The sequence below is a fragment of the Coffea eugenioides genome, chromosome 4 (assembly GCF_003713205.1).
Source record: "Coffea eugenioides isolate CCC68of chromosome 4, Ceug_1.0, whole genome shotgun sequence".
Classification (NCBI taxonomy): domain Eukaryota; kingdom Viridiplantae; phylum Streptophyta; class Magnoliopsida; order Gentianales; family Rubiaceae; genus Coffea; species Coffea eugenioides.
This window is the reverse complement of record NC_040038.1, coordinates 36851850-36923938: the sequence shown is the minus strand read 5'-3', so window position 1 is coordinate 36923938 and position 72089 is coordinate 36851850. Positions and strand designations below refer to the sequence as shown.

The window sequence follows — 72089 nt, the reverse complement described above, 5'->3', positions numbered from 1 at the left end:
GATACTATTCATCACTCTCCGTCTTCATTATCATTGTGCTCAGATAGCAAGGCATCATCTTCATCCACATTGATGTCATTACTATCATCATCGTCTGCTACTAAATTTGCGAAGAAGAAAAAACATGCTGGAAAAGATCATTCAGAAGATGGAAACTGCTCGCCCCGGAAGCAAAAATTTAGGAAAGGAAAGAGTAACATTGAAATCCCATATGGGATAAAGAGTCCAAGGAGACTCAAATTCAGGCAAGGGAATATTGCAATTTCTGAAAGTCAGAGTAAATATGCTGAGACCAAGAGGAAGAAGAGCTACAGGAAAACAGACATTGGAGTCGAATCAAGGAAAACCAGAAATGAATTGAATGAAGTTGTTTTCAGGCGCCAAAATCGAGAAGAAAAAAGACCTATCAAGGGTTCATACAACAGTGTGATTAAAGAGACAGCAAGAAAGCTAGCCAAGACTAGGAAGAGTAAGGTTAAGGCTTTGGTTGGTGCCTTTGAATCTGTAATTTCCCTTCAGGATGAGAAATCTGCAGTAGTTAAAGTGTAATTATTTTACATAGAAATTCTGTTATGATATTGATAGGAGGAGTTTTAAACCATGCCATCTCCATGATGCTAAGAGAGAAAATGCATGATTTTACTCCCCGATTATTTGTAAATTAATGAAGTATTGACGTTGGAACTTAGTTTTGTAAATTGATCATATTTGATCACAAGGATTTGTGGCTTCTTTGATAATGAAGAAAAATCCATTTTCTTGGATTTCTGTCCCTGTGCGTGCGTGCATACATACATACATATATACATATAGACATGTACACATGTACACATGCACGCTTACATACATACATACATGCATGCATGCATGCATGATTTTACTCCCTGATTATTTGTATATTAATGAAGTATTGACGTTGGAACTTAGTTTTGTAAATTGATCATATTTGATCACAAGGATGGCTTCTTTGATAATGAAGAAAAATCCATTTTCTTAGATTTGTGTACCCGTGCATGTATACATGCATGCATGCATACATACATACATATATATATATATATATATGTGTGCGTGTGTGTACATGCGCGCGTATTTTGAATCATGTCTTAAGGAAATATGAGTTTTCCTTGCCTTTTTCTTTTTGTGGCTGGTTCCACATGGTATAAATTTCAAAATGCATTTGACAAAAGCTCCAATTGAGCCCCAAACGACAAATTCAAGGCTATATCCTCTATCAAATGAAACTGATCAAGGTGAACTTTTTTTTCTTTTTTCATTTTTTAACATCGATGATCACTGGATCAAAGTGATGGGGTTTTCCTTTTTATCTCATTTGAGTTCTATTTCAAAATCTTCATGCAGTGGCCGAAAGTTAAAAAATGTCAATCTTGAGAACTAAACATAAATTCATAATTCCTTAATTTGCAATGGACCATAACAATTCCTTAGACGTTAAAAAAGTTAATATTGGTCAAATTTTGTTGTAGTTTTAATTTCTGTAAATATATATACAGAAGTGCCTGTAAATTCATTACATTTTGGGTCCTGGACGTGCTTTGAGATAAATTACACTCTTACACCATACAAATGCAAAAGGTTCTCATAGTTCTTATTGATATTTCAATGTAGACAGCAAAAAACAAAAGCAAGCTGTAGAATAGCTAAGTAGGAGTTTGTTGGAAACTTTAATTTAATTTCTTTGGGCAAAATCTATAAAAGAGGTACGTATATGCAAGTGTCAATTACAATAGAACCCAGATTTAATGGAGTAACAAAAGACCATTATGTATTCAAGCAATGTGTTTAATCATAACTCATCGGATAATTTAGCTGAAACAAAATCATTGACCTCCAAAAAATTAGAAGCCATCTATTTTTTTTGTGTGTGTGTGTATGTATGTATGTATGTATGTATGTACTTGGAATATTAATTTTTCCATTTCATTTTTAGCTTTCTACTTGTGTACCCTCATTGAAGAACTTGAGGGACTCATTTGAAAGAGTGTAGAAAAAATTAGGGTTCAAATGAAAATATGACAACAGTTACTCTGATCGAATTTGCATTCATTTCAATGATATATCCTATTTGATCCTTGGTCCCTTAGTTCTATCAATTTGTTATTCATGGCATGAAAGAAACTTGCATAAGATAAACAAAAAAAATAAATAAATCCTTGGTCCCTCATCCATCTGAAAAAGAAAACAAATCCTAGATTATTGCATTTGAAGTTGACATTGTGGCCATCTTCTACTGTGTCCAATGGGGAAGAAAAAAAGGAACCCTTGCTTTTTACCTCGTAATTCCGGTGGCGGTTCAACCTCCTCCGAATTTTTCATTGACTCCCTTGGGTTCACCTCTTCCTCTTAGTGTAGAGTAATAGTAGGTGTAGAATAAAATTTATTATGCCCAAAAAAAAAAGACAAAAGGATAAGACCATAAATGATTTTACGAGGAAAACCTTTTATGCTCTTTGATACCAAGAGTTCTAAAGCATGCCTTCTCCATCTTCATTACACTTAGAGGAGAAGGTGCACAAGTTTAAGTCCCTGTTTTTTTGTAGATAAATGAAAATAGTCTTACAAATAAATAAATGAATAAACAATGTCATGGTTTGGTAAATTGAGATCCCCGTTAATTAGTAGGGATATTTTTTGGAAATCTCCCCTGAGGTTCATTCTAGTATCATTTAGCACTTTTGAAGTTTTAAAAAATATTCACTTCCCCTCAAATCATATCTTTTGTGATAATGTCCTTCCCTATATCATAAAAATATTCCTAAAATGATCATAAAAAGGAGAGAGATACATTTTCTTTCCAACTCTACCCATTTGTATTGTTTTATCTTGAATTTTCTACCAAATTGATCTTAATATAAGATTTGCATAGGAGGACATAAAAAGGTTTTTTTTTTTGAAGAGGAGAGAGGGCAAGTGTTAAGTGCAACAATAATTGTTAGGATTGTGATTGTTTTCTTTTTTTGGTTTTCCCTAGATTATTTTTGCCTATATGATTATTAGAATTGTGAGAACCCATAAATTTTCGTAATTTCTAAGGTTTTATTTTATTTAATCGCACGTTTTTCTGTAATTTCTTTATTAGAAAATTTTCTAACTCGTTTTATGAGTAAATAGGGTTTTAAAAGTATTTTTCTAGTATAAGTTAATTCATGAGCTTTTAAGAGTATATACCGGATGTGGGACCCACTAGTGCGGTAAACTCAATAAAATTCGGTCGATTAGGTTTAGTATTCAGGGATTAATTTACTAGGTGTTAAGAGATGATTAGGGGTTACCCAAATGGATGAGAGTTGGAGAGACAAAAGGATAGAGTAGCATTAATGAGAGTGACAAGTGTCACTTTGTTATTTGGTTGGACTTTGACCTTTGGACCAACTTTACCAATAAATCAAAATTGACCAAAATTTCTCCATTTTATTGCTTGCTTTGGCCGAACCTTGAAGAGGAAACATGAAGCAAAACCTTTCATCTTGCATCTTCAATTTCTTGCCCAATCTTGAGTTCCAACCATTAGCATCTTAAATTACTCCATAAAACTTCTTGCTAGAAAGGATTAAGAAGGTTTGGTGGAGTTATTTAGGAAAGGGAAGCACTAAGCTACCAACTTTCTTGGGGTTTTAAGGTATTTTGCCAAGAACATCCTCTTTACTTCAATTAATTGCTTATTAGTGGTTTTTAGTTGTTTTAGATGTTGTTTTGGGGAAGATTAGCACTTGAAGCAAAAAATTTCCAGATTAGGGTTTCCATTTTCCCCCTTCTGCCCGGTACTGTTTCCCCTAGTTAGAGACTGAATTAGCCTTATCTCAAAACATGAAAGTTGTAGATAATAATGTTTTATAGTTTCCTACAAAATTTCACCTCAATCGGAGCAACGTATCCTGTGAAAAGACCGAAATACCCCTGCTTCCCTGTTTATGTCTGAACCTGCTAATCCGCTTCTGTAATTGGTTAGTTTGACCAGGAATACTACTGATTTGGTTGTCGGTGTCTTCTTAAGACTTATAGCCTTGTATCTTAGATTTCAAATGGCCTTCGAATCACTTGAATTGGAGTTGTATATGCTGAGATATGACTGAATGAATCCGGACTGCCACAGTAAACTTCGAATTGGAAAATCTGGGGTTGTTTTGGTAAATTTGACTTAGATACATTGCAAACTGGACTGAGTAGCCTTCTTCAACATTGTAGCCCTTTCTCTTAGTTTCGAAAAGGTGTAATTTACACCTCAATCCGACGAGATAGCTTCAGTTGTGTTAATTCCGCTAAGCAACAGCAAATCTGCCTTTTGTTTTCCAACCCAAATTTCGTTTCCGCATATGTCCTAGTTTGATTTTTCACTTATACGTTCCATATGATTTTACTCTAGTGATATGTGGATTTGGTTTATGACTCGTATTCGAGCCTTATGGTGGCTCTAATTAAAGGTGTTTGATAGCTTGTGATTTGTGGGTGTTGAGGTTTGGTTGGAAAGTAAAGAAAGACAAGGGAAATGCTGTCAAAATTTTCGCGGAGCTTCTGCACAGTCTTGGGAAATTTGCTATATCTTGATGTAGGAATGTCGTAATTGAGTTCCGTTTATCGAGTTTTAAACTAGATTCATAGGGCTATAAACTGTACAAATTTTGGACCCTGTTTATGTCTGTACCATTTATGGTGATTTTTCAAAGTTGACTGAAATATTGTACCTGTTCTGTCTTTCACTGGATAAAGCAGCAATTTGAAGCTTGAATTTGACTGACTTGCGTTCTGAATCTTATGAGGATGTTTTCTGGAAAGTTATAGCCCTTTGAATGTATTTTCCAACGGTATAACTTTTACTAATTTTGGACTTACAAAACTTGAGATATGATTTTTCATATAGGGTTGCGCGAAACTGAAAAATCCTGTTTTCCTAGTATTGATCTTGCTTTCATTATCTACTTCAAATTTGGAATTGGTCAGTCATTGTAGGTAGGGCTTTGAGGTTATTCATACTTTTAAGGCTAATTGTTACCTTTTCACTCCGAGGTCACCTCTTTGCTTTGCATTAATGGTTCTTTTGACTAGGCATATGGCTCGTAACCGAGTCTCACTTGCGAATTCCATACTAGGTCTTGGAGTAGAGTCTTAAGTGTTTGCCTTGATTGTTCTAGGAGGTGCGGACGATTAAAGCCACACTTGGGAAGGAAACTTTTGAAGTTATCCTTATTTGAACTGGTGAGTGCACCACTCCCTTGAGTTATTGCTAAACTGGTTTTCTGTACTTGCAACTTGCTATTTGAATATCTTTCCTGACTGTTTATCTTGTATGAGACGAGAGTGTACTTTATCACACTCGTTCTCTTGCCTGTACTGAACAAACTGGAATCTATTACTTGTACTTGTTATGTACTTGCACTTGTTATGAGATCGTTTGGAAGTGTGTCCAACGATCGTCCTATTAAACTTGATCGTCCTGTTAAACTTGAGCTCAACCTCATGGGGAGTTAATTAAATCGAGCCAGTAAGGGCTTGGTCGAGATAATTGACGATCCATGGGTACCTGTTCCTGGGGAATCTTTGGGTATTGAGACTCTTGATTCCGGTATACTCGAGTATTACCATTCCTGTTCCTGTTTGGCGTTCGGGCCCGGTAAGGGGTATGTTTGGTGAACGGGGTTTTGGCGTTAAAGTGGTGTTCTACTGGACTGGTTTCTTTATTGAACGTTGACGGAGGGTCAACGAGGCTGGATCAAGTATAGCAACGGGGATTTGGCTCCTGAGAGCCACCTGTATCCTTTACATTGTGATGTTCATTCATTTCTCGTATTTGATGTGAATATGTGCCTCCAAAGTGCTTTCTCATGAATTCTACTGATTCTACTGTTTATACTGTTGGTACCTCATTGAGCTTTTAGCTCACCCCGTTTCGTTATCCTTGTTTTCCTTACAGGAAATCACCTTTTGAAGACTATGATGTTTTGAAGCATGAGTTGAGCTAGTTTTAGTATTCTTTTGTATAGCTCCTCGATGGTTGGAAAACCTTAAATGTATTTTAACCAAACAATTCCCTTTTGAATTGTAAATTTGCAACCATGTGTATATAAAAGTGTTTAACCATGTTCCTAAGTTGATTGGGTTTGGAAATGTTCTTTTCTAGGGTTATCTAAAGTTGTTGTGCTTGGTTTGGTTTCGGACAGTGAATGTTATCTTCTCGAAGTTCCTTTGAGCGGTTGGTAGGGTTTACGCTGGTTGGGCAGGCGGTCTGCCGAACCCTTTGGTTCGCCTTAGGGGGAGGTGGGGCTGTCACAAGAATAATGAATAAAATCTAATATAAATTGGCCTAGAAGGCTCAAAAAATAGAGAAGAGAAATGTTTAAATAGAAAACTAGTTGTTAGAGTAGTCACCTTTTGGATTTAGATTTACAATCTTCTAAATTTTTTGCATAAATAATTATTAGAATAACAAGGGTATTTTAACATAAGGTTCACTTTGGGAAATTAAAATGAGGAAAAGAGATATTTAAGTGCAAAACTAGTTATTAGGATAGCCATTCTTTTCATGGATTTTGGTATTTTCTCTTCCTTTTTTTGGTCTAAATAAATGTTAGACAAGTAAGGGTGATTTAAGATAAAGTTGTTGCAAGAGGACTAAAAGATTTAGAGGGAGAGGCCTCTTTAAGTGCAAAAATAATTATTTGAATAGTCATTATTTCTATCAACTGTGGTTTTTTTCTTCTAGATTTTATCAAATAATGATTAGAATGGCAAGGAGAATTTAATACATAGTTGGCGTAGGTAAGTTAAATAAGTGGGATGGTTTAAGTGCATATAAAATTCAAAATAGCCATTTTTATTTTAGTGATTTTGATTTTTCTCTTTCATATTTTTGCCTAAAGAATTGCGATAATAGTGAGGGCAATTTTGTCAACTTTTAATCTTTTTAGTGATTAGTGGTCTCATCTCACTGACAGGGAAGCAAATGATATTTCTAAAAGTTTAGAAAACCAAGTGATATTAAAACAAACCTTAGGGGAGGCATATGAAATTTTCCTTAATTAGTTGGGTGATTTTATTCATATTAAATAATGATCAATCATGCTTGAGTACATTTGCGTGCCTTGTTGCTAACTATGGGCTCCATGAAATATAAATTACTTCAAGAAGATAGTCCTTTGCTTTTAACAAAAAGAAAAAGAAAAAAAAAAGAGTATTGCTTTTCTTTCCCCCCTTCCCACCTCTCATTTTGGTTAGCATGCAATTGATTTGAAATGAATCCATTAAAGCTTTAATTCAGCCAAATCCAACATTTTCAAGGTTCATTTCCTAAACCACACGTCAGGAAGTGTGAACTTCTTTGGCAGGGGCCTTCATTTGGACCTGAACCGTATTCCTTTTCTCATTGATCCTATTTTGTCTAAGATAGTTTTTTATTTTTTGATCTATGATAGTATACAGATGAAAGTATACAACTATTTTTTTTTTTTGGGTTTACCTAGATAGTTAGTGGTCTTTCCTGAGTGCAATATCACCAAATTGCCTATTTTATGTACCCAAAAACATTAGACTAGTGTCACATGATGAATAGATAAAGAATAATAATCATGATATATGATAGGGAGATAATCGAGTCAAGTTGAATTCGAGTATCGCCATACTTGAACTTAATTCAACATGCAGGAAGGATACTCGAGCTTGAGTAAGTAGTATTGCTGGAGCTCAAGCTCAAGCTCGATGTATTGCTCACAGATCTCGAGATCGACTCACATGGGGCTCCAGTCAATGAGAACCTTATCGAACTCGAGTCCAAGAAGATTTGAAAATTTCATTTTTCATGATAAATTTTGAGTGAAAAAACATTATCGCCCTTCAAAAAATTTCATATGACCTAAAACATTATATAAATTCAACCACTCTTGTGGGCACAAGGGTAATTTCATAATAATAATATATTAAAGAATTAAAATTAAAAATCTCGATGAACCTTCGAGCCATGCTACTGGATACTTGAATTCAACTTGCTAGGACTATTGAACTACTCAAACTCAGTCAACCCGAGTCTGAGTTAAATTTTTAACCGAATTGTTCACGAGCGGTTCAATTAGAGCCCTAATACATGAAGGAAAACAAGAACATAACTTGATTTTAAATTTTCTTAATATGGCAAAATATCAATAGCATTGGTCAAATATTTTAGGGGTTTTTTCATTCTCTCAATAACAGAACTAGTAATCACAATATATAACTTGAAGATGTAAACAATGAATAGTGAAATTAAACACAAAACATAGATAATCACATTTGATATTGTTATAAAGTTTGATAGTCACATTTGATCGGTTTAGCAGACAGTTTTCATTATCCAAATAAACTTTTATATATTGTTGATCTCGTCTAACTGTAACTGATAAATACTTGATAGATTTGTGTGAAATCCTCCATACATGATAAAACGATGCATGAGATGCAACTTATAACTCATCATCATCAAATAAATTGGCCTCTAATTAGTATGAATAATTCAAGTCTATTGAGATATTACATATCCGATTGTGTTACTTATATGTTACTTGTATCAAGTCAAAGTAACTAGCATATTAGTCAAAAATTATTTCAAATAATCTTTGTATAATATAATAAATGCAATTTTCATATTTCAGATTTCAATATAATTTGAGTGATACAAAATAGAAAAGAAGCCAAAAAAATTAGGCCATTTCATTTTGTAAAACTGATAAGAAAAAAAAAGAAGAGATAGGAGAAAGGGGACAACACATTGAAGGACAGAATATGGGAATTGACATCACAGCGTCAAATGTCATGAACCAGATATGTGTAGCGTGGATGCTAAAAGAAAGAAGCACTGGATCAGTTGTTTTGGACAATTTGGTGGCTATACAATTGGCACTTTGCAAGCTAAAGGAACGGGGATGGCTGGACATAAAGCTTCAGATACCATGCAATCAGATTTTAAAGCTCATGCACCGCCAAGTCCCAAGTAACATTCGTATAGCAGCCCACCTAGAATGCATAGCCGATCTTAGCTCAATGTTTAGGACATGCTCATTTGATAGTCAGTCTAGTAATGATAGTACTAATACACTCAGTCATAAACTGAGTAAGAAAGCAATGCATATACTCTTTGATGAGGAGTTATTTGATCCTCAGTGTCTTAGTACACTTTTGTAAAGGACAATTTGAGCCCTTGCTCATATATTGTATTTCTCTATTAGTAGAAATAAAAATTCCTATTGTTTCCGGAAAAAAAAAAGGAGAAAGGGGAAATAAAAGCATGTATCTGTGGCAACTGATTACAAGCAAAGCGCGGTTTTCGAGTGTAAGAAAATAAGGGTGTGAAGGTCAAAAAATTAAAGAGGCATGAGCGGGGTTTCTATTTTTAGGTCTTAGTAGCAGGGCTCCCTGCTAGGTTTGCTTGAGTGCAAAAGTGTATCCCACATCGAAAGTGAGGGGGGGGTTTGGGTAGTTTATTAGGGTCCTCAGGAACCACAAGAGTTGCCGGCTTTTGTGGTTTCCTGTGGAGTTACTTTAATCAATTAACTCAAAAAGTCAAACTGGCTTTGGAAAAAAATGAGCGGGGTTTCTATTTTTTGGAAAAATGGCATCATTTAAGTCTAAACCATTCTCTATACCTAAAACATTTAGCCAATTTCATCAAGAGCCAATTTCATCAATTTCATCCGAGACTAAGGTTCAATTAGTATATTTTATTACTACGTAGCAAATCTTGACCAAAAATAAATAAGTAAATAATTACAACATAACAAAGGAATCTTTTGGTTCTAGGGACATATATATTGGATCTTGGGATCTTTTTCATTGGTTCTGAAGGATATTTGTATTGATTTGTAAATGTGTTTCATTGGCTATAGGAGAGCATCTTTGATCTTCCCTCGGGAAGTCACCACAAGCCTGTTAAAATCGATAGAAATCAAGGCGTGCATGTAAAAATTAGTCAGAGTCCAACATTGCAGAGGGATTGTTTTTATTGGTTTTGGCAGAGAATCCTCTTTTATTCTTCTTGGATATGGCGACAAGTCTATATGTATCGACAAGAATCCAAGGCATGCACTCAAGAATCAAGCCAATGTATCTTTTTTTTCTTCTTTCAGAAATAAGTTTAAAACAATCAAATATGTTGTAGCAATAGGTAGACATCAGCCAAGGTAGGAGAAATAGCTGCATCTTTTTTTACGTTGTGGAGGATCTCTTTTTTTTTTTTCTCTCATATCCAGAAAGAATGGATTTCACAAGGGATCAGAACTCAAAAGACTTAAGCGAGTTCAAAGGCATGATTCTTTATTTTATGTAGGTTCGAAATTTCAATTTCGATAAATGAAAAATGAAGAAATGCAACAGGGAGCTGATGTTTGACTATGTGCAGAACAATAGTTTCCGTTATATATTGTTTGCTATAAATAAGGTTTCTTGTTTATCTTATCTAGTTTAGCAATTTCACATACTTCTTTGTTTTTTTTTTCCTCTTGCTTTCATCGTATCTTAGTTATGTCTAGAAATTTGGTAAAACCTTTGAAAAATTTTGATCTCAATTCCTATGAGTTAGGTACAAACCAAACCTCTTTTTTTATGGAGTCCATGTTTGAATTCGGTTTTTCAAAATTACATATGGTTGTCTTTCAACTACTATCTCTAGCTCCTTTGGCCTTATATTTAGTTGATAATGAGAAGTCGGTTATATTAGCAATGGGGGAGATTATAGTATTTGTATTTTTGCATACTCTACTTGCTTTAACCGATCTCCTATATAACACAATTCATCATAGTATAATAAGTTTTAAAAGACTTGTTATATCCAACATGGGCAATATCGTTGTTAGATTATAACTGTCTTAAGTCTCTCTTGATATTTTAACTGTTCTGAACAACTTTAAAGTGATGTCTAAGCAAAATAATTCTAAGTAGGACATCTTGACAAATATACGTTCTGCTTGCAATGGTCAAAATTATTTCACTTTTGATTGCTACAATGTCATTCTATGTCTATAGATCTAAGTTGGAAAATTATGGTGGGAGTGAGTGGGAACTCTTGCTATAAGTTTCAAGTAAAAGACCACTAGAAGTTGTAGATTATCAATATATGCACAAAAATTATACGCAACGACTTTATTATGGAATATGACCCGAACAGTAATGCAAGTAGAATTATTTGGAGAAAGTAATATGAGACAATTAATATGGAAATAAAGAATCGTGTTCTAGCTGTTACAGATTAAATGTATCATGGGGTTGAGATTGGTGATGTATGAACTTTGATATCAATTTGAGAATTATAATTTTAACTAAATTTGAAATTGTGATTTGTAATATTAATAAATTTATTTTGCATATTTCCTCACTGGTTTGTAAACTAATGTTTAAACATCAGAGACTCAATAAAGAATATAAGAAAGTCATTTTTACGGGCCAAATGGATAGATCTCCTGCATTTCTTTCATTCATACAATTTGCCCAAATCTATAACATATGGTAGTGTTATCTAGCTTGTGACAATTGAAGCAAATGATCCAAATAATTCCTCTCTTTTGTTTAATTGTACTGGAGAAACCTTTTTTTTTTATCATCTTCATTCAAGATTGTACAAATTTTTGGGATCATGTGGTACTGGGGTATTGGGTAGACCTACTAGAAATCTCTTTGGCACCAGCAAGTCAGTCCCAAGGGACTTAAAACTGCTAGTTATAGCGTGAAAGAAACTTGCTTTGTGCAACAAAAAACTTTGTCCATAAAGTATTGTAAAGCTTAAAATCTAATAGCATGAAACAGTAGAGAATAAAATATTATAGCCATCTTCTTTTATGTCTAGAGAAAAACAACAAAACACCTTGCTTTTTACGTAATAACTCTGTGCAAAAATTTCTTGTTTTTGCAATACCTCTCTCTCTCTCTCTCTCTCAGGGTTTGTTTTGGTACTTTTGTGAGAACCTAGAAATTTTGCTAATTTATCTAGTTTAACTGCATGTTACTTTATTTATTTAGTCATCTATTTCGTTATTTATTGATTTGACGATGATTTTGCCTTAAATGTTTTTATTAAATTTTACATGTGAAAGTTATTGTGTGGGGTAAAATGAAAATTTCCTTTGTAGTGGGGTGTAAAAAGGAACTTTTGGGGAAAAAAAAAGGAAGACTTTAGTGCAATAAGAGAGAGAATTGGGACACTTGGAGTTAGAAACCTCTAGAAGGTGATAAGTGTTGGGACACTTGGAGCTAAAGAACTTCAGAATGTGACAAGTGTCACCATAGGAAATAAGTGGGATCTTTGACCAAGCTTTCTTATCATTTAATCTTTCCTTTCTTGCCTTAAAAAAAATAAAATAAAAAACCAAAATCAAAAGGAAAGGAGAGAGAGAGGACCTAGAGCTAGGGAAAAAAAAGAAGAAAAGCTCTACTTTCTTCCTCCATTTTTGCTTCAAATCTTCCCCAACTTTGGTTGATTCTTGGAATCTTGCTTGAGCTTGGAAGAAAGTCTTGGTTGGGGGCAACTCTTGGAGAAAATTTGGACTTGTTGCTTGATTAAAATTGCTAGGAGAGGTATTAACTTGAAAGTCTCTTTTTCCTTCAAGTTTCTAGTAGATTTGTAGCTAGAAAGATTAAATCTTTGATGGGTTGTTGATTGGTTTCCTTGAAACTAGAGGTGTCAAAATGGGTGACTTGGGCGGGTTTGGGTTGGGTAAAATGGGTAATGGGTATAAGTGAGTCAACCCATTTATACCCATTTAATTATATGGGTATAAATGGGTAAGTCAAAAAATGAATTGGGTAATCCAATTACCCATTTATAACCCATTTATTTTAATTTTTTGTAAATTCATTTAAATTCATTTTTGCAAACTAAGTTATCAATTTATACCGCTCTTTGTACCCATCATTAGTTTTAAATATTTACTTATAATGTTCAATAAGCCTAATTACCAAATTTTTTTCATTTATACTCTATTTCACAAAATTACATATTATTTAATAATTGAATAATAAGAATATAAAAATTTGAACTAAGTACTATAAAAGTTAATATAAAAATTTAATCCAAAATTTTTAACCCCTAACATTTTTTCCATATATAAATTTAAAATTTCATTTTAGAAAGATAAGAAAAGAGGCTCAAATTTATCATAAATTGGTAATGCCGAAAAATGAGCAAGTTAACAAACTAAGAGAAAACAAAATAATAAAATAAAACCAACAAATAATAATAATAATGAAACAAAAGTAGTTAACATCATGATAAAATGAAAATTTTGAAAAAAAAAATGGGTGGGGGAAAAGAAGAGATTTAGGGGAAGAGAATTTTAAATGGGTTAATTGGGTTTGATGGGTTACCCAATAATACCCATTTATTAAATGGGTATTATTGGGTAACCCATTTATACCCATATACAAAAATTTAAAATACCCATACCCATCTATTCATGGACGGGTATGGGTAAATTTAGTTAAGTGGGTTGATTTGCCACCTCTGCTTGAAACCTTGATTTAGGTAGATGACTTGAGGACATTTCTTATATTTTCATGGCAAGTTAGGTAGATGACTTGAGGTTCATTCTTGTGCTTTTATGATGAATGTTTATGGTAGATTTTGGTGTTTTAAAACTTGATGTTATGGCTTGTGTGTATATTTCTTAGAAAGCTTGAATCTTGGTTGGATTTTGTTGCAAATTTTGGTGGAAAATTTTGTTTTGAACAATTCTTGATGGCCGAAACTTTTGAGTGCTATTAGCCCTTATTTTCAAGAAATTTTGGGGGAAATCTTGCTCCACAAACTATGTTGGACATTAAACTTTGATTGTGAGTTGGATTTGAACCAAAATCATGAGTTTAAGGGGGAAGGTTGAGTCAAGGGTTGCTGAAAATTTTGTTCTGCAGGAAACTCTGAGTAGCCTTGGGAAATCTATTGTATCTTGGTGTAGAAAAATTCAAATTGAGTTCTGCTTGTTGCGTTTGAAAATAGATTCAAATTACATTCTACCGTGAAAATTTTAGAATTTTTCTCAATTCCTACGAATATCTATGATTTTCCAAATTTGACTGAATTTTCACACCTGCTCTATTTTTCTATTTGATGAAGCAGCAACTTGAGACTGGAATTTGACTAATTTATGGACAGAATCTTACAAATGTGTATTCTGGAAAATTGTAGTCCTTTGAGTCTATTTTCCAACGGTATAAAGTTTATAAATTTTGAACTTAAGAAACTTGCGACACGATTTTTCAAATAGTGTCGCACAAAACTGGGGAAAATTCTATTTTCTAAACTAGTTCTTGCTTCCATTTCCAACTTTAAGTTGGAATTGTTGAACCATTTTGAGCTTGGTTTTGTGTTTGGAATGGAGATAACTTGGGTGATTTTCTTTTGAGTAATGTGACTTGGCGTAGTGAATCTCATGACACTTTATAAATGTAATTTTAGGACGTGGAAGTGAGGTTAGAAGTGCACACGAGGCGAACACTTGAACTTGTGCCATGGTGAGTGTTCTAAGTGCATGTAAAGTGCTTACGTGCAATTCTCTTACTTGAATGACATGTTCGCTTACTTGAAATTCTTGCTTTTATTGCTATTGAATTGTTAATTTTGGGACGAGGATGTACTTTATCATACTCGCTCCTTTGTGGCTTGATATTGATATGAGATGAATTGCTTTGCTCGTACTTGACTTGTCAGTCGCTTGGGTGTTCATCCCATCGATTTTCTTGCATGCTTAGGGCCCCAACCCTCATTGGTTAGTTGGTCGAGTCGAGCCGGCAAGGGCTTGGTCGAGATGATCAACGAACCAGGAGTCTGGTCACTTGAACTTGAATGTGAACGTGCACTTGAGCTCTTGAAATTAAACTGGTATACTCGAGTATTACCCCTTCTTGATTTTGGCGTGCGGGCCTGGTAGGAGGTTGTACGGTGGATGGAGAAAGGCGTGAAGTGATGATATACTTGATAGTATCTTGGACTATGTGGACGGAGTATCAACGGCATCTTGAATCTTGATCAATCTACTGGAATAAGCTCATGAGAGCCCCGTATCCTTTTAATTGAATACGTGAAATCATAATTGAAGTATACTTGCTCCTTGTTGTAATGAAATATGATTTTTGTGGCTTAAATTTGATATCATTGCTTGCATGGTTTTCTTAGAACCTCATGGGGTGAAAGCTCACCCCTTTTAGTTTTGTTTTCCTTACAGGGGCGAGCGCTTGGGCGAGTGACTAGGAGAGACCGAGTTAGGTCGAAATCTTTTATTTAGCACAGTTGTATCAACTTTTAGGTTGTTTTGTATGTTGGGAACTCGACCGTTGTAAATAGACCTAGTAGGTTATTTTGAAGTTTGCATCATCTATATACTCATGCTTGGCTAAGGATTGTTTTATATTGTCATTGGAGTTGTGGCTCTTGTGTTAAAAGATTGTTAATAAGTTATACATGAGTCCAGACAAGAGTTGGGCAGGCGGTCCGCTGACCCCTTGGGTACGCCATAGGGGGAGGTGGGGCTATGACAACTTTTGTTTTACTATTTTGTCCAAAATTCCCCTTTAGTAAATTGAGAACACAAGGACTAGTTTGAAGTTAATCTATAGCATTAATAAAAATCAAATTCTACTTGCATGATGCATCTCTTCGGTTCTATCATGTCAACAAAAATTTGAAGTACAAGATTAAGGGATTTTTGAAAAATAAGCAATAAGGAAAAACATGTAGAGTAGCTAAATTCACCTCGTCATCACATGCTAGAATTTACATTCTTGTGCATGTTGATTTTATCATATTTGATCACGAAATACCATTTATTACATTTTGTTATCCAAAAAATTCCTCTCAGAAAGATAAAATGTAAATAATAGAAAAACAATATTAATATTATAAATTGAGGCTTGCTTAGTGTAGGAGCTATTCTTTTCCCCATTTTTTAAAAGTTTTTCTTTTTAATGGTTACACTTTAGTCAAATGAATTTGGTATTTTTCCATAGGAATATGGAATGGTATTAATATGAATAGTGATGGGATTAATGTTATCTTGAAGTACAGATATATTGATGTGGTTATACGGCGATGCAAGCAATGTTACTCAATTGGTTAAAGAATTCACAAAAGAATTATGGTGCTGATTTCTGGAATCTATTGGTTTTTTATTCATAAGTTCCAAATCATTTAAGCACTAACAAATTTGATCCTTTAAATTTGGAAAAAATGCACTTTTCATCCTCATTGTTTGGGGGGTTTTGGACAATTTCAATCCTAAAGTTTCAATTGAAACACATTTCATTCCCGTAATTTTATAATTTCAACCAATTTCGTTCCTATAGTTTTATGCAAACACAATTCATCCTTATTTCATAAATTTGACTATTTGAGGACAATTGATGGATTGTTAAGTAATTTGAATGGAATATCATCACTTGTCCATGGCATGAAAACCTCAAAAATCATTTTTTTCTTAATTCACTTGCTCATTTTCATTAAAAAAACTAAGAAATTTCTAGTCAACATTACTCTCTTCTTGATTACAAATCGAATAAGAAGATCAAGAGGAAACAAAGTTGTGGAGAAGAAACAACCCCATTATAGCTAATTGAAGAAAAATTTCAAGCAATCCCATTACAACCAATTGGAAAAAAGTATTAATATGAAAAAAAAGAATTGTTTGGATTGTTATTTATTTGCAAAATTTTTTTCTTTTGCATCATATACATGTTTTCAAATTGTCTATCTATCATCCAATCTATTTTTTATCTCACATACATCATTTCACAAATTTTAAAAAAGAATAATCTCTAAACCATACACACTCATTATTGTTTATGTAATTTAATCAATGATTGAATTAAGTAACAATACAATTATTAGCAGGATATGCTAGTTATATGATGATATTCCGTCTAAATTGGTTAGCAATTATCCATTTGTCCTCAATCGGTCAAATTTATGAAATTGTGAGGACGAAATATGTTTGTATGAAACTTTAGGGACAAAATTGGTTGAAATTACAAAAATTAAGAGGATGAAATGTGTTTTAACTAAAACTTTAGGGAAGAAATTGTTCAACTACCCAAACATTGGGGATGAAAAGTGCATTTTTCCCCTTTAAATTTTTCATAAACATTGATTTCAATTATGAGCGATATGATCCATATGTTTTACAAAATAAGAAATTAGTCCTTTATGTTTTCAAATTTGACCAATTAGTTAGAGGATATTTGACAAGTTTTACTTTCAATTTCACAAATTTGTGTGACCTTTTAATCTTTAGTGTTCACTTGCACCAAGCCCCAGTCATGTGAATGGCTAGGAGTCTGGCATGTGAACTAGACCTCATTAGTTTTGTCAGTGTTTATTAATTACCTATTTCTTTATCGAGGAAAAATAAAAAGGGAAAAGAGTCCCAATGGCCCTCCAACTCTTACCCAAGTAAAGTTTTGGTCCTCCAACAATTAAAGATGCGTTTTTGGCCCTCGATCTAACAAAATAGCATATTAGTGGCCCTTCTGTCAAATCCACTAGTTAACTATGACGGGAAGCTTCATCTCGTAAGACGCGACACCAAAGATGAAGGGCATTATAGTCTTTACATGATGGTTGACCAAGCAAAGAGAGAGTAAAAAGGTTGCTTCTTCTCTTACCTCAAGTTAGAGCAACAAAAATCTCCATCCAACAGATTCATCCATCCATTTAGGACTACTCCGTAAAGCAACTGAATGACAGAAACTGTTTTGGTGGTTTGTGCTTTTCTCGGTTTTCACAAATCTGCTGGCTATGGCTATGGCTGTGGCTGTGAGAGGAGGATGAGATGAGGCCTCTTTCTTTACAAAATTGGATGTGTGGGGACGCTTTCACCGCCGGGCCGAGAGAGTCCAAGAATTTTCCACAGTCATTGATGGCCATATAAAGCGATCCACCCATTGGTGTCAACTCCCACTAGTTTTACTTATTGACATTATCATCATCCAACTACAGGTGAGTGAGTGAGGTAATCATCTTTGTTTTCTTCTTTCTTATTCAATCAATTCTCTCTAAATAAACACTCCTTCTACTTGCCCCCACTTCCGTGTTTCTCTTCAAACACAACACCAGGAGCAGTTTTAAAAATCCGACCGACTTCCCTTCTTCAGTTCCAACTTTTTCCGGGGTAAGCACGCAACTTTGCAAAAACATTTTTTTTTTCAAAATTTTAAAAATGTTTCATTTGAGGAAAATCCGCATCGCCGTATTCTCCTTTTCTCTGTTTTTTTTTAATAATAAGAAAGAAGAAGGATGATAAGGACACGGGAGCACGAGTCGGCTGGATAGTGGATACATTATCAAATTCCACTGTGAAGGAACTTTTTCCTTCAATTTTGTTTCCTTTCTTTCATTTCTTCTTGCTAATTCTTCTTATTCATCTCTGTCCTTTTCAGTTGCATTAATCTTTCGAAGAAGGCCAGGTATAATTTCTGTAGCCCGTCGGCACATCTCCTCATCGATCCATGCCCAATATCCGCAGCAACCTTCTGCCCACACAGCAAACCTTCGCCCAGGATTTTTTGAAGTCCACGAAGTAATCACCCTAGTCTCTTTCTCACATTTGCACATCGGTAGAGGGAACTGTTCATTCTTCGCATTTTCAGCTCCAACTTTGACTAGATGGAGATTTTGTTGCTCTAACTTGAGGTAAGATAAGAAGCAACCTTTTTACTCTCTCTTTGCTTGGTCAACCATCATGTAGAGACTATAATGCCCTTCATATTTGGTGTCGCGTCTCACGAGATGAAGCTTCCCGTCATAGTTAACTGGTGGATTTGACAGAAGGGCCACTAATATGCTATTTTGTTAGATCGAGGGCCAAAAACGTATCTTTAATTGTTGGAGGGCCAAAACTTTACCTGGGTAAGAGTTGGAGGGCCATTGGCACTCTTTTCCCAAATAAAAATAAATGTGTGTAAATATGAGCAAAATTGCAAATTGGTGCCTGAATTTGAGCCATTTTGGAAGAATATACATATCCCTTATTTGATAGACCATAGATATTATAAATGAATATATCTCTATTAATCAATAAGTTGCAAGACATCTTAAAGAACTATTTTTTTTTATCAATTAGCCCAACAAACTACAAATGCTGATGCATTTTATGACCTTAGGCATTTATTGGTTAAGTGAATTTTGAACCTTCAGTTCTTGCACAGTTGCATGGGCTTGGAGCCAAAAATGAATAAAACAATCTCCACAAACAAGAATCAGTCGTCCTGCCATCAGTTACATTAACATTTCACTTGAGAAATTAAAAATGCAATATGAAATAATAAAACAAAGAAGAAAATAACAGAGTTTATTTCATAAAGCCTAAATGCCGTACAAGATAAGTGATTTCAGAGACAACAGATAATAATGATATAATTGTAGAGGTGGCAAAATAGGCGGGATGGGCGGGATGTGCTTGGGTTTGAGATGGAACCGAATTATATGGGTTTGGGTCCAACCTTATCCATATGTGTTTTGGGACTAACTTGGGCGGGATCACTTTGGGATGGGTTTAGATTGATCCCGCCCAATACCCAAAGCTATTTTTTACATTTTTTTTCCTTTAATTCATTTTTTATTTTTTTATATAATTTTAATATTTTTTATTTATTAAATTTCTTTTAGTTTTATTAAATAAACATGCAAGTGCTTTATACTCAAGATTCCCACCAAAAATTGGATTAACAAATAAAGGAAAAGATAGATATACAGCCATATTCCAACATATATCAAGATGGCCAAGGCACTTAGGGTGTTGAATATTTATTCTCATCATTGTCCAAGGATGACAGGTCTAAACTGACTGAAATGCTGGAAATTCTTGCGGATAATGACTAGGAAGACTGCTAGATTATATTCGCTGGTATGACTATAAAAATTGTTAAAGATAATTTTTGAATCTAAGGCTCCGTTTGGATTAGCTATTTTTTCAAAAAATAAGTTTTTCAAATACAATGTTACAGTAATATACAATAACTCAAAAAACATCCCATCCACATTAGTATATCAAATATTTCAAAAAAAAATTTAGTAAAAATTTTTTATATACACTACTACAATAAAATATTTCAAAAACACCCCAAAAAATAACTAATCCAAACGGATCCCTTGCTATTTGAACCCAATGGGTACCCAAGTATTTCGCAAAATTTTCCATCAATTAATGGGTACAATTGAAATTTGTCCCATTTTAAACCCAATATCAAATTCTAATACCCATCCCTTCCAAAGTCCCCATGGGCATGGGTAACCCATTGGGACTTGAGACAAATTGCCACCTCTATATAATTGATAAAGAATTAAACGAGGACATTTTGCCAAATGAAACAGAAGGGCCATGACGCGTAAGGCTTCAAGGCAGGTAAGTATTTGGCTACTATCTGTGATTCTGTGAAGTTTGGTCAATGATTCTGTCCTTCATAAGGGGGTGTTGGACGGGTTTATTCACAAACTTCTGAATTCGCGCATTGGGTTGCAGAATTTAGATTGGGCTTCCAATTGGGTGTCAGCTGTAACACCTTGGACAATTATAGAGATGGTTTACAAAATCCAAGCCCTGCCATCTTGGGCCATCAATTACCTTGAACAATTGCCTCTGGCAATTCGTGAACCACTTTTAAATAATTTTTTGCACTCTTTAATCAAGTACTCTTTAATAGCTGACTTGAAGAAACTCATACTAAATTTTGATGAATGTTGTTTTGCTTATACTAGAAGGGCAAACAACTTTGTTAGTCATTCTCTAGCTAAGAAAGCTTTACAATTGGAATGTTCTGCCGAATGGAAGGATTGCTTCCCAGGCTGGCTGCATGAGCTTGCTCATGCTGATTGTAAGGGCAGTTGCCCATCTGTTACGTAACTGTTGGAGTCCAATTAATAAAATGATGCCGTTTTGATAAAAAAAAAAAAAAATCAAGTACAAGTTAGATCATTAGTTCAACTCTTAAGTTTTTCTCTTTCACCTTCCTCTTTATAAGATTTCGAGTTTCTACTCTATATACGTGTGTGTGTGCGTGCGCGCATTTCATTGCCTAATAATCTATTTATAATAAGAGTTTTAGATTGCCTAATAATAAGAGTGTGTACGAACCAATTAATTAATCTATTTATACTTTACCTAACCCTAACATATACAATTTTCCCACTAATATGTACACTTTGCCTCCCCACTTGACCAGTCAAACTTTAACAACAATAGCATAGTGAAATAAATGTTATGAAATGACTTTAATCCTTAGAAATAATAAAAAATGATACCGGTTATCTTCACCGTTAAACCTGATGGATCTAAGGGCAAACTTTAATCCTTAGAAATAATAAAAAATGATACTAGTTATCTTCACCGTTAAACCTGATGGATCTAAGGGCAAACTTTGACTGATATAACAGTGGAAATGGATTAAAGGATCAAACTTTATCGCCTTCAATTGTTCAAGGGTTAATTTGAGACTTAAAGTAGATGAGGAACTAAAAATGGACGATGAGAATAGTTTAAGGGCTTCTTAGGTAGTTTATCTAATGAAATGCAGTCATCCAATGATTAGAATAGTTTAAGAACTTCTTATGTAGTTTATCTTATGAAATGCAATAATCCAATGTTTCACCGTTGGAATCATCATGCATAGAAAATAAAATAGGTTTGTTTTGGATTTGAATTATATAACTGACCCTAATCACACCGCTAACATTTTTTAATTTTGACTTAGAATAAAAAGGAACTAACAATTTTTTATCTTTGCTCTAAGTAATTCCCACTAAAATATGTACATCCCACCCAAAATAAGAAATAAAGTGTAGTCATCTAAAATTTCAACTTTGTAATCATCATGCATGGAGTACCAAATGGTTCTATGTGTATGTTTGAAATTGTACCTGAATTATACATAACCAGACGCCGCTCGTACCACTCAAATTTTTAATTTTGCCCAAGCATAAAAGGAATACAACAATTTTTTTGATCTGTTCTTATTGGAAGCAATTGCAACTAAAATTTTAGTATTGCTATGACTAACAAAATGGAAAAAACAAACGAATATTCTAACTACTTAAAGTTTGCAATCGTAACTAAGGAGATATTGATATTGCAAAAGTTAAATTAGGAAGGACAAGACGAGAATAATACATAAAGATTGGTTCCATCTAGATGGGGTGTTTTCTAGAATGCTTTTACCAAACTTTCACAATAGATGTGCTGTTCAAAAATTATTATACTTGGAGTTTGTAGAGTGTTTTTACATTGAGTGTGTTTGTTGTTTTTAGGGTACTTTTTTGAAGTTGGCATTGGATACACCTAAATGTGACCGGCTGATTAGAAAATAAGTTATGAATAATGACGGGAAAGGAAGGTTGGGGGGAAGAGAGGAGACAAGGGGTTGCAGGGTTGGTGTAAGATAGAGAAGAAAGGGGTGCTGTAGCGAAGAGAGAGTGAGAGGTAGCAAGGTAGGGAAGAAGGGTTGGATAGAGGATGAGGGTGGGTGAGCAAGACAAAGGCCTACATGGATTGAGAAGAAAGGGTGATGAGGAAAAGGGAAGAAGGCAAGTGGCATGTGGAGTACGGGGAAAGGGGAATGGGAATGGGAAGGGACCTGCGAGGATAGAGAACGTAAAGGGAAATGGCGAAGGTTTGTGCAAGGTGGCCAGAAAGGAGAGCAGGATAGGGTAGCAAGGTTGGAGCGAGCGGATGGAGATGGTAATGTTACATGTCCTAGTGTTCTTTTTTTTGGTATTTGTTGCCGTATAATCCAATTTTTTGGGTATTTTTGTATGGTTTATTTATAATATTGTTACTATAGACGTGTTTTCCAAAATCACATTTTAAAAGATAAAAAGGGTGTCCTATTGGAGTCAAAGTTTCTCTTTTACTTTTTGTTCCTTTTTTTTTGAAATATATTTTCTCTCTTTAAGTCCATCTTAAACATAGCGAGCTATCTTTCTTCCTTCTAACCTTTTTATTATTTGTTGTTCGATGCATCTTTTGTTTTATTCTTATCTCTCTCTCTCTCTCTCCCTCTCTCTCTCTCTCTCTCTATATATATATATGTATGTATGTATATGTATATATGTAACTTTTTAGTCTCAACCATTATTGTTGTGGTTTTTAAAGATATTAGCAATTATAACTTTTCTTTTTGTTTTTCATATGCAAATACTTGAGTCTATATATCATCACTATGTACTTCATTTTGTTTTTGTTTATTGGAGTCTAAAGTTAAGCGTTTTTTAACATGTAATTTCAAATTATCCTTAATAAGTTATTTCTTTCCCTTCATATATATTATTCCTCTTTAATTTTGAGGTTGAATATAGATTAAACTTTTAAACTTTTTTTTCCTCCAAAATGTTTGCCTCAGTTTGAACTTAATATCCAAATGACTGAACCCAGTTCTGTATCTAATTTGTAGTTGTGCTTTTAGATAGGGTTTTAGTTTACATTTCTAATTCTATTTTGTGTATGAGGTTTATTTATTGGTAGTGTGATAATACCAGCATGCTTGTTTATGCAGATTTGGGATATCTACTGTATACACATTTTTATTAAATTCTTTTATTAACACTGTTTACCAGATATTGAAAATATATGGACGTATTTAGCCTTGAAACTTTTATAATAGTAAAATTAATAAGATTCATTTTACATTCTATCGTAATCCTTTTTTTTTTTTGATATGTAGCATAAGTTGGAAAGTGAACCTCATATTGAAAATAAATAACATACTCTATTGAATTTTTCATCTTTGGTTTTGTTTACAATAACAGGGTTTAACATAAATTGACACTAAAAATGACCCTTTCTTGAAATTTTTACATTTTGTTTCTTATATCAATTTTTATTATTTCTTCAAAATGTAAGTTTTTTTTTTTATAATAAAATAGAATAATTTTATTAATCATGTGATCGAATCTGCAACAAGTGCAGAACAAATAAAAAATGGAGGAGAGTTTCTCCATATACAAGAATCTGAAAGATTAACAGCATACTTAACAAGGTTTTGAGCAGGAACATTAAACGACCTAGAAAGGTGTGAACATAACTAACCAAATAGTATGTGATTTGTTACAAGTCAAAGGCCACGGGTGGTGCATTTGTTTTATCAATTTTAATTCCTAAAATTATGCTATATAAATCTGTTAAGGGGTCCAATACTCTATGCTTTCTATCTTTTTTTCTTTTCCCATCAAAGGAATCCCCCATAGGGTACCGATGAAGATAGACAACAGAATTGGCATCTTACCACAATTATTCTACTTCTCTTTCATTTCGCTTTTTCCCCACTTTGTAAACATTCTAATTAAGCACTCATTAAGATACACTTTAGGTGCCCTATTTTTAGAAATGTGAAATTAATTAGGAAAAGTAAATAAATGTAAATGAGGGTAGGTAAAATTAAATGGAAAATTCATATAAATGCAAAGGAGGATAATACTTGTTAGTATGTGTGTGTGTATATATATATAGTAGGTTATGGTGTATTTTAAGTGTTTTAAGGAATGTCTAATGGGCACCGGTTAGAAAATTCCATAAAAATTTCTACTAATACTCATACAAATTGGATTAAATATCACAGATTAATTAAGTAACTAATATTAGTGTTGCAGTTGATTAAAGCTCTCTCTCTAATTTACATTCTTTCAATGTATTGAAAACCAAAAAAAAACAGAAGAAAAGTTATGAAACTCATTGTAATTCTCATAAAAAATACAACATAATGGCACGAGTAAAAAGTTTGTTAATGTAAGAATTATGCATAAATACATCCATACACATACACACATATATACGTATCTGTGTGGGTTCATGCAGCTCGATTAGGCTTCAAGAAAAACTTTTCTGAGTACGTATTTAACTTCAAGAAAATGTATAGTACTATTTTACGGTCTATTGACAATGGGTAAGGCATTTGCATATATGCACCATTTTCCTAGCAAGATCCAGCAAAATATGGTGATCCTAATGAATTTTTGTGGTTTTGTCTGATAACATTCTATGGAAACTTGTTAAGATAGGAATTGGGTACTTCAGCGTAAGTTTCTTTACAAAATAAAAATAATTCTGAAAAGTATTTAATTACAAAGAAGCAGTAAATATTAGTGTATATTCAAATAATAAATTCGGCGTAAATTAAAAGTTAGCACTAGTTAAAAAAAAAAAAAAAAAAAAACCCTTTGTATGCATACCTCGTGATTGGAGTACCTATTCCATTTTCTAGATGCTAAACTTTTTTTTATCTCATATCACTAGAAATTTCTGGGACTGATCTGATGGGACGTGGAAAGAACAAAAAGAATTGACAGAATTTGAGAAAGTGACTCCTATTATAGGAAGGAGATAACACTCCATTCATTAGTGCAATTTGCCCCAATCATGTTAATGATATCCAGCTTGTGACAATGATGCAAATGGTCCTTTGCCAACCTCAGTTTTAGCTGAGTCATGCCTAAAATTAAAGGGGCTTACCAACATTTTGTGCCATGTCCGAAATATCCAGTTTTGTCAATCAAGCCCTCCAGAAATCTCTTTTATTTAATTTAGCCCTCAGAACATCATTATCTGTACCGGTCCAGCCCTTCCCTCTAATGCCATTGACAACTTCATTGCTGGGAAGCTGATTTATTATATGAAGTAGACTAGACATAAGATAAAACTATATGTCATTATCTAATTTTGTCCCTCCAAACTGTCTAATTGTATCTAATTGCACCTACCAGAAAATTGCTCCTTTGTATTTTTTTTTCTTTAATTTTTTGAGCCTTTCATACATAGTTTCCAAATTAGTCAAGCCCTTCCCTCTAAATCCATTACCAATTTCATGGCTGTGGGAACTCATTTTACATAAGACAAGCTTCATAATTTTCAGTGGTACTGATTTCTCTCTTCATTTAAGGGATTACAAATTTTTCTAGGATCAAGTGGCAGCGCATCTTGTGAAGTCCCATGAAATCCTTTTGATGTGATTAATCGGTCCATACCCCATTCGTGCATGACCACATTTGAGATTTGTGGTGCACATAAATCATCGAGAATTATTCATAGTCCCCCCGGGTCAAACTGCTATTTATAGCTTGAAAGAAACTTACTGCTACAAAAGGGAAAAAAATAGAAAAAGAAAAGTAATACCAGAACTTGACTTTGTTCAAAATGAGAAAAAATCAGGTGTCCATTGCCACATCTTCCCATATTTGTACACCCCAAAAGAACCTAATTGAGGTAAGAGTTTGCCCTTGATGCTGGCTTTCCGTTAAAATAAAAGTACTAAAGAAAACATTTGTTATCCTAGTAATTGGATGTAAAAAATCATATTCATATATAGGGCAGATTTGGATTTTAATCTCGTATCCCTTCTTAAATTCTACATCCCGATTTTCCTTTTTTTTTTTCTCGGTCTGAAATTCCAAATCACTTGGTTGAGAAGGACAGGTAGATGGTTGAAGTATTCTGAAGTATTTATTAGAATCCAGTTGTCATGTCGGCAGACCTTAATTTCTAAGTGCAGCCCTTCAATTCCCTCTAGTTCTGCGTAAGCCTCTGAACACAAGAAAAGTAAATATGGAAGCAGAAAAATATGTGTATCTGTGTATATATACATACATATTCTTTTCTTTTGTTTTTATCAATCCGCAACTTCTTTCCTCTAGATCAAAGGGATGCACTACTACACATGAATGGGATTTTAGTGCAGGTAGAGAGGATTAAATCTTTGATTTACAGTCCACTTTAAGTATTTCATCCTGATAGTCAACTCATCTAAGACGAGTTGGTTATATATATGTGATGTCAATATTTTAAAGTTTTGCTTATTTCTAGGATATATCTTTCTTTTTATGAAGCTTGTTAGTGAAAACACTTTCGCATATGCATGCAACTAACCCGAAGGTATTCCATATTTTAGTGACTAATATTAAAAATAGACGCAATAAGAGCATTTATGAGTAGTGACGGACCAGGTTAGTGGCATTTTTTGTCACAAATGGTAGAGATACATGAGGATGTTACTTTTAGATTACGTAGAGTATTATGATAAATATGATAGCAAATCCACCAAATACCTGATTATATTACTAACTAAATTGAATGATTTTTTTCTCACAGTTATGTAACATTTTTTTGAATTGTAATTAGTACAACACTAGCTGTGATAGAGGACATCTAATTACACATATTTGAGAGTATGAAATTGTAGACTTGTGACTTTGGCATGTAAATATAGCATACTGGTTAGCACCTTCGAAAGAAAATTCTTATTTTTCTTTTTTTTGTATAAGGGGGAAGTCTTGAACTAGAACATCCTATTTATAATTCCTCTCATCTTACCACCTAACTTAACCCTCCCTTGAAAGGAAATTTGTATTTGATTAAGTAGAAAAATACTTAATATTAAGCCTTGTTTGAATTACGAGTTTTCATAGAAATTTTTTTTTAATCATTTTTTTACCTCACATATATCATATCGTTACAATATTTTTCTGCAAAACTTGCAGTCCAAACTGGTTCAAAGTACTGCTCAAAGGAATGGTGTAGTGTTCACAACTTGGTCAAGAGTCTTTTAAGTTTCCTGGTATAATGCTACTTTTAACAGCAAAAACAGTTTGCACATGTACGACTTCTTAATTAAGTTGAAGATGTAATTAATTATGTTCTTGCAATTTCTAGCTTTCTTTTCCAACAAAGTACCTTGATATGGATATTTACATATGACTTTATTTCCCTTGGTTGAAATTTGGCTGCAATGGGTTGGTCGCGGTGGCTGAGGTTTGGTTAGCTTGTTGCCGGAAGAGAGCTGCCATCTTGCTGTAAAAGTCCATGTTTACTGTTTGCTGCAAACGAAAAAGAAAAACAAGAAATCAACAAAAGTAGGCAATAGTTTAATGTCTTGGCACTTCAGACTTGAAAATAAATGAAGTGGGTATTTAAGCAAAGAGTCCGATAGTCGATCTGTTGCATCTTTATTAAATGTTATTAAACGAATATAAGAGCACTCTTTAATTTTGTATGGTAAACAAGAAAACTTCTGCGTGTGTATGTCAACTAGTTCGCAAAAAGTTTTTTTAAACTAAATTGATTAAAACCTAAAATTTTGGCTAACTCCTTAATTTGCACCATGTAGATATTACTAAATGCATAAGAAAGTCAATTTGAGAGTCAAATCAATAATTGTCTGTCTATTTGGATCTTTGTTTTGGGAAATACATCTTCACAAAAATTTTAAATATGTTTTTTCTAATTATCTTTTTATCTCATAAAAAAATCTATCGATAAAGGCCCTAAAGTAAAATAATTTAAAAATGCTCAACAAAACAACCATAAAAAAGAAAAGCAAATTAAATAGAACCAAATCAAGAAAAGAGAACTGATTTGTAAACATACTTGTGCTAAAAATGAACTGTACGGATCACTAAAAGCGCCGGAGGCATTAATTGTGGTAGTTGTGGCATTGGCCGTGGCTGGTGGTGGAGTGCAGGCCGGAATCCTCGGTGGCATGACCAAGGGTGGCGGCACAAATGTAGGAGGTGCAGAGGCAATTGGGGTGGAATGCATGAAGGGTTGGAGTGAAAGAGGTGCAGTTCTAGCCATGGAATTGATGTCAAGCATTCCCATTCCCATTCCAACCCCAACACCGGCTCCCATGCCCAAACGTGCTAGAAGGGACATTTGTAGCTGTTGCTGCATTGCTAGGGGAGTCATCATCATTTGTGGCATTGCTCTTGTACCCATCATGTGAACTTGAGCTTGAAGTTGTTTTAAGTATTCGATCACCTCGTCAAGCATTGATGCTTTATCAGTCTGTTCCAATTCAAAAAAAAAAAAGGGGGTTTAATTTATATAAAGCTCGTTTTTGGCAAAATTCAATTGATTTTATTAAGATAATTTATCAGTTAAAAGAAACAGCAAGATCTAATCAGGACACCAACAACGTATCATTTTAGAGTTAAAATCACTTTTAGTAAACTATAATTAAGCTTTAAATTTTCCTATTAAGTATTCAATGAGCACTCATAGTAGGATCTGACTGTCGGTTTTGTACGAAGTAAAATTAGGTTGGATTCACAAAATATAAATGTGTGTATTGTTTTACTAAAGCGTATCCATTGAAAACTAATTAGAAAAACCTTGAAATGCTTGCTATATACAGTTTCACGTGTTCACGTACTAGATTAGATCTTCGGCGATGTAAAGTAGGATGACTTAAAATGTAAAATTGATTAAGAGAAAGAGGCTAATTCAACTCACTTTACTTGCATTAGGCACCAACTTCTGTAGGGCTTTCATCTTCTGATTGATTCTATCTCTCCGTCTCTGGGCACGTAGCAGGTCACACATTTATTAGTGTCCAATGATACATATGAAAATGCAGCAACATAATATCATCAAGTTCCTACAAATTAATGGTACTTATCTTGCTTTACAATTTGTTTTCTTTTTTGTTTCCAAGAATTTGTTCTTGAATTCAATAACTATTTTTGTTTGTGCTGGCAGTATCTAGGGCTTAAGGAAGATTTTAGAAGTTAATCGACCGATGTTAAACAGCTTATTTACCGAGAAGAAAGAAGTCCATTCCGTTAAATTGGAAAATTTACTGACAAGGGCTTGTGGCAAATATCTTCAAAGGTTCAATTTCTGTCTCCAAAAAAAAAAAAAAAAAATGCCCCAATTTATAATTACTTTTTGAGTATAAGAAATGGTAATTTTTTTTGCAAAAAGTGAAAAGAGTAAATATTATCCAATTTGGTACTGGGTTCATCAAGTGATTGCCCATTGGAGACATGTTAAAAGATGTTACAAATGTTAAATTTTTGTAAAAAATCATGAAAATTAAATCATGAAAATGTTGAAATATTAGGGAACAGTATCTGTAAATGTGTACATTTAAATAATGAATTGGTGAAATTAGGTTTTCTATAAGAGACCGAATAAGTGAAATTTTTTTTTTTCAATTTACCAGTTGAAATTTTCATTTTTCTTTTTGGAAAAACAAGAAGATATTTTCTAGCCAGATGGAAAAGGCCATAATAATTTTATTACCCGTTCTGATTGATTATGTACTGCAGCCGAACGACTGCGTCTTGCTGAACATGACTGGACAATTCCTCCTTTGGCCTCTTGCTCTTCATCCCTATTTTCCTGCTAAAAATTAATTATCCACAAGTTACACACATTAAAAATATCCAAAAATACACTGCAAAACGACACAGACGAAAAAGATATTCATATTATGATACATCAGTGTCATAATCAGCATAAACTCAAAGAATAATATCTATATCTAGGAATAGTAGGAAGAAAACATTGAAATCTAGTAATTGCAATAACCACCCTTAAGGTTTCTCATTATTATAAAACTACTTCAAGAAACTTTTGAAACCATTGTAACTTCGTCAATGAGTTTTTTCATGTCATTTTGTAGCATGGTGCTATGTACTTCACTTTCACTAACCATTTCCCAAAACATTCATAAGCACAAGTTTATTGCTAATGGGAATATTAGGATCACAAACGTACTGCATAGTTCAATCAGAATCGTGAGATGCTCCTAAGATTGGAAATGCCTACATTTAAACTCTTGAGATAAAATTATCCTATATTACACGATACAATATAGAAATTCGACCACGTAAGAGGAAGTGCCTAGACGTGCACAATCTTGTTAAATTTCGCCTAAGGCTAAAGAAAAGGAACCACAAAAAAAAAAAAAGCGAATAATTGATACCAATCCACCATGAGAAGCAGAGTCTTCGTCAGTGGTATTTTTAGTCTTGCAGCTGCTGGGAGATTCAAAGGAAGCCCATGTCACCATTGTGGCGTCTTTATTATTGTCCCTACACAGTGTAGCGCTAGCACTAGCACAAGCACTGCGTTCTTGGCCCAAATCATGAATTTTGCCGCTGAAAAATCTTCCACATTGATCGGACTCTGTCTCTGACCTCAGCCTCTTTTTCATCGTACTTGGAAGCATTTGCACCTGCCCCGAGCTTTTGCCCCATTTCGTGCCTGAGAATTCTGGAGTACTATTAATCTTGGAGCTTAATTTTTTATCCCCATCATCATGCTTTTGGCTTTGCATCGAATTCATCATCTGGCTGTGCTTGTGATGGCATGTAGCTTGATGGACTATTGATTCCAGTGTATGATCACCAGCTCTGCCACAGGTGGACTTTGTTGGAGCTGGAGAAGGAAGGATGTTGCTCAAACCATGCATGGCTAGCTGCCCATTTTCCCATGTCAGCTCAGCAACTTCGTGATTCAACCTGAATTTCAAGAATTGTGTGTGAGATGAATTGATTAGTTGAGTGATATTAAGGGGATAGAATAGAGATGTTGATATAGGCAAGAAAATCTGCTCAAAACCTGTTCATGTTATGTTTTGTGCAAGCTAGACTAGAAAGTAAGATGAAGCATGGTATGTAAACTGTACTAGTATCAAATTGAGGAGAAAATAGAGGGATTGGTGATGGTGGCCTGAGCTATTTCTTCATTTTTCTGAGCTTGAAAGTTCCTCATCAAATGATTAGCAGGAAGGATGATGGAGAGGAAGAAAGTTCTTGAAAAGAATCAGTCATGAAAGAGTGAAAAATCTGAGAGTGAGAGTGATCATACTTACATGGGGACAACATAGCTAGGATTCTGGTGGTTTTGCACGTGGGAGGATCTGTTCCCGTCTCCTCCATCTAGTTGGTCTTGTCGTTGGTGCCTTAGATTCCAATTAGGCACAACAAAATGGTGACTCATGATGCCTTGACAGCAGTCTGATCTCCTGACTACTCTCAAAATCCAAATGAACAGGAGCTAGCATAATGAGTCTTGAGTTGAGTCTGCCTCTCTTAAAAAGTATTTTCTATTTGCCTTCTTTGGTTTGGTCCCCTCATGGATAATGACCATACACAAAATATGTGGTAGCAGGAAAGTCTACAAAGAGTTATGGATATGCATTGGTCCTTTCTCACTATTTCCCCCAATCATTTTTCACCTTTATGTTTCCTATTTTTCCTTTATTTTATTCAATAGAGTGTTCGTACCACAAAATTGAACAGTCCAATGGTATGATTATATTAAACCAATAGTGTGATTATATTAGACTTTTAGAAAATTTTACAGTCTTTAATGGCATGATTACATCAAACTGAAGGGCATGATACCTTAACGGAACCATAGAATCTCCAAAAAAAATTAACTTCTTTTGGCGTATTCCATGGCACCCCATGCAATTCGCAGTCAAAATGTTTCAGCCTGCATCCGAAAATTACTAGGACATCTGCACCAATTTCACTTGCGCAGAATGAAAATTCTTGGATGCTGGCTATAGTCCATGGCCTTCGTGTGACACTCCAAAATTTCGTAGAAGGCTTACAAGCCTTTAATGCATAGATCTATTAAACTCTATGGATGCTGGCTAGCCAATTTTTTTTCTGTTAGTTATGCACGTCTGTGGACTACATTGACTCGAATATATAAAAGGTTTCTAATCATTGAAAGTCACTTCTATCCAATTTTGAGCAGGGAAACCCGCTAGTTCTGTTTTTTTCCTCTGCTAGTCGGGCACTAGAATCTGAAGTTTACTGCATCAGCCATGGACACCTATAAGTTTTCCACGTCATGCAAACTTGGATGCCTGCAATTGATCTGGAAATGGTCCTCCACTATATCCACTCGTGGTTACCATATTTTCTCTTCCAGTTAACATGTATTAGACTTGATAGTGGATCAGAATATGTTCATTCATATCCCCTTAGATTCTTGAAGATTTTTCTCTCAGAACATCAGCCATCAGGACTAGATAATACGGAGACAAAAGATGAAAAGAAACATCAGATCCTTTTGTATATATTTGGACTATTGCATCATTTTTATCTAATACCCCTGCAGCAATTATAGAATTTTGTTATATTCTTGTCACCATAATAATATTAAAGCTGGCGTTTTCATTTGAAAAAGGAAAATTCTGCCGAGTATTGGTTATTTGGAGCCTTTTTCTGGAAAATGGCCTTTTTTATCTGTGTGTTTCTTTTGTTTTCAGCTTTATGGTGGAGGGATAGAGTAATAAAGCTTGAGTGGGGTCATGATTTCTGTGTGTTTCTTTTTAAAGTAATAAAGCTTGAGTGGTCAGAATATACTGATATAATAGGGAAGATTCAAAAGCCTTCTCAAATACAGTGCTTGAATTTGTTAGCGCATGACAGTCCCAATTATCTGAAATATGTGTCCAATATGCGAATGAAAGTTAGAAGTGACATTGTTTTTATTTATAATTTGGGAAAGGTCATTGCAGACCATTAATGTTCGCTTCTTCGTTCTATCTAAAAGCAATCTTCACACCATAAAATCCCTATCAGTTTTGAAGGGACAATTTTCAAATGTTCTTTTGGCTCATGAATTGATTAAAGAAACAAAATCAGCCTTCTGTTATAGTTTGTGGCAGAGAAATGCTAAGAACGCTCTTCAGATGTTGTAATAGGCTCTATATGCCACTGGTACTTGGCTGAATGTGCCGGGATTTTTATCTATATTTGAGTTATGCTGTCTATAGGAATATGACAAGCTACATCAGGAAACAAAATATAACCCCAGCCCAGGATTTTGCTGTGTCCCTATGGATGTGCAATTAGGCCTGATGTACATAGAGGCATCCAAGCATCGAGGTAACATTTTTGTGGCAGATGGGATCGGATTGTTCCCTGAGTCTTATGACATCCCTAGAATGCTAATGACAGATAATTTAAAGTGATAGATACCCTTGTTATTTACTAGTACAAGTGCTTAGATATGGTCTACAAATTGTATGTCAAGTGGGCACCTTTAATAAATGCAAGAAGGAGATTTTCCTTTTTCTTCTGCTTTTCTTTCTTCTTTTCACACCAAAGAGAAAGGATGTCTTACAAAAACAATGTTACAAATCATAGTACCGACATGTTCCGCTAGGCTTGTCACAATTAAGGATGTTCATATTGTTTTCAGTGGTTGTTTCTTGCACGAATTGGAATATGAAATCCCGTATGTACAATGATTGAAAGAGAAAATGCGAGTTGTGGCAATATACAGTTAATCTTGATGACTATCTGGCCAGCTTTGGTTAAATTACGTGATTGACTTCTAATTTCTTTTCTTGAGGTAACACTGACATTGAAATGATACTTTGCCTTCCTGATAACAACATTCGTATTGTATCCCTTTTCATCAGAGGTAGACTTTAAGTCATGTCTTGTAGGCTTGAGAAGAAGTAAATATGTTCCCCGGTCGGCCAAGAGGGCAGTTCACATTTAATGACACTTGGTGCTTCACATGTTGCTGTAATCATGTAATTGTTTTATTAGACAAAATGTGAACAGCTGCAAGACTTGGCTTATTTAACATCTAATGTTTGGATAGTCCTGGAGTCTTGGACCAGGTTGAATCTTTTCACAATGGTGATGGCTGCCAAAGAATAATAGAAATAGGTGATTGGAAGAAGCACACACTGGTGGCACTTTTTAGTTTGGAGGATTTAACAGTTCTATTGGCAGCGCTGCCAAAGAATTGCACTATTAAGCGGCTTCCTTTGTCTGCAACAATGACTTTCATCCAGTGCCAAAAACTTGCAGAATTGACAAAGTCCATCAATGAGTTTGCTTGATTATGCTAAGTCGATTAATGATATAGGAGGGTAGAACATTAGTCGAGTTGAGGTGAACCTTAGTATTGGCAAACCTAAAATTAAGCAGTTCTTGAAAGCTGTCAGGACCTCAAGGTAACACCGTATGATTTATTCTTGTGGTAATGGCACTGCTGCCAATGCAGTTACTATAGTAATGGCACTGATTCCTGACCTTTGCCTGGTATTGCCACAAAAACACTCAGGATCTTATGTTCTCAATCTTAAATCCCAGTATATCTGTTCTTTTATTTTGTTAAGTTGTATGCATCACACGTATGCTTCCACGAGGATTACAAATTCATGGAGAGTAGCAGTGTAATGGAAGGCATAAGGAATATATCTACTGATAGGGTCTCTAGGCTCATCTTATATCTTTCTAAGAAGAACTTCATTTGCAGTTAAAGTTCAAGCAGATGCTGCAAACATTTGAAAGCCAATATACATAAAAGTTCAAAGACCAGGAAGTATGTAATCATCAGTACAAATTCCACATAAGATGGAAATTTATGTGCATTTTTGGATTTAGCGTTAGGCACTGTCCAAATTTCGTTCCTTGTGATTAGAAGCAGAAGCATCTGAGTGGAGCATTTCCTGTGGATCTTATTTTTCTTGCTTTCTCTTTCACAACAGATTCCTCATACTTCCTTTTCTCTTCTATCTGTTTTCTGGCTCCTCCAGCATTATGATCTATCCTGGCCAGCTTGCTTCTGTAATATTGCAAGTTTCTCTCCCTTCTGAGCTCCAGCTCACTCTGTATTTTCAACAGTGTTATCAGTAAGTAGGTCTGGGCACTTGAATAGATGGAGACTGAAAGGTCATTAAAAAAAAAAAAAAAAAAACCTTTTTCTTTTCCAGTTGAAGTTTCTCTTGCATTTTCTTTTCATGCTCCCAAGCAAGAATATCAGACTGCATCCTTTCATACCTGATAGTCCAGCACTTTTGTTTATGTAAAGAAACATTATCTGTACCATAGCAAAATATTTTCAAGACAACCCCAAACGAAACAGCTACCTTTTCTTAATTTTGGCCATCTGAGCTTTCTCCCAAGCATCTGCTTTGGTTTCTGCATTTCTGTATTTCTTTGAGTTGCCCTTTTGCTTTTGTTCCGCAAAAGGTACAGGCCTTGCAAAGGATGTAGTCCTATTACCCTGGCCAAATGGCCTCCCAGAGGAAGCTTCAATGCATGCCTGTTATAATCTTAATATTGATTCTTCAGGATTGCTTACAGTACTTTAAAAATATACTCCTCAGTAATTGGAGTTACCTGTTTCTATTGGCAAAGAACGCTCATCTTTCCTGGTCCTAACACTTCCCAAAGCGATTTCAGATCCCTTCCTTAGCTTTTTCTGGTATTCTTCAAGGGAATGTATTGTTGGATCCTTAATCCAACATTGGACTTATATGTGAATAATTATGTATTGCAAACTGTCAATTAAGGTTAAACCCAATTAAAGTGATCAAATATAGTTTGGGTTTAATGTATCTAATAGGATGTGGGCCCTTTTATGTGTAGAAACTTATGGGCTCCTATTTCAATGATGGGCTGAAATAGGGCTCCAAAGGTAACAGGAATGTTACCTATAAATAGGGTTATGGTCCCCAGGTCACAGGTATCGTTTTAGTTGTCGTATTTCGTAATACCACAAAATACCCTTCCCTGATATCCCATCGTCAGGAAAGATACCAGAGAGAAACTAAAGGCCTCTCTCAAAGGATCGGTGAATACCTGTTGACCTGGAAGGCCACCCCAAATCTCTAGGGATTCAAGTATCAAGTTTATCAATATGGATTCAGGTACGCTTCCGCAATTTTCTTGTTAATTTATTTCTTAATAATCGCCATATAGATCTTGGGTTCAATAGGTGATGGTTTTCACCAATGGTTAAATTTAGATAACCACCCTAACAAGTGGTATCAGAGCCTATATGGTTGATTATTAGGAAATAATTTGGATTTCATAATTTATGTTAATATATATACATATGGTTACACACACATATATGTGCCTCTTGAATTCGGCTGTGGATGTATGCATATTTTTTAATTTGTGTTGAAACATGAACCGAAGCGGCACATAGAATCCAGTGCTTTAGTTATGTTATCGGTAAAGTTTTTTTACTTGTTAATGTTTTTAGTTTCTGGTTTCGTGGGTCTGGCCAAATCACAATATGAATCCAGCATCCGTGATGAATTGTCTGGTCATAATTGATATGTTGCCTTCTTATGACTTCGGGCCCCATGGTAACAAAGCTTTGGTTTGTTTGGTATTAGCTAACACGCACTTGAATGGCCATCACTTTTCTGGCCACGTGAGTTCTTGTAGTCCACCTGAATGCTTCTTGTATCAATCATGTTATCTTCACAGGTTTGGTCAACTCAGACCATGAATTCGTGGGTTCCACGAATGTAAAGAACAAGTCTTCATAAGACTTTCTTGGTCAAATGCTATTCGGTCTTGATTATTTGCATATGTTAGTGCTCATGGCAGTAGTTCATCCACGAATTATACTATGATGATTTGGTTTGGCTAATTTAATATTTATTATATTGATTCAATTTGTCAATAATTGGTTTCTTTGGCCTGTTTCATTATTTATAAATATGTATGTATATATATTAAGAAAATTAGGGTTTATTTACTTTAAGTGAACCCTAATAAAGTTAAATAGGACATTTAAGCCCTATAAAATCCATATGTATGGCCCATTAAATGTGTAATTTTTATAAAGTACTTATGGATTTCAAGAAAAAAATTTGGGCTTGGATGTTAATTTTGGGTCAATTTATGGATATGGACCTTTGGTCCAATAAGTCATGATTTAATTTAATTAATTTGACCATGTTTGACCACGTTTTGACCAAAGTTGACCAAAGTTGACTTTGATCAAAATTTTTGTTTTATTTGGATAATTTTAAATTTGAATATTGGTATGATTATATATATTTTGGAATAAATTAATTGAAATAATATGCCACCAAAGTGACCTCTATTATGGAAATTAATTTATTTTAAAATATAATTAGTTGGGCACTAGTAATTTTATGAATATTGATCGGCCCAAAGGAAGGTCAATATTTAATGAAATTACATGTGTACTTGTGGTAATAAATGCGTGATAATTATTTGGATTTTACATGTGATTTATAAATTGGCCCAAAGGAAAATTTATTTTCGACATGTTATTATTATCAGCATTTATTACTGCACCAAGATATCACTCACTAGTTAATATTTTTGTCCAAAGACGAAATATTAATGGAATATCGGTATCTTGAGATGGGACTACCATTATTTAAATTTATTATTGTTTTGATTTATGTGAGCTTGTTTTAATTATGTTATGTTTTCTGTTCAGTTGCGAATGATCTTACAAATATTACTTCCAATATCAATAATATTCCTATGTTGAATGGCACAAATTTCAAGTCCTGGAAAGAAAATCTCTTGATAGTACTTGGAGTAATGGATCTCGACCTTGCGTTAAGGAATGATTCACCCCCACCTCTTACAGATCAGAGTACCTCTGATGAAAAGAGAAATAATGAGAGGTGGGAGAGATCAAATCGCTTGTGTCTGATGATCATTAAAAAGGCCGTTCCAAAAGCATTTAGGGGAACAATGTCAGAAACGACTGTAACCGCTAAAGAGTTCCTTCAGGACATTGAAAAAAGGTTTGTCAAGAACGAAAAGGCTGAAGTTAGTACGCTCTTGACACGCCTTGTTTCAATGAAATATAGTAATTTGGTTTGTTCTGAGGTTAATTTAACTTCGGTACCTAGACACACATGGTGGTTAGATTCTGGTGCAACAACTCACATCAGTGTGTCTATGCAGGGTTGCCTGAATTGCCGAAAGCCTAATGATAGTGAAAGATATATCTACGTGGGCGATGGCAAAACAGTTCAAGTTGAGGCAATTGGAGTTTTTAGATTATTGTTAAAGACCGGATTTTATTTGGATCTCAATGAGACATTTGTTGTACCGTCTTTTAGACGGAATTTAATTTCTATTTCTGCTTTGGACAAATTTGGTTATTTTTGTTCATTTGGAAATGGAAAATTTGAATTGTTTCATGATTCAAAATTGGTTGGTTCTGGTTCTTTAATGCACTACGATAATCTATATTTAATTGACACAATTACCTCATTTAATGAATCTCTGCATTTGAGTACTAAAGGAGTTAAAAGAAAATTAGCCAATGAGAATTCAGCTGCATTATGGCACAAGAGATTGGGACATATCTCCAAACGGAGAATGGAAAGGCTTGTGTCAAATGAAATTCTCGGCCCCTTGAATTTTACAGATTTTGATGATTGCATTAACTGTATAAAAGGGAAACAAACCAATCAAAGGAGATTTGAAGCCAATAGGTCCTCAGACGTCTTAGAACTTATACATACAGATATTTGTGGACCATTTCCTACATCTGCTTGGAATGGTCAACAATATTTTATAACGTTCATAGACGATTTTTCAAGATATGGCTACATATATCTCATTTCTGAAAAGTCACAGTCACTGGACGTGTTCAAAAATTTTAAGGCCGAAGTTGAGAATCAACTCAACAAAAGAATTAAAAGCGTCAGATCTGACCGTGGTGGTGAGTACTATGGTAGATATGACGGTTCAGGTGAACAACGTCCAGGACCATTTGCTAAATACCTAGAGGAATGCGGTATCGTTCCACAGTACACTATGCCGGGTTCACCCACTATGAATGGTGTAGCTGAAAGACGAAATAGAACGCTTAAAGACATGGTAAGGAGTATGATATGTCATTCCACCTTACCAGAGTCACTCTGGGGAGAAGCACTTAAGACTGCAGCATATATTCTTAACAGAGTTCCAACTAAAGCAACTATCAAAACCCCTTATGAGCTTTGGACAGGGAAAAAGCCCAGTTTAAAGCATCTGCATGTTTGGGGGTGTCCAGCTGAGGCAAGGCCTTACAGGCCAAATGAAAAGAAACTGGATTCAAGAACGATTAGTTGTTATTTTATTGGATATTCTGAAAGATCCAGAGGTTACAAGTTTTATGATCCCACAGCCAAATCAATTTTTGAGACAGGAAATGCCCGGTTCTTTGAGGATGTCGAGTTTGGGGGAGAACATACAGTAAGGGACATTGTCTTTAAAGAGGAATATATTAATATTCCCACAGGTGTCATTACTCTTGCTCAGGACCCTATTCCTGAATTTGATCATGATACAACAAATCAAGACAATGTCGAAGAGCAAACTGTTATAGAAGAACAAACTCTTCCTCTTCAAGAACCAGTGCCATTAAGAAGATCCACTAGAGAAAGGAGAAGTGCAGTGCCAGATGATTACATTGTTTTTCTCCAAGAACATGAGGATGACTCTGGATTGATGGAAGATGATCCAATCAACTTCCGTCAAGCCATGGAAAGTTCAAATTCTCAAAAGTGGATCGATGCCATGAATGAGGAGATTAAATCCATGAAGGACAATGATGTTTGGGATCTTGTCCCATTGCCAGAAGGTGCGAAACCCATTGGTTGTAAATGGATATTTAAAATCAAAAGGGATTCGAAAGGCAATGTGGAAAGATTCAAAGCTCGTCTTGTCGCTAAGGGATTTACACAAAAAGAAGGTATCGACTATAAAGAAACCTTCTCTCCAGTCTCTTCAAAGGACTCCTTTAGAGTTATTATGGCATTAGTGGCACATTTTGATCTTGAGTTACATCAGATGGATGTAAAGACAGCGTTTCTCAATGGTAACATTGATGAGACGATTTATATGGTGCAACCAGAAAACTTTGTATCAGGAGATCCAAAGAATATGGTTTGCAAACTTAAAAAATCCATCTATGGGCTCAAACAAGCGTCTCGACAATGGTATTTCAAATTTCATCAGGTGATCATCTCATTTGGTTTTTGAGATGAATTTAGTGGATGATTGTATATACCATAAGTTCTGTGGGAGCAAATATATTTTTTTCTGGTATTGTATGTTGATGACATTTTGCTTGCCAGCAACGATATTGGTCTATTGCATGAAACCAAGAAATTTCTAACTAAGAATTTTGAGATGAAAGATCTTGGTGATGCATCTTTTGTGTTAGGCATACAGATACACCGTGATCGCTCTCGGGGTATTTTAGGACTATCACAAAAGGGCTATATCGAAAAGGTCCTTAAAAGGTATGGCATGCAAAATTGTAAACCAGGTGACACCCCTGTGGCTAAAGGAGACAAATTTAGTCTTGAGCAGTGTCCCAAGAATGCTTTTGAGGAAAGAGAGATGCAAAAGATTCCTTATGCCTCAGCAGTAGGGAGTCTAATGTATGCTCAAGTATGTACGCGTCCGGATATTGCATACATTACTGGAATGTTGGGTAGATATTTGAGTAATCCTGGATTAGATCATTGGAAAGCAACCAAACGGGTCTTACGGTATCTACAGAAAACAAAAGACTACATGCTCACGTATCGGAAGTCAGATGAGTTGGAGATCATTGGGTATACTGATTCCGATTATGCTGGATGCAAAGATACTATGAAGTCAACGTCAGGCTATGTCTACTTGTTGGCTGGAGGTGCCATATCCTGGAAGAGTGCTAAACAGTCCCTCATAGCATCTTCCACTATGGCTGCAGAGTTTATAGCTTGTTATGAGGCATCCAATCAGGGAATTTGGCTGCGAAATTTCGTCACAGGATTACGTGTAGTGGATGGCATTGAAAGACCACTCAAATTATTCTGTGACAATAAGTCAGCAGTCTTATATTCCAATAACAATAGGAGCTCGACCAAATCTAAACATATAGATATCAAGTTCCTGACTGTTAAAGAAAGAGTGCAGAATGGACAGTTATCAATAGAGCACATCGGGACAAACTCCATGGTTGCGGATCCGCTTACTAAGGGATTGCCACCCAAAATGTTTCATGAGCATACTGCTCATATGGGTGTCGTGTTAAATGATGTATAGTTTTTGTGGGAGTTTGTTATTTTAAATGCTCTTATGATATTTTTCAGTTATTAAGGATTTAAGGATATTTTATGCATAAATAAAGTTTGGATTTATTTGCACTCTAATTTTGGTATGGTTTGATCTCATAAAATTTAAGGTGGACCAGTTGGAAATAGGCATGTTTTGGTCACATTACATGAAATTTTCATGCTACACATCCACATCATAATTCATGTCATTCAATTGCATTGATATATGTGACCATTGATGGGTCGAGTTACGAAATTGTAACAAAGGCCGCTTTGATCCTATATTGGTGTAATTGATGGACCGAATTGGTTGCAGATACATTGTGATAATGACAGTAAAGTTGAGCTCATACGGTTAATTGCAAAATATAATTATAAGGTTACACATATAGTCCAAGTGGGAGATTGTTGGATCCTTAATCCAACATTGGACTTATATGTGAATAATTATGTATTGCAAACTGTCAATTAAGGTTAAACCCAATTAAAGTGATCAAATATAGTTTGGGTTTAATGTATCTAATAGGATGTGGGCCCTTTTATGTGTAGAAACTTATGGGCTCCTATTTCAATGATGGGCTGAAATAGGGCTCCAAAGGTAACAGGAATGTTACCTATAAATAGGGTTATGGTCCCCAGGTCACAGGTATCGTTTTAGTTGTCGTATTTCGTAATACCACAAAATACCCTTCCCTCATATCCCATCGTCAGGAAAGATACCAGAGAGAAACTAAAGGCCTCTCTCAAAGGATCGGTGAATACCTGTTGACCTGGAAGGCCACCCCAAATCTCTAGGGATTCAAGTATCAAGTTTATCAATATGGATTCAGGTACGCTTCCGCAATTTTCTTGTTAATTTATTTCTTAATAATCGCCATATAGATCTTGGGTTCAATAGGTGATGGTTTTCACCAATGGTTAAATTTAGATAACCACCCTAACATGTATAGCAAAAGCAGAAGCTGCAACTGCTGTTGCAAACTGATCACCATCAACATAGTCATATCCCCGTCTCATTTGCCTTTGGCAAACAAAAGCCAATTGTAAGTATGTATCCTTCTTGTTTAGTTCTTTAGTTAAAAAGATTGCTTATGTAACTTGAAGTCTTTCCTGCTCAGAAGATTCAGATTATGTAGAAACCGGTCTTTCAACATCTTAAAACAGAATGGAGACTGAAAACTCAAATTGACCAAAGAAGATAACAATTAACATTGCCATTAAGATTTTGTTACTTAAAATTTAATCATCGCCTAAGATCTCAGCAAGTACAGGAATCAAATCTTCCTAAATCTACCAGATAATCATCAGAATCATCTTCTTGTGACCTTTGCTTCGAATGATAAAGCTGTATATTTTGCTTTGCAGCCATTAAAACATATCTTCATAGCCAAACAATTCCTATTCCCATCTTAGCTTCTTTTTTTTTCACAAAACAAGGGGGAATAAACTCTTCATTGTATAAATCCGTAAAACTTATGAAGTTCAAGATAATAAAATAGATAAATAACATGTTATTTCTTAGAAAGAATGACGGAAATCATACCTTTTCTGTCAGCAAAATGGTGGATACCTGGTTGATCAAATGTTCGTATGTCTGATATGTTCTTCTTGACCTTTCTAGGAAGGCTGTTGATCTGAAAGACAACTCTATATCTAGAAATCTTACTTGTAAGAAACTTGAGAAAATAAGTTTCAGAGGTAGCCTCATGAACAATGACGGGGAGGCAAGCAAAGTAACTATGCTTCCCATATAAAAGATACACTTGCGTTTTGCCAAAGCAAGGGATTTTTTGTCTGTTCCTCTTTAACTAATTTTGATACTTTCATACCGAATATGATCGAGCAGTTTTTACCTCTTGCCTGATCTTTTGTTTTGCTAAATATTCACCTAATGCAATCCATCCTCCTCCTTTTTGCTATTGAGTTTGTCTTTGTATCAGAGTTTTACAAAGAAGTCTCTCAACTCGATAGGTATAAATATGCTGGATCAAGATTAAGATTTTCATTAATCTTGGTGTCATTCCCACCATTTCCGCCCACTTTTGGACTGAAAAGGATGTTGACAAAAAATAATTAACCTTATCTCTCCCTTTCCCTCCCAATCCTTTCCTTTCCCTTTTCCAAACTCAATCCAAATACCAAAAATCCTATCCTTCATTTCCTTTCCTTCCCACTCCCTCAAAACAAACAATGCCTAAATGAATTTAAATAGAGCTTTTCTAATAGATGTCCTTTAAACACTTGTTTACACATCTAAAATTCACCTAATCTACTACTATGTATATACATATACTAACAATTATTTTCTTCCCTTGCATTTATATACTTTCCCTATTTAATCTTACCTTCTATCTCTTGTATTTATTTACTTTTTTTAATTAATCTTACATTTCAAAAAAATATGATATTTGAAATATATTTTAACCCGTGTCCAATGACCACCTGTTAGATAGATCCATTTAAATATGCCAAAGGCACCAATCCAACAAAGTTTTGGGGGGCCCATGCCCCAATTTAAGAGAGGGTTTTTGGGTTGAGCACCAAACTAAAAGAGTTAGCCAGTGGTTGTTTGGATATTTGTGCTGTTAAACCTTTTGCGTTATTTTAGGCTCTCTTGTTTTTACCACTTAAATTTGGTGTTTTCCTATTTGTTTATTTTTGTTTAATTATTGTCTCTATTGGATTGTCAAAAGTTCTATTGTTATCGTTGGTCAATTTTTCGTGCTCAAGTAATTGTGCTACAACCATTCTGTTGTTCCCTTTGAGCAAAAGGAATGATGATTCCCATTTCACGATATAACTAACTTGATCAAACTTGCATTTGCCAACAAAAACAGGCTTTGCCTGCCTTATGGCGTTACATTCACAAAAATCTCGAATGCATACTAAATGGAGCAAGCAGGATATTAACGACATTCTGATCCATTTGATAAAAAGGCAATTTGGAGGAACTCTTAATTAATCATAAAAGTTGTCTTTGATTTCTTTATCCTTGTTGCATTTTTGTCAAGTAAGGTATGTAATATATCAGTTATTAAGTCACTCACATTGCAACTGAGTCAGTGATATCATAACCTTATTGTGCAAAAGATCAGGTCTGAAGCTAAATTCTTCCATTTTTGCCTAATTTAACATGCTTAAATTAGAAATCAAGAAACAAGTTTTTGTTTCTGCAATGCAGATTCTTTCTTGAAGTGCGCCTTTTCTTCTTCTACTGTCATATATTAGATTAACCTCAATAAGGATACGTGCAAGGGGGAAAATGCACTTTTTATCCTCAAAATTTGGCCTAGTAACCAATTTTATTTCGAAAGTTTCACCCCAAACACATTTCATCCTCAAAGTTACTCAATTTCGATTGATTAAGGACAATTGTCAAAATTCAAAACATTTTCGACGGAAATAGGTCGCATGAGATGCATGTCCCATTAAGGCGCTTAACTAAACAAAAGTGGGGTGAAATCCCTCATTTCCTCCTCATTTCTTCTCTTCGTGAGCACAAATTCTGCGGCAACCAATACGTAGTTGCCTCAAGTTTCAATTTGCTGGCAACAAGGTCGAGAATAAAGGACGTGGTAGAGAACTTGGACTTCGAAAATGAGTAGTAGAAGTTTTAAAACTTCAATGTTGTCAACACCCTTTTATGATAATGGACTAAGAACGAATTTAACAACTTGTTGACGTGGCGACAATCCTGGAAGACAATTCGTTGGTTGTCCTCTATGGTCAGTAAGAAATCCTTGTGATATGAACATAGCGGTAAAACTATGACTTTAACTGACAAGTTTTAGAAAATATCATTGTTTTCTTTTGATAGAGGTCATACAGGTGCAAGTGTTTTAAGTGGGTTGATAAGCCAATTTGCTCAAGAAAAAGAGTTCTCATACTTGGTTTACTAAAAAAGTTGAATAGGATTGAAAGGAAAAAATGCAGAAGAGGAAGAAATTTTTGGTGAGCATAATTGTGATTTAGTTGTCATGTTGATTTTGAGTTGGAGGAGAAAAGTCGAAGGAAGTGTGCGTGGTTTAGGTTTTCAAGTTATAAATTCCTAATTATCAAATCAATTAAGCCCAATTATCTCCATTTTCTGCAAGTATATGGGTCAAATGAGCATAGTGATAATTAGGACTGATCTCACAGGGAAGATTATCAACTTCCAGTGATTTTCAAATTCCTCTATTATTTAGACAATCACAAATAAAACAAGTAAATCTACACTACAAAACATCAATAAAATTAGTAAATTTAACAAGAAAATGTGTCTAGAGTTATGGAATTCCTATCTACTCATACAAATGAAATAAACGGTTAAATGAGTTCATTGTCTTGGATAGTTATGGCATAATTTTCAAATATACGTAATACATGCTTTCGAGGATATACCAACCATTCCTATAACTACTTCACACCTACTAACTTCATATAAAATTAGTTATAAATTCTAAATTCTTTAAAATTACATGGAAAAAGCTACGAAAGCCACAAAGGTGTAACTCTACATTAGTGAGTTAACTCCCCTGGTTTAACACTTCCATAAACTAGTGTTAGATTACAATGACTATTGATGAAACAACACCTTTAGATAATCACGACTAATGGTACTGAAAACTTAGGTTGATCCATCTTTGATTTTGATAATAATGAAATAAAATGATGATCTGGACTAATGTTTTTATTTGAAAAATGATTAGGGATAGGTACTTTGAAAAATAGAAAAAGGAGGATAGCATATCAAGAAACATTAAAAAGGAAATTTGCCTATTGGGCGCAAGGATCGGACACTCAGTGAAGTATCGGACGTTCGACAAACAACGAGTATTCATAGGACATTTCGATCAAACACTCATTCCTTCTATTGGCCGTCCGGCACAAAAAAGTTGAAACTTGAGCATTCTATTCTCTATCGGATGCAGAACAATTGGATCGGGCGTTCTACAGAGTATGGAATGTCTGACACGATTGGTTCGGACTCTGACAGGTCCAACGGCTAGTTTTCTAACAACTAGTTTTTTAACCATTGGAGGAACTTTTGGAGCATAGTTTCATTATCTATAAATACCCCCAAATATAAGAAGAAGACAAGACTTTTGCCTACATAAGATATAAGCTTTTAAGAGTAATTTTTGGGTAAAAAAATACTTTGAATATTGTATAGGTGTGGGGAAAGTTCTTGGGTTTGTGAGGTTTCTCTTTGAGAAAAAGTAAAACCTTGGATAAGATAAGTCTCACTTGTAGTAATTCTTAATTGGTTGAGTGAGCTTTCAATTGTAGCTAATTGAGGGTTAACTAGAAGAGTTTTAAAACTCCTTGGCTCAACTAAAGGATTTTAGGGTGAGGAACGAGTGAGCCTTCACTTATATAAGTTGGTTAGTGTCACCATCAATTGAAAAAGTTACTTAGTTGATTCAACTCCAAGTTTGGAAAACCTTGGAAGTTTGTTTGGTTTGCATTTCTCTCTTTTTTTTTAATTCTATTTTATGGTTAAATTGCTTTATCTTTATTACTCTCTCTATCCCAAAAACTTTGTCGTGCTTTGGGAGTTGAACTTTTTATGTATAGTACTAAGTTTCAACTTTGTTTTCCGATTTTGCCACTTCAAAATAATATTAGAAACAAAAATGTGTGGCCATTAGTGGTGAAGGAGGCAGAAATAACACGCGGGGCTAAAGCTACCTACAAGAAGTCCAATCTGTCAATGAGAGTGATATTCACACATCACGTCAAACCTTGTGTGTACATCACGAATGTCTTGCAACTTTTGTTAATAGCAAATGAAAATCAAGGGACCCACCAATAAAAATAAAGAATGAGAAAATCTTGAAGGGTAAAAATTAAACAAGAGAAATTTTGTTTTCCATTTTGGGTATGTGACATATATTTTGGGACAAACAAAAAAGGAAAGTATGACACTTTCAATGGGACGGAAGAAGTACTATTTTGTATGCTTGAATGTGTGATCACTTAGGCTAATTTTGATTAGTGAATATTTGCAATTATTTGCTGTTTTTTTTTTGAATAACCTAATTCACCCCCCTCTTAGGTTGTCTTTGGACTTTACAGGTACCAAGTTAATCATGATTGTAACAAGAAATGTGTTAAATAACTTGATCAAGAAATAAGTTCAAACAACCATGAAAATTTCACTTAACAATCATAGAAGTTCATCCATTCCCCAGGTTTACAAACTAAAAAGATATAAAGGAAACACAAACAAGAACCAAACTGTATTTTTACTAAACATGAGAATCAATACAAGAAATAAAGTTATAGAAGAAATGTCACCCATGTCACTTGAGTTCCAAACTCTTCATCTTGATTCTTAATCTCCTCCCTTATTTAGTTAGACACAAAGATTGGATATAAACTATACTACTAAACTAATGAACTAAGAAAAACTAGTGAAAATTACATTTTTTGTGATAGTTCCTAGCCTTCCAAAGTTATCAAACAAGCTCAACAAAAGGCCCTATCTATAGAGAAGTAAAGCTCCTAGCAATCATGTTTCAAGTTGGCAATTTGTGTCTTAAAAGCATCAAAAAGTAGTGTTTTTTGAAGATTTTATGCTTTCTTGTGTATATCAAGCCGGAATTCTTGCAAATAATTTGGTCAAAAGCTTGTGTGAACTGTCTATAACTTGCTATGCAAGTTGTAGAGCCAAATTCAGGATCTGCGACCCTAGATCCATGGGCTACACCTCGAAGATTGCCTCATGGATCTTCTTGATTCCAAGTTTACACTATTTTGCTCAATTTTCAATATTGCTTTGTTTTTGGACCAACTTCAGTTGCAAATTTCTCAATGATGAAAGCATAATTAGCTCTTTGACAAACATAAAAGTTGTAAACTTTGAGTTAGCTTTCTAATGTATCAAAATCATCTAATTTGGAGCTCTGTAGACTGCGAAATGATCAAAATACCCTTGACTGATCAATCGCCTATTTTAGCTTTTGACAGAAAAATTTCATGACAGTATTTCAACTTTTTAACTAGGAAAACTCATGAAATGGATTTCAATGTCTCGTAAGAAATGTAGATCTATGTCTTGGTTTCAAAATGGCTCAAGAATAATCTCAATCCGATACTTGTAACTCAAGATATAACCAAAATACCAAAAGATTATATCAAAACTGTCAAACTTTTCTTCTTTTATACTTGATTGCATTTCATCTTTTTGCACATTTTGCACTTTAAATCACTTTAAATCATCTACAATCATCCAAATATCTTCTTAATTCACTCCGCATGATGATTGAATCATAAACCAACAAAAACATGAAATTTTCACCGCTCTAATCCATAAAAATGCAAATTTTCACAATTTGAACCACAAAATGCACACTTCATTAGAAACCTAGTTAATTAGCTATAAAAATGATTAAAACGCACCAAAACTAAACAATAAAACACACATAAAATACATGCTTATCAAAATGTAAAAGGAGGGAAGTTGCTGCTAAGTCTGGAATGATGCATTACTGAATTTGCAGAAGAAGATTTGAAGGCGGCCTTGTTTTGTTGCCAGGTTACAACTGTACTTTTGTGACAATGGACTTATAATTGCAGAAAAATAGACCTATTTTGTTTATATAAAGTTCCAAATCAAGTCCACAAAATTTGTTAAGATTTGGTTCATAAAGAGAGAGAAGAAATGAGGGATTTTACCCTCTTTTGTTTGGTTAAGCACCTCACTCATCAGGGCGTGCATCTCAAGTGACCTATTTCTATCCATCTTGCTTTGAATTCTGTCAATTGTCCTTAATTGATCGAAATTGAGCAACTTTGAAGATACAATGTGTTTGGGGATGAAAGTGGTAATATTCTGGAAGCATTAGTCTTTGCTTCTCAATGTTTTTCAAACTTACCAATTAGTACCAGTTGGAAGCTGACCATGTGACATGGTTGTTACTTGTTAGCTACAGTAGTTGATCACGTTGTTAACCATCTCTTTGTGAAAGAACTAACTGTTGTTGTTCTTTAGTAAAAGATGACCTTTAGGAGTCGTTGGTGCTATGAAGCATTTGTTGTAAGGGAGTTGATTAATTTTTTTTCTTTTCTGTTTTTTGTATTTGGGTACTCTTTCTGTTGGGATAGTACGCAATTGAGGCAAGTTGATAACATGGGTTCACTAAGCTTGATGTTCGTTTTGGCTTAGATTTAGGATGTCTGAAGTTCTATTTCCTTCTTCCGTTTTTGACCTTTAAATAATCTTCATTGACTCATCAGATGGGAAGCTATGCAAAGTGAGAATCTTATTAAACACCACAAATTATAGCAATTTAGCTGTCCAATTCATGACTGGGCCCAAAATTTGGTACATTAGTTAAAGTGATAATGCTTCTCTTCAGATTTATCTTGAGTTCCAGACATTTTATGGCATTCCTGCAATGCTTGTCCATGCTTGGAAATGCATATTATCCATTTGAAAGAAATTGTTTGTGGGTGCTGGTCTGATTGAATTGCATAATAGCTCTTTAATTCTGTTACTCCTCCAAGTCCAAAATGTTTTGCTTTTTGTTGCATGGCATCCTGTGAATTATCTTATCAATTCTAATTTCTTCTTTATTTGATAGATAAGATCTGTGCTTGACGTGGCAATGAAGGTTAAGCATTTAATCCTCCTTTCCGGGACTCCCTCCTTATCAAGATTGTGATGGAACTGTTTGACATTTGTGTTTTTGCTATGTCAAAATTTTGAATTTCCATTACTTGTTAATGGATGTGTCAATACACTTGAATGCTACGTAAGGATTTCTTGCCTATTGTTGGCTTTGATTATGTGTATTATGCCAATTGGATTCCCTTTTCACCTGTGCATATGGTCCTGGTGATAATAGGCCATTCGACATTTTTCATCAGATAAATATGTTATGGTAAGTCTCCTGACCTCTTAGATTAATAACTTCTGATTATTCTGTTTATGCTCTTTTCATGTCATTGGTTGTGCATCCTTTTTCTAGGCCGGGCTTGCTGTGGGAGACCAAATATGATTTTGCAAAGACATACTGCTCTGTTAAACTTGTTAATGGTTGTCAAGGGAAAGTTTTTCAGTTGTTTTTTTGGTCTTTGGAGTGGAAATACTTTTGCTTCGTCAGTGATTAATGTATTTTACTTCATTCGTAAAAGGGAATATGAAATGATGCTTATATACTACTCCTAGGGCATTTTGAGCCCAGATTTTAAAGGCGGGATTTACAAACTTTGATGCCCGCTTGTATTCTTGGGGTTTTGGAATTCTTAATGATTGCTAGATTGCACAATTTTCAAAATGTTGTCTAATAGGAGGCAGTTTGAAATTCACTTGAGTATAAGTTCTGCTGTTTATCTGGTAAAACTACTGGTGCAGCTAACCCTTCACAACTAGGTTAAATTTCATTAACCTTGTTATAAAACTCAGATTTTTTATTATTCATAGCATAAATCTAATATGTTAAGATATTATCACCAATTCCATCATCCTCCACCCCCCACCACCTCCTCCCTGGAAAAGAAACAAGCATTTGGATGGTTGCACTCCTCTGTTGAACATGCTTATCATAATAAATTAGATTTTTAGCTTTTTTTGTCGGGAAACATAAAAATCATGTTCTTTTTGATGTAAACATCATTTCAACTGTCCTTGTGTTGTCATTGACCTTAAAACATGATCTCAACAGTGCTTTCAAAGAGTGGCTTATGTCTTTTTCCTTTCTGTTTTATAATTACTTAAACAATTTCTGCCAAATGAAAAAAAGACAATCACTAAAAAGATGTTTAGGTTATTTAGCCACCTGTAGTGTATAGTATATCCTATGCTACAACAAGAGCTAGTACAATGAACAAACATAATAATACCTGGTATTTAACATCCTCATGTTTTAATATCTGAGATTTTGAAGTCTTGCATGATTTGCAGCAGAAAATGATTTGCCTGTTGAGTCTTTTTTTGCCTGTCCTAATACAATAAATGGCTCAATCTTGTAGGATTTCTCAAAGGGCATACGTTTGGAGGAGTTAAATGTTCTTTTGAAGCAAACTGTTATGGTATGATTTAATATCAACTAAATTCTTATATACTTGACATTTATTGTTTTCCAGTGTCTCTGTAAAGCAGCAACATTAATCAGTGTTCTAGTTGCCTGAAAGAAGGATTTTAAGGTTGAATTTTTTGGGGGAGGAGTAAATGTGGAGCATGATCTCCACTCACATTCTGGATCTTGAAACCCTGTAACAGTGATACCAATTGTCATCACTAGAATTGGAGTTTCAACTTTCAAACTTTCCACTTTATGCAACGATTTCTTCTGGAAATAGCATTAATTTAGTCAATTAATCAATTAAAATTCAAGAAACATCTGAACGTTTGGAGTCACATTTTGTGGAAGCAGGACAAAGAAAGGGGCAAAATCAAGAACTTTTCTTTTGTTACTGTGTACATTGTCAATATTTAGTATTGATGCCTCTCATATCTTTTTATCTTCTGATATAAAATTAGTTACCTTTGCACTAAGAGTTGGATTATATTTTGTACCATGATTTGAAGGTGTCCCTGCTCTGATTTTCTCTAAGGACTAGCCATTAATATCCTTCATTTGCATGCTGCAGATAAGATGTTTGAAGCAGCATGTGCTGGCACAGCTACTGCCAGTACGCCAGAAAATAATGAGATTAGTTTTGAGGAGATGCGATATTGCCTCTGCCATGGCTGCTCTTGGATTGGTTTTAGCAAAATCATATTTTACTTCTTTCCTGGCTGCACTCGGTGTGCTCAATAGTGACACTTCTGCAAATGATACTGAAGATGAATTTTCTGAACTTCGTCAAGGTTCAGTTGTCTCTTTTATTTTGTTAGTATATATTGAACGAAGTGGAGTGCAATAACTATTTATGCTGCACCATGAAATGTTTTCAGATGCTAGCATCAGGTGTAGCAAAAGAACTAAGCAAGTTTGAAAAAGAGTTCCATCTCACAAAATTCTCTTTAAATCAAGATGAGAAGGCATTGGTTGCATTAATCTTTATAAGGTCGAGTCTCTATTCTAGTAAAGCATCTTGTACATAGTTCTTTCTCTTTTGTTGACAAATACTTAACTGCTGCTGTCTTTGACGCTTAATAGGCTACTTGTTGAAATCCTGCGTCTTTGTTAAGCAATGCTTTGCTTGAACCCTTGATCACAAGTAAAGCTCTGCGATATCTTGCAAGGGTTATCCGTAACTTTTGGTGTTGGGTATTCATTAGACGACATCATTTAAAAGTCAGAGTGGAGCTTAATTTATAACTGGATGTATAAATTGTCAATGGTTTAAAATGCTGTTCCATATGTTGCTAAGATTCTGAGTCTGAAAATTGTTCAGGAGATTGAAGTTCTCTGAGTGGCTGTGAGTCACAAAGGTGGGAATCAACTAACTGCACTGCACCATAGCATCCTTAAGAACTGCACATCCACTGACATTCATTATGATTGTTGGCCTAGAATTCCAAGTAAATGATGTCCACAAAGATCATTACATCAGTTCTGCTTTCTCAGAGAAGCATCTGATATACATTGCACTTCAAATTTGTTGGTCATTAAGTGATGAGTTGGGGTCCCTATTCTAAATGTTTTCAGATAAAAGCAACATTCGAGACATGATGAAAAAGGAAGACCAAATACTGGGTCTAGCAAAACTACTAGGATTCCTTGAGTGCCTCTCTATACATCCAATGCTTTCAGGATTTGATGTCGAGGAATGTTGGGTATTAGAGCAGAAAAAGGTAGAGCAAGAGTGAATACGTATTGCAGAAGTCTAATTTTATTGAGGCATAAGCCATGCTTTTATATAGCATAAAGAAAACAGAATTAGAGAAAATCTGGAAAAAAATCTGCTAGAGATAAGATCCTAGAATCAGAATCATATCACGTACTTGACTTATCTATTGCCTAAAAATAGCAAAGTGAAAACTAACTGCTGCAATCTGTTAGCAGTTCCATAAATCATGCTTCTCAACACTCCTCCTTGGTTTTGGAACTGCATACTCCTAGTTTTTGCCTCAAGAACTCAAATCTTTCCTTGGGAAGAGCCTTTGTGAAGATATCAGCACTTTGATCTTCTGTTTTGCAGAAAATCAGCTGCACTTCTCCCTCCTTTTGCACTTCTCTCAAAAAATAAAGCTTTATCTTGAAATGTTTCGTTTTGCCATGGAACACTGGATTGTTGGAAATAGAAATTGCAGCCTCGTTGTCAACAAATATCTGAGTGCAATCTTCCTGTTTCATGTGTAGATCAGTCATGAGTTTTCTTATCCATAGTGCTTGATTCACAGCAGCAGCGGCAGCTACATATTCTGCTTCTGCAGTGGATTGAGCTATGACATCCTGCTTCTTTGAACACCATGAAAAAATTCCAGACCCAAAAATAAAACAGTAACCTGAGGTGCTCCTCATATCATCAGCACATCCAGCCCAATCACTATCAGAAAAACCATGAAAATTGAAATCTTTAACTTGACTGTACCTTATTCCATAATCAACAGTACCTTTAACGTATCTCAAAATCCTTTTTGCTGCTTGAAAATGAATTTCACTAGCACAGTGCATGTATCTTGATAACAGACTCACTGCCTGCATGATATCTGGCCTGGTTGCAGTCAAATACATTAGACAGCCTATTAAGCTTCTATACAGCCCTTCATCAACTTTTTCAGCTCATCTTCTTTGCAAAACTTCTCCTTTTGATTCATTGGAGTCGCAGTTGATTTGCACCCTTCCATGTTAAATTTTTTCAGGACCTCCTTTGCATACTTTTGCTGGCATATAAACACTTCATTTTGCTTCTGTTGTATCTCCATACCAAGAAAGAATGACATCATACCAATATCAGTCATTTCAAAGACATCTTCCATCTCCTTCTTGAACTTATCAATCAACTCCTTGCTGCTTCCTGTAACAAGAAGGTCATCAACATATAAAGATATCACAAGTATTTCACCATCAACCTTTTTGATATATAAGGTAAATTCACTCAAACTTTTTTCAAAGCCTAAGTTCATCAAGTGTGCATCAATTCTGCTGTACCAAGACCTCGGTGCCTGTTTTAAACCATACAATGCCTTTTTTAGACGATACACCTTATTTTCTTTTCCTTGAACAGCAAATCCTTCAGGTTGCTCCACAAAGATTTCTTCCTCCAGGTATCCATTTAGAAAAGCTGACTTAACATCTAATTGATGTATAAGCCAGCCCTTTTGTGCAGCAAGAGCCAACAACATTCGTATGGTATCCAATCTGGCAACTGGAGCAAATGTTTCGGAGAAATCTACTCCAAACATCTGAGCATATCCCTTAACGACGAGTCTTGCCTTGTGCTTGTTTATAGAACCATCAGAATTTAATTTGGTTCTATAAACCCATTTGACACCTATCACCTTTTTGTGTGTAGGTCTGTCCACCAACTCCCAAGTTTGATTTTTATCTATCATTTTGAGCTCCTCCTTCATTGCAACTATCCATTTCTGATCAGTTGTAGCTTCTTTAAATCCTGCAGGTTCCATAACAGCAACATTACATCTCTGATAAATATCAGAGAGTAATCTGGTTCCTCTAACAGGTTCTTCATCGACATCATCATTCTCTACCTGCATTTCAAATTTATCTTCATTTTTCCAACTCCAGCTGTCTGACTCAAGGAATTTAACATCCCTGCTCACAATTATTTTGTTGCTTTGTGGTGAGTAGATTCTGTAGGCCTTTGAAGATGAGCAATAGCCTACAAAAATCCCCGACTCTGCTTTCTTGTCTAACTTGTCTCTTTTAACCTGAGGAATATAAGAGTAACACAAACAACCAAAGGTCTTTAGATAAAGCAATTTTGGCTTGTAGCCATGCCATGCTTCAAATGGCGTCTTTTTCAGTAGAGCTTTTGTTGGCAATCTGTTTAGTAAAAAAATTGCCGTGTTCATAGCCTCTGGCCAAAATTTCTTTGGCAGCCCTTTATCATGCAACAAGCATCTTGTCATCTCCATAAGAGTCCTATTTTTACGCTCTACCACTCCATTTTGCTGGGGAGTGTAAGGGGCTGTCAGTTGGTGCTCTATGCCTGCATCTTCACAAAATTTGTTGAATTTTTTTGAGGTATATTCAGTTCCATTATCGGACCTGATCATCTGCATGCTGCAACTACTTTGATTTTCAACCCACGCTTTAAACTTCCTGTTAAACTCAGAAAAAGGGAATGAATTTTCCTTACCGTTTTATTCATCAATCATAACGGTATATATACAAGTATAGACATATCTAGTTCCTATTATTTAGCCTACAGATCAGCCTACAATCTGTAACTTATCTAATCCCTACAAATCAGCTATCTAATCCCTACAAATCAGCCTACATCTGTAACTATCTAATCCCCACAAATCAGCTATCTAATCCCTACAAATCAGCCTACAATCTGTAACACTCCCCCTCAAGTTGGAGCATAGATATCAATCATGCCCAACTTGTTACATAGATAATCAGTACGGACCCTGTTAAGAGATTTTGTGAATATATCACCTAATTGTTCCCCAGTCTTCACATAACCTGTAGTGATCAAACCCTGTTGGATCTTTTCACGAATGAAGTGACAATCAATCTCAATATGTTTCGTTCGTTCATGAAAGACTGGATTAGAAGCAATGTGAAGTGCAGCTTGATTATCACATCGTAGCTTTGCAGGTACCGAGACCTTAATTCCTACTTCACTCAGGAGCTGATATACCCATATGATTTCACACACAGACTTTGCCATAGCTCTGTATTCAGCTTCTGCACTTGATCGTGAGACTACATTCTGTTTCTTACTCTTCCATGAAACCAAATTTCCCCCAACAAAAACACAATATCCTGAAGTAGATCTCCTATCTTCCTTACACCCTGCCCAATCAGAATCTGAGAAACATTCGATCCTAGTATGACCATAATTGCCATATAGGATACCACGTCCAGGAGCACCTTTTAAATAGTGTAAAACTTGTTCTGCTGCTTTCCAATGGTCAATAGTTGGTGATGACATGTACTGGCTCAGCACACTCACTGAATAAGCAATATCAGGACGTGTCACAGTAAGATAATTCAACTTTCCAATAAGTCTTCTATACCTCTCAGGATCTGCAAACAACTCACCTTCTTTGGTTAACTGTAAATTAGGAACCATTGGGGTACTACATGGTTTAGCACCCAATTTTCCCGACTCCATCAGTAAATCAAGCACATACTTCCTCTGAGATAGGAAGATTCCTTTCTTACTCCTGCTAACTTCAACTCCCAAGAAATACTTTAACATCCCCAAGTCTTGGGTATGGAACTGAGTAGTAAGAAAGGACTTCAGAGACGAAATTCCTCTAGGGTCACTACCTGTGATGACAATATCATCCACATATACAACTAACAGAATAATACCCCCATGAGATTGTTTATAGAAAACAGAATGATCGGACTTGCTCTTTTGCATCCCAAACTTTTCAAGAGCTTGGCTAAATTTTCCAAACCAAGCCCGAGGACTCTGTTTCAAACCATATAGAGATTTGTTCAGACGACAGACTTTCCCATACTCCCCTGGAGCAACAAAACCTGGTGGTTGCTCCATATAGACCTCCTCCTGAAGATCACTATGAAGAAAGGCATTCTTGATGTCTAATTGATGCAGAGGCCAGTCATAAGCTGCTGCAAGGGAGATAAATAACCTGATAGAAGCAAGTTTAGCTACAGGAGAAAAAGTATCATGATAGTCCACGCCATAAGTCTGAGCATATCCTTTAGCAACAAGTCTAGCTTTCAATCGAGAAATGGAACCATCAGGATTCATTTTGACCGTAAACACCCATTTACATCCAATAGCTCGTTTACCTGCAGGTAGGGTAACTAAAGTCCACGTACCATTGACATCTAGAGCATTCATTTCCTCAATCATAGCATTCCGCCATCCGGAATGAGCTAATGCCTCTTGAACAGTTTTGGGTACAGAAATAGTGTCTAGGGATGTAAGAAAAGCACGAGAAGAGGAAGACAAATGATTGTAGGAAACAACTGAAGAGATTGGATAAGTACATGCACGTTTACCTTTTCTTTGAGCAATAGGGAGATCAAGATCATCATTGGTAGTCGGATCTGATGACGAAGATACTGGTTCATCAGGACATGATGTTGGAGACTCCAGGACCAAGTCAGAACTGGGCAGATGTGGGCGACGCGAGTAGGTGTATTTGATGGGAGGCTTAACTGGTGTAGAGGGAGGCGAATCCAAATTTGGTATGACACTATAGATTAACAAATCATCATCCTCCCCCGGACTCACAGAACCTGAAGATGAGGAGAAAGGTGTTTGTTCCAAAAAAGTGACATCGGCAGACACAAGATACTTACCAAGACTAGGACAATAACAACGATACCCTTTTTGTACACGGGAATAACCCAGGAATATACACTTTAAGGACTTAGGATCAAGTTTTGTAACTTGAGGACGAACATCCCGAACAAAACAAGTACACCTGAATATCTTTGGTTCTATAGGAAACAATTGTCTATTCGGGAATAGAGTGTGTAAAGGAGTATTACCAGATAAAACAGAGGAAGGCATACGATTGATTAGAAAACAAGCAGTAGATACAGCATCAGCCCAGAAGCATTTAGAAACCTTCATTTGAAATAACAAGGCTCGAGAAGTTTCAAGAAGATGTCTATTCTTTCTCTCAGCAACCCCATTTTGAGAAGGGGTGTCAACGCAAGAAGTTTGATGGAGAATACCCTGCTCAAGCATGTATTTCTGAAAATTTCCTGAAACATATTTTTTTGCATTATCACTTCTTAAAATTTGTACTGGTTTACCAAATTGGGTTCGTATTTCAGCACAAAAGGAAGAAAAGTGAAAGAATAATTCTGAGCGATTTTTCATCAAATAAAGCCATGTCATTCTAGAATAATCATCAACAAAGGTAACAAAATATCTGAAACCAGTTTTAGAAGTCACCGGACAAGGACCCCAAACATCGGAATGGACTAACTCAAAGGGAGCAGTAGCTCGTTTATTGATTCTAGGACTAGAACTAAGACGATGGTGTTTAGCAAACTGACACGACTCACAATCTAATGAAGTAATGTTCGAAAGCTGAGGACAAAGTTGCTTTAACATAGAAAGCGAAGGATGACCCAATCGACAGTGTTCTTCAAGAGGAGAGACTGTTCCAGCACAGGCTATAGACCCTGGTTTCTGTGTATCAAGAATGTAGAGACCGTCAGACTCATGTCCCTTACCAATAATCTTCTTCGTCATGAGATCCTGAAATACACAAGAACCAGGAAAAAATGAGACACAACAATTAAGGGCACGAGTAAGTTTGCTGACAGAAATCAGATTAAACGATAGTCGTGGTAGACTCAGAACAGATGACAAATGGAGAGATGATGTAGGTTTAGTGGTTCCAGACCCAATAACACTGGATGTTGAACCATCGGCTAAAGTAACAGGAGTGATAGATTTATGTGGCTGAAAGTTAGAAAGTAAATTGGGATTACCTGTCATGTGATCTGTAGCACCAGAATCAATGACCCATTTTGGAGAAGAGGAAACAAGGCATGTATTGGGTTTACCTGTCTCAACAAGTGCAGTAACACGACCGGATGGCTGTTTCACTGTTTCGTGAAACTGAGTCAATCTGGCATACTCATCTGCAGAGATTGTAACAGACTTTTCAGAGGTCTCAGAACTAGATGCAACATGTGCAAATTGAGCTTTCTTATACTGTAGCTTTCGACAGTCCCGCTTGATATGTCCTGGTTTATGACAGTAGTGACATACAATTTCTCCTTGCTCCTTTCCACGATTTTCAGTAATTTTATCAGAGTTGTTGGACCCCGACCCCATGCTCTTACTGTTGCCACTACTCTTGTAGTGTTGTCTTCCTGAATCAAATGTGGTAGTACGGCTAATAAGAACACTGTTAGGCTGAGTGGATAGAACAGGTAACGTATTCTCTGTACGAAGAATCCTTCGAAAAGCATCTTCTAGACAGGAAATTTCTGATCCGGAAAGAATTTGAGATTTGGCAGTCTCAAATTCAGACGGAAGACCGGCGAGAAAACTCATAACAGCCATCTTCTCTCGCTGATTCCGTTGTTCCTCCACATTGATACTGAAGGGAAGCAGCATATTGAGCTCTTCATATGTTTTCTTGAAGTCCATAAAATAACTGGTGAGAGACTTATCTCCTTTATCTGCCCTGTAAAAATCCTTGCAAACATCATAGATACGAGAGAAGTTTCCTTTTCCCGAATATAAGAACTGCAAATAGTTCATTAACTGTTTCACTGTCTTACAATGGGTAACCAGGCCCACCACCTCACTATCAATAGAATTACGAATTTGTATATACAAGCGAGCATCTTCTCTCACCCAAGACAGTCTAGAGTCATCCGTAGGTGGATCATCGGTCAGATGACCATCCATAGAAATACTGAGTAGATATAATTCAATAGTATGGTTCCAATCAAGAAAATTAATTCCATTTAATTTGTGTTCCGTGATTTTTGAAACCAACGGAACTATATCAGAAACTCCAGTCTTTTTGTCAGACATAATTGCTAAGAAAATTCAACAAGATAACAGATTACCCACAAGAGAACCTGTCGTAGCCAGGTCCCACACCTAGATCGATGTTGACCCAAAAACGTACCTCCCTGAGTTGGCGGTGTCTTTAGAGGAACCTTTAACGCCTGCACCTTGAATATGGCAGCAGCCTCCCTCACGCCCAACAGCCCAGAAATTTTTTTTTTTTTTTTCTTAAAAAAACTTATGAACAGAACTGCTCTACACAGAACTGCTCTGATACCATGTTAAACTCAGAAAAAGGGAATGAATTTTCCTTACCGTTTTATTCATCAATCATAACGGTATATATACAAGTATAGACATATCTAGTTCCTATTATTTAGCCTACAGATCAGCCTACAATCTGTAACTTATCTAATCCCTACAAATCAGCTATCTAATCCCTACAAATCAGCCTACATCTGTAACTATCTAATCCCCACAAATCAGCTATCTAATCCCTACAAATCAGCCTACAATCTGTAACACTTCCAAAAGATGTCAGCAACCTCAGATTTGAATTTCATGAAATAAATCCAACACATTCTAGTGTAATCATCAATGAAGAGAATATAAAACTTACTACCATTCAAAGATGGTGTTTTTTGAGGTCCTCCAACATCTGTATGTATCAATTGCAGCTTATGTGTAGCTCTCCAAGTTGTACTTTGGGGAAAAGGAAGCCTTGATTGCTTCCCGTATTGACAAGCAGCACATGTAGGAAGCTCTTCATCTAACTCTGGCATACCTTCTACTAAGTTGTTTTTCTTCATTGACAGCAGAGCAGCATGATGAAAATGGCCCAATCTCTTATGCCAAAGCGTTGCATCGTTAATTTCTTTGTGTACAGCCGCTTGCTCCTCTCCCATCAGATCCAAAACAAAACTTTTGCCTTTCATTTGAATTCTGAACATTTCTCTTCCTTCTGGATCTTTAATTATGCAGCTTTTATCTTCAAATAGCACCTTATAATCTTTTTCCAACAACTGAGCAATACTCAAAAGATTTTGATCAATTTATGGAACATATAAAACATCAGAAATTAATTTCAAACCTGTGTACCCTTCAATTGCCACTGTTCCTATGCCTTTTACAGCAAGGTAAGCTCCATTTCCAATCCGGACTCTAGTGGTAGTAGTTTTATCAAGCTTTCTGAAAAGTTCTCGATCATAAGTCATGTGGTTTGTAGAACCACTATCTATAAGCCAGCTTTCCATGGAGCTATTAGTAGCAAAACATGAAGCTGCAAACAATTGCTCTTCCTGAGGTTGATTCTCAGCAGCCTTGGCTTCTTCTTGTTGCTGTTGAGACTTGCATATCTTTTCCACATGCCCTAACTGACCACATTTGTGACATCTTACATTTGGGTTCCACCAACACCTTTTCTGCGGATGATTGGTTTTTTTGCAATAAGGGCAAAGTGGATATACTTGAGATTTGTTATTTCCAGGCACCTTTTTGTTGTTTTTCTTGTTCTTGCCCCTGTTGTTGTATTGTGATATGGCTTGAAAGGCACCTTCCACCGATCCTTCTTACCTCATCAGCCTTCTTTGTTCTTGTGCCTGTAGTGCATTTAACAACTCTGCCAAGGTGATACTTGACAAATCTTTTGAGTTTTTCAAGGCCGCGATTGTAGCCTCGTACTTTTCAGGGATTGTAACTAGAATTTTTTGAACTATTCTAGAATCAGAAAAATCAGTACCAAGGAGTCTTACTTTATTGACTATGTCAAGGAGTCTGTCGGAATAGACCTTGATAGTTTCTGAATCTTTCATCTTCTGCATCTCAAATTCACGAATCAAGTTCAACACTCGCATCCCTTTGATTTTTTCATCTCCTTCATATTCTTTCTTCAAGAAATTCCAGATCTCATGCGCCGTTTTCAACGTCATGATTCTGGTAAAGATTGTGGATGTGACAGCTGCATATAGACTTGCTCTGGCTTTCGATTTCCTTTGTCTCCTCTCATTATGGTGTTTCATTTGAGCAACTGTTGGATTGTTTGGAAGAGGAAGTACTTCATAATCATCCTCTACAGCCTCCCACAAATCATTTCCACCAAGATACGCTTCCATTCTGACAGCCCACATTTGATAATTTGTTCCATCAAATATGGGAGGTCCAAGTTGATAAGTAGAGGAAAATTCTGGATTCATCGTAATAAGGGTAAGTGTTTAAACTCTCTCAATCCTCACAGATCCCTCAAGATGAGAGCTCTGGTACCACTTTGTTGGGTATTAGAGCAGAAAAAGGTAGAGCAAGAGTGAATACGTATTGCAGAAGTCTAATTTTATTGAGGCATAAGCCATGCTTTTATATAGCATAAAGAAAACAGAATTAGAGAAAATCTGGAAAAAAATCTGCTAGAGATAAGATCCTAGAATCAGAATCATATCACGTACTTGACTTATCTATTGCCTAAAAATAGCAAAGTGAAAACTAACTGCTGCAATCTGTTAGCAGTTCCATAAATCATGCTTCTCAACAAGGAAGCTACAGAAGCTACTGTCAGTTCACAAAAAATGACAATATTCGCTCATCATAATATTGTGTGTGACAGAATACAGGTCAGTTACTTTCCCTTGTTACATATTGAAGGCTTTACATTTGTTTTCTATATTCTCTTTATAAATATAGTTGTGACTTGTTTCTGCTTAAGATGTTTCTGCTTTTGTCAAGTTTAAAGTTCTGACAATTTTTAGATTTTGGTCTCTGTGAAACACAGATGTGAGTCATGTGACAGTTTGCTTTGGGTGCTTTGTGTAACAATGGATATTTATTTCATCAGAATTCGTAACAAAATTCCGATCTCTGCAGAAATTTGAAGAAGTGCAAGTACAAAAAAACTTGAGAAACTTCAAATTGATATTGAGAATTAATGGGATGATGCCTTATGGCTAAGTGAGAGAAAACCTTTACAACTTTTAGTTCCAAATAAGGCTCCTTGAAGTAACAAAAGGAGGGAGTCATAGATTGATGACCTACAATAACATCTTTTAAAGCCATTCCATTGCATATTAATGGACCTGTCTTGGGTAACATCACAACTGAATGGTTGATGCAATTAGTCAGCTAAACATGTTCAATTCAAACGTTGCTTTGGAAAGTCAAAGTATTAGATATTCTCCCTGTAAAAATATTACCTAGGGGTCTTAATACAACAACTGGATATGATATAATAAATAGGGTAAAAAACAAAAAAGCCCCCTGTGGTAAACCTAATATACAGAAAAGCCCCCCATGGTTTCAAAATATACAACACGACCCCTCATGCTTTGAACTAAATTGTAAAGGTGACGAAATCCGTTAAAGTTAACGGAAATGGACAAAATGACCAAAATACCCTGATATAATTAAGCAAAAGACTGCTCAAAAAGATCATTTGTTTTATTCTCTAAATAGAGAGAATTGAGGGTTAAGGGGTAGAATAGGTATATTTGATAAAAATTAAGTATAAAAATTTTTTTTTAGGTTTCAATAAGTCATTTCCGTTAAATTTAACAGATTCCGTCACCTTTACAATTTAGTTCAAAGCATGAGGTATCGTGTTGTATATTTTGAAACCATAGGGGGCTTTTCTGTGTATTAGACTTACCACAGGGGGTTTTTTTGTTTTTTACCCTAATAAATATAAAAGCAGCAGTAGAAATATTAAAGATCCTTGGTAGTTATCAAGTTAAAGCACAGGATTGTAACTGTGACATTCTTGATCTTGGAGGTGGGCCACTAGTTTGATGGTTAGAGACCCTTAGAATTTCTTGTTTACCATTCTAGCTTCTTGTATGGATTGAATGGGCGTACAGGTATTCAATGTTTTTTGGTCTTTTAGTAATCCGGTATATATAGCTCATACTTCATTTTCAAGTTATGCAAATTGCAGGAGTTTCTATTAGAGAAAGGCATGGAATATATTCGAATTGATGCACATGTATCGTTTATTGGGAAGGAAGCTATGCAATCCTTTCAATCATCAGAACAGGTCAATATTGCTTGCCCAACTTTTTTTGGTTTATGTGTGCCTTTTGGAGGGTTCAGCATGTATTGACAAAGTTGTCACATTATATTGCTTTTGCGGGTTCTTTGTAATGTTGAAAACCACTTTCGTTTGATTCATTGATCTGAGTAGTGCTGCTGGAGCTTGTGCTTCAAGTTTTTGCTGGCTTAGTTTTTTACTTAAATACACCAGTTACCTGCATCTGTCTATAGACCTGAAAAGCCCATGTGCTTGCTGTATCATACACTTTTTATTGCATTTGATTGAGGTTAAGATTGCTATCATTGGAATATTAGCTGGAGGCTTCGGACTTACATTGACAGCAGCAAAAAATGTTGTTTTCTTGGAGTTGCCCAAGGAAATCTCTAGCTTGAACCAGGTAAGTTATGGAAAACCTTCTTAGATCTAGCCATCCAAATTTCCTGAAGTTAGGCCAAGATCAGTTGATGACTTTAATCTGTTGGCATGCTTGCAGTTTCTATTCAATATCTTGTCTCTCAGTATCTCTAGAACAAAAATAACAGACACTGATGGTTTCCTACCAATTGGTTCATCCATTTTCATTTCCTTTTCCAAAAGTGAAACACAAAGAAAGAACTTTCCTTTTGACAAATTTGCTTGTCCAATCAGATGAACGTATTTAATGTTTTTAATGCAGAGTTTCACTTGCTTACTTTTCCCTATGCAGCTACTTTTAGATATCAAGTTAATTTTTTTTTAATATCTGAGTCTTAGACTTGTACAGAAAGCTAAATAGTACCCCATATTTGACTTCTTTTCTAATTTTTATACTACATACCCCATAGTTGACTTCTTTTCTAATTTGTATACTACAGTCCATGTACCTTTATAATGTTCTCATATATGTTGATTTTGCTATTTGGTTACAATGGTGATGCATCACAAGCTGGTGGTAGCCCAAAAGGCTTGCAGAATAATTTGTTAAAGATTTGAAAACACAGTAATTAACAATTAGGCAGTAAATGAAGGCTGAAATAGTAAAAACATCCTCTGAACTTGAAGGAAGAAGTCTGAATCAGGAGACTCCAGGATTCATCCAGAATAACTTGTTGCATCAGATCTAAGGCACCTTTAGGCATCATAAATAAGGCAAGCTTGCATCTTACAACTCTTAAAAAGACTCAAAAAAGTCTGTAGAAGTTGTTTTAAGCTGAAGCCTCTCTTTGAAAAGAAGTACATCATCCATGGCTTCGCAAACTTTTTCCTGCCTTGACTAAGATTTTTCTCTTAATTACCAGGAGGATAATTAACTTAACAAACAATGAACCAACTGCAAATGATAAAAGGTTCCTTATTCGCCAAAACCAGAAAAGTCATTTGAAATAGTTGAATTACCTGAATACAGTTCACTTCTAGAAGTGCAGCAACAAGGACCTGAACCTATTCAAGATGTTCGTTGAAGCACCCTATTGGGTATATAATCGCTTTTTCAGTTTTCTCATGCTTTTATTGGATACTTGCCCTGCATTTCCATAAGTTGTTTCCTTTTTAATTTTGGGTTTTTATTCTTAGGTCACTATGATGTTGGGAAAGAGGGTGATAAATCTTTTTGTTGTCGTGTCAATCACTATGTCTTCATTATTGGTATGAATCACTTTGTCAATCACTACTGTTAGTTCAGCATGACTTCTTCTAGGACTTTGCCAATGCAAATAAGTTATGTACCTCTAGTGGTGTATATTGAAAACCAACTCGTATTTGCTCCTTATCAACCATTTCAGTATATATTTCTTTTAATGTGCCAATCTGCTTCTGTTTCTTCTCACTTCGCATGCTAGTTTCTCATTATTTCTTTTTCTGTGACTTGTATTATGGAAAGGGTTATTCTGGAGGGGTTGGAGATGCTCGACCTTTAGTTTGAGTTGGTGTGTAATGAAGTAGAGGTATGACAGGGGCAAAAAGGGTAAAGGCGTGAAGAGGCTTCAAAGGAAAGCGCGACCAAGCAGAGGGAAAGAAGAGAAGACGTGATTTCATTAGTTAAAACAGCAAGCAAGGCACGTAGTAAATAAAGGCGTGAAGACAAGAAGAGGGAAGGCGCGAGGAGAACACAAAGGCGTGAGCAAGGAAGCACGCTCATTCTGGGTTCACGACCTTCTTGCTGCAAGTGGGACCAGCGAATCTAGAAGATTCACTCACACGCAATTTCCATGCCATTAGCTAGTGGGCAAAGTTAGTTAGATTAGATGACTATAAATATTACGATCATGCAATTGATAGGGTATTGAGTTAAATTCCTGTATTGTGATCAGAAGGAGAATATCCTTTCTGTTTTCTCCTTTCCCCACAGTTTTCCTGCATTCTTTATCCCCTTCTTCCTTTTCCCGCCAATTCTTTTTCTGTAAGCAATATGAAGATTGGTCAATGAAAGTTGAGTTGCTCTTTGAATTTCATACGGCTTGAATATAATTTGTGTGCCTATCAATTGAATACGTATCAAATATCTTCCTCCCTAAATACCATTCCAGGTTCTGTACCACAACATGGTGATTTTATAGTAATATTCTATTGGTCTGGTTTCTTGGTTCTTGTTTGTTCATAGGCCGAATCTAGAGCTCATAGGATTGGACAGATGAAAGCAGTCAAAATATACATTTTTTGCGCGAAGGTAGTTTTGTTTTCTTTCCCTTTTTCTTTAAAAAATGATTTCCTCTAATGTGGCAGAGATTTTTTTTTTTTTTTTTTTTTTTTAACTACTGATGGTTTGCTTGTATTCAGGGTACTTCAGATGAATCTGTCAGTGGCAAAAGTTGATTAAGAGTCTGTTTGAAGTTTTGGCTGTAATGAATGGGAAACATGCTGCAATATCTGAAATCAAGGTCTTTTTCCCATTGTTATTTTGATATAGGATATTCTTCGTTTGATGTTGATGCTGAAAGTCATAGAGACGTTTATGGGCTATCAGTTAAGTGATCTAGCATCCTACAGGTAAATCTTTTTCATGCTTGACAAGCATCCGTGATTTAAAATTTATCACGGGGTTCTCTATAATACTTTGGGCCCTGGTTATAGTGATTATTAGAATTGATCTCTCAGTTTATTCTTACATAGGTATTGATGTTTCTAAATGTTTTTATCTTACCTGATGTTAATCAATCATATTTTGAAGTCTGGAAGGCTGTAAGACTTGAAACCAATTCACCCTTAGGCTAACAGGGAGAGAACTGCAATTATGAGGAGAACAATTACAATGAAGTAATTGAACAGCATTGTTACTGTAATCGAACAATTACAATGTTCTAAGTTACTGTAATTCGACAACAAACTGAATTTACGTTAGCCATTCACAATCTGGAACCCTCATTTTCAAATCTAGAACATTGTTGAGTCATTATGTGCAACTCTCTAGCATTTTTTTCTATTTTTTTCTTTTTCTTTTGCAGCTAAATCACTCAGAATATTCCTTGAATTTGAACAAGTAGTATCTAAGTTGGAGAGCTAAAATTTGGGTGTAGTAAGTACAAAAGACTTGGTTCTGAGCATGTGCTTTTACATGTTCTCACCAGGTACAAAGATTGGGGGAGAAAGAGAGAGAATCTTGTTTCCTGTGCTTGTTTTGGATTAGATTTAATTTGTTTTATCTTTTAGCAATTTTTATTCATGCTTCCATTGCATTTTTCAGTTTCACCTTTTTACTTCTTTTAATGTCCTGTAAGAAGTATTCTGGCCGTATAACCCAAAAAGGGAACGGCTTGAATTTTAACTCTACTATTGCAGCAATACGTGTAGTTTGAGTTAAAGGGCAAAGCAAAGAATCGTAAAGATGTATATCACAATGTTAATTTCAAAAAATGCTCACAGCAAGTCATGTAGTTTGCTTTTATCTCCAGAGATCATGATCTGTTTGCTATGATGTTTATGCTACTCGATCTCAATGCAACCATCTCCGTTTAGCTGTGTTGTCATAATGGCTCACAGTTTATTTAAAATTTATGGTAAAGTTGCTGTGGAATTTGATGTCATGTCCAGCACTCATAATGGGATACTTCATGCACTACACAAGTTGAAATGATTTCCAATATTGAAACAACTGGAGTAACAGATGAGAAAAATGGCAATTCAGTTATGCAGAGCGAAGGAAACAATGAGGCTTGTGCTGAAAATGTCGTGATACCCCAGATTTACTGTCATACACCAAAGTCATGGCCTTCTGATCAATATTGCAATTCTTATAAAATGGCAAACAAAGGGAGTAGGGGGGGAGAATGGAACTGGTATTGTATCATCTCAAGTGGTAAGCCTTCAGTCAGAGGTATACATTTTTGTTACATTGTCTCTCTAGTTAACTTCTCCTGGTGCTAGCTTTCTGCCATTTTGCTTTCATTTGCGAATCTGTTGAGAGTTCACATGAGATGACCAAAGCAGGCTTGTCCAACCTTGGGCTGCAATGCATTTTCAATTAGAGCTATCAGTGGAACTGCTGGAACAATTTCTTCATATAATTTAGAGGATAGCGAAGCAACCGACAAAGATGAGGAGGTACAGTCAATTTTGTCTGCTGCTTATTCTTTTTGTGTTGCAACTGGGAATCTGTTTAGAATTTACAAGTTAAGAATTCAAGGGAACCAAGAAAGTGGAGTAGAATTAGACAGCATTGCCTCTGGGGCAATTGAGGCTGCTTTAACAAGCTCTGTACAAGTAGAGTATCTGCGGTTTGAGGTAATCTTGACTGACTTTTTTGTTTTCTTCCTCACTGATTGAAGTTAACTGCTTATTTATGCTTGATGGTACATTTAACTTTTTTCTATTTTTCCATAGGTTCTGTTTGAGAATATGATATGCTTAAGTCAATCTGTTTAATCCCAAATCACTATATGCTTGAAGCTTCTCTCAAACATCTTATGGTCTACAACCTCAAATGCAATGGTTTTTTTGGCAGAGATGCCACCTACTACAGCCCCGCGCCGATTTCTGTTATTCATAGATGCAGAAAATCCTGATTACCTCCATATTCATTTCTGCCATGCAAATAACTGCTTTTCTTTCTTTCTCTGACAACATCATGCAACTTAGAACTTATTTACAAGAACACTGAACCCCAAAAGATGGCATAAATAATTTGTTTTCGTATTTTCTACTAAACTTTGTACAACACTCCCTTGATTTCTTTTTGTTCTTGTTCAGGTGAGCCAATATACTGGAAGGATCCACTTATACTCTTGCATACCTGGAATAGATTCAAGGCTATGACCACTTTGTTTGAGTTTCAGGCCTGAAGAATTTGAGTCAGAAGACCTTCATGAGGATGCTATGAAAAAGGGAAAAAATTGTAGACAGGATGTTCAAAGGTACCAATCTGCACTCATATTATTTATGAAACAATGGAACCAGTTGAGGCCTATAGAACGTAGGAAATTGCTGGTGAAGCCTTTGCAGCTGCCCTTGTCCACTGAACTGTGCTATCTGACGGAATCCCTCATCCATGATATAGGGGTATATTTGTGATAAGTGTGGTTTTTGACTCTGGTCTGTATTATTTTGAACTTTAATTTGGATGAATTTTTCAATTAACAAACTGGTTATCTTTGTCAGGGACTGCTTAAGTGTCGAAGTACCTGATGTATTACACATTTGGATGAGATAAACAGCCACTAACCATCGAATGCAGTTTTGAGAAAGGTCCATGTACGCAGTGGCCACACTAAAAAGGAGAAAGTCTACACACAAGGGTGGTCTACTGCAGGGGCGGAGCCAGAAAGAAATCTTAGTGGGGGCAAAAATAATACTAAATTTTTTTTATTTACTCTTTTTCTAGTTTTTTCAGCAAAAAAATAAATAAATTCACCAACAAGTACAAATGATACGTATAATCCATGAAAAACGTAAAAAAATTAACTCAAAATTATTAATGTACTAATAATTTTATTTCAAAAGCAAACTAAACTATTTACAATTGCTCACGACGAGTTTTCATATTTTGATAACGGTTTACAACTTTCTCATTTTGAACTTCACAAAGTATATTTTTCTCAATATAAGTAACTAAACAATCATTCATCCAAGTGTCTTCCTTGGCTTCTTCTTTATTAGATGACTTTTTTTCCATTGATTTCCTCTTGAAATATCTCTCCATAGCTAAAGAAATTAAAATCAATATATAAGATACTGATCCAATTAAAATATTAAATATAAAATCTATCCAAAAACTATTTCACAATTTAAAGTTATTTATTCATTACTAATTTAATATATCAAATCAATAATCACAACATATGAACCTAATCAAGTCAATTAGATAAAAACTCAAAAGAATCCATACAAGAATAATTTAAAAGTTAAAATATATGTCAAATGGCCCTCTATTCATCATTACATTAACTCCAATATAAGAAACTAATCAAGGAAAATAAAAATAAATTATATATCCATAATCCATAAAAGCACCATTTCACAAGTTAAAATATTTATCAAATAACCCATTTATTAGTTGTTACATTAACTAATCAGTTTTCAAATTTATTTAAAACAGTAATAGTCTCATGCTCTAGAAATATATTTGCCAACAAATTTAAAATAATAATAATAATAAGTAATTGTTTAGAAGTTAGAACCTGATTTTGATGGTCAGATGGTCTTCTAAAATTGGTGGAAAGAATTGCAAATCAGTGGCAGAGTTGTAGATGTCTCCCGATCGTGACTCTGTTGGGGTCTTGAGGGGAAAATATGAAACCAGAAATTAGAGGACTAAATTGGGAATAAGAACCCAGAGGACTAAATTGGGAAGGAAAATTGGGAATAAGAAACCAGAGGACTAAATGACGGAGAAAGGAAAATGGACGAAATGACGGAGGAAGAAAAATAGGAACCAAGAAAGAGACGTCGGGTGTGGAATAAGAAAGGTGGGAAGTGGCCAAGTGGGGACAAAAAAAGTGGGACCAATAAATTGTGTATTAAGAAAGAGAACTGTCGGTGGTTGTGACCTGTGGGGGGACAAATTGGAACAGAGTCGAAAATAAAATTTGGAAAGTGATCAAGCGGAGGCATAGTCAAAACTAAGTTAAATATATATATATATATTATAAGGATTTAAGGGGCAGCGGGGGCTGTGTCCCCAGTGTCCCCAGTGCCCCCACCTTAAATCCCCCCTGGTCTACCGAGGACAAACCGCTCTGCAAGTTTTGCCAAAGCCCTTGCGTGTAAGTTTCGTGACTAACTGGCCCTTCTCAAGAAAGGTTCATGCACTCATCAAAGCTCTTGTTGTTTAGGAATGAGAATGCTAAGAGGTCTGAATATTTTGAGAATCTTTTCTGTAACCTGGAATCCTATGTAGAATGTAGCTCGAGAACCAAAACAAAATACCTTTGAGAGGTCAGTCTGAACTCTGTCCTACGTAAAAGCTAACTTTTGGTTGTCTCTTACTATGAAATTTTCTGTAGACACTTTTCCAAGTCGAATGTGGCATTTGCACCATGTGTCAACTAGACTGCCATGGACTTGTGGAGAAAATTAGACCTCTATCAAATGAGAATCAACAACAGTATATAAGAGTAGCAGCTCCAAAGTTAGCAAAGCACAAAAAGCTGTGAGTTACTATGCAAGTTATTTTGAACCAACTTTTTAAAGTAGATTATAGGTGTAATTTTCTCTTACGCGTTCTCTTGAACTCTTTGCAGTTAAGTCTTGTAGCACATGACAATCAGATAATTATGCCTGCCAATTTCTCATGCTTAAGCACTATATGTAGCTTGTCAGACAAAATTTTCTGATACTTAGAGTTCTCTTGGTTCTCTCTTTCTTTGCCGACGCCGCGTTTTGTGGGGGGGGGGGGGGGGGGTTTATCCATCAAAAGCTATTTGAAAATCATTACAATAACAAAGTATACACTCAGCAGCAGGAACATATCTGTTGATGCATATTATCTGAGCGGTAATGCTATTTAGTACTCACCAAAAAACTTGGACTGTCTATCATGTGG

The 72089-nt window shown here is 35.3% G+C and overlaps 3 protein-coding genes and 1 long non-coding RNA gene across 6 annotated transcripts in view; 2 read left to right on the top strand and 2 right to left on the bottom strand.

Moving 5' to 3' along the window:
* Nucleotides 1–549, top strand: part of LOC113769292 — a 1479-nt gene extending 930 nt beyond the window's left edge. The window contains exon 1 of the mRNA XM_027313753.1: nucleotides 1–549. This exon is cut by the window's left edge and continues 930 nt beyond it. Within this exon, the coding sequence (XP_027169554.1) occupies nucleotides 1–549 (549 nt within the window).
* Nucleotides 550–18026: 17477 nt separating this feature from the next.
* On the top strand, nucleotides 18027–27637 carry LOC113768518. The gene is made up of 3 exons (XR_003468081.1): nucleotides 18027–18125; nucleotides 18394–18646; nucleotides 27473–27637. It is a non-coding gene; the product is annotated as an uncharacterized LOC113768518 (long non-coding RNA).
* A 47-nt stretch (nucleotides 27638–27684) lies between these two features.
* Nucleotides 27685–31760, bottom strand: LOC113768517 (transcription factor PIF7-like). Of its 3 annotated transcripts, none has more exons than XM_027312911.1 (6): nucleotides 31591–31760; nucleotides 30700–31237; nucleotides 30015–30116; nucleotides 29223–29288; nucleotides 28359–28775; nucleotides 27685–27808 (listed from the first exon to the last, which is right to left on the bottom strand). In XM_027312911.1, exons 1-6 carry the CDS (start codon nucleotides 31716–31718, stop codon nucleotides 27692–27694), a joined length of 1368 nt encoding a protein of 455 aa, XP_027168712.1. In that variant the 5' UTR covers nucleotides 31719–31760; the 3' UTR covers nucleotides 27685–27691. The 3 variants fall into 3 exon arrangements, with proteins under 3 accessions (XP_027168712.1, XP_027168713.1, XP_027168714.1); XM_027312912.1 differs by having other exon boundaries at nucleotides 30015–30113; XM_027312913.1 differs by lacking the exon at nucleotides 31591–31760 and adding an exon at nucleotides 31338–31539.
* A 3192-nt stretch (nucleotides 31761–34952) lies between these two features.
* On the bottom strand, nucleotides 34953–43287 carry LOC113768674 (uncharacterized protein At3g61260). The gene is made up of 6 exons (XM_027313126.1): nucleotides 43130–43287; nucleotides 42531–42607; nucleotides 35882–35983; nucleotides 35629–35791; nucleotides 35458–35539; nucleotides 34953–35368 (listed from the first exon to the last, which is right to left on the bottom strand). The coding sequence occupies exons 2-6, from the start codon at nucleotides 42601–42603 to the stop codon at nucleotides 35177–35179; spliced, it is 612 nt and encodes a 203-aa protein (XP_027168927.1). The 5' UTR covers nucleotides 42604–42607; nucleotides 43130–43287; the 3' UTR covers nucleotides 34953–35176.
* Between the last annotated feature and the right edge of the window lie 28802 nt (nucleotides 43288–72089).

Bases quoted from the DNA above. Each gene is read 5' to 3' on its own strand.
- LOC113768674 (XM_027313126.1), bottom strand. From the start codon at position 42,603: ATGAGACGGGGATATGACTATGTTGATGGTGATCAGTTTGCAACAGCA. The intron at 35,792-35,881 runs GTAACTCCAATT...CATGCATTGAAG, and splicing joins TTCTTTGCCAATAGAAACAG to CTTCCTCTGGGAGGCCATTT. The intron at 35,540-35,628 runs GTAGCTGTTTCG...CTGGACTATCAG, and splicing joins ATGGCCAAAATTAAGAAAAG to GTATGAAAGGATGCAGTCTG.
- LOC113768517 (XM_027312911.1), bottom strand. From the start codon at position 31,718: ATGAGTCACCATTTTGTTGTGCCTAATTGGAATCTAAGGCACCAACGA. The intron at 30,117-30,699 runs GTATCAATTATT...ATTAATTTTTAG, and splicing joins CTGCTTCTCATGGTGGATTG to CAGGAAAATAGGGATGAAGA. The intron at 28,776-29,222 runs GTGAGTTGAATT...GAATTGGAACAG, and splicing joins TGGTGCCTAATGCAAGTAAA to ACTGATAAAGCATCAATGCT.